Source organism: Rhinoderma darwinii, chromosome 1, assembly GCF_050947455.1.
Source record: "Rhinoderma darwinii isolate aRhiDar2 chromosome 1, aRhiDar2.hap1, whole genome shotgun sequence".
Taxonomy (NCBI): Eukaryota; Metazoa; Chordata; class Amphibia; order Anura; family Rhinodermatidae; genus Rhinoderma; species Rhinoderma darwinii.
In genome coordinates, this window is record NC_134687.1 from 339,633,562 (window position 1) to 339,705,650 (window position 72,089).

At 45.1% G+C, this 72,089-nt stretch overlaps 1 protein-coding gene across 2 annotated transcripts; it reads right to left on the reverse strand.

Annotated features, from left to right (window-relative positions):
• Positions 1-26,710: 26,710 nt before the first annotated feature.
• LOC142651282 (perilipin-2-like) lies at positions 26,711-40,495 on the reverse strand. Of its 2 annotated transcripts, XM_075825761.1 has the most exons (8): positions 40,306-40,492; positions 39,125-39,317; positions 38,745-38,827; positions 37,046-37,298; positions 36,444-36,628; positions 33,949-34,080; positions 33,577-33,867; positions 26,711-27,452 (listed from the first exon to the last, which is right to left on the reverse strand). In XM_075825761.1, exons 1-8 carry the CDS (start codon positions 40,333-40,335, stop codon positions 27,336-27,338), a joined length of 1,284 nt encoding a protein of 427 aa, XP_075681876.1. In that variant the 5' UTR covers positions 40,336-40,492; the 3' UTR covers positions 26,711-27,335. The 2 variants fall into 2 exon arrangements, with proteins under 2 accessions (XP_075681876.1, XP_075681885.1); XM_075825770.1 differs by lacking the exon at positions 26,711-27,452 and having other exon boundaries at positions 33,221-33,867; positions 40,306-40,495.
• Positions 40,496-72,089: the final 31,594 nt, after the last annotated feature.

Below are 72,089 nucleotides of genomic sequence, written 5' to 3' on the forward strand. Positions count from 1 at the left end.
GAGTCATACAGAGCATGAAAGATAAAAACGTTCAAAAATCGCAGGGAATACAGGTACAAAAAAGATGGGGACAGAGTCCAGTAAATGTAGCAACCAGACTAATTGTATTGTTATATAGTCTACACAGAGAACCAAACTGACATTTTTGTAACAAGCAACAATGTGCAATGACACTGATGTAAAGTGATAAACAGTATGCCAGTCTGTGACCAGACTTCAGTCACCCATATAACTGCTTGACAAGCTAGAGAATAAAGGTAAGTATTGCTTGAAAATGAATGTTATGGTAAACACAAGCAGCACGGGAGAAGTGAGTCAAACGACATACCCATGATACTGATGGTATCCCTGCGATGAGAGACCGTCAAAACCCGACGCGCGTTTCGGCGGGATGCCTTCGTCCGGGGGTGGCGTCTCTCCAGCTGGGGTCACCCCTTTAAAAGAACCCCTGTCCAATCATGTGCGTTTGCAGAAAAATACCAAGTATGTTAGCGGCGTCATGCGCCAGGTGTGGAGATGGTCGCTCAATGACTTCTGACAGAGCGTCATCAGAGTGGGAGTGAGCCACCGGCGTCTAACGCCGGAGCACCACGCCCACCCCGATATAGACGCCCTACCCAGAAGGAGGCGAAACCACTCCCCCTGACGTAAGCGCACACGGCAAAATGCCAGTACATAGAAAGTGACTGAGAATTGCAAAGGAAGCACATGACTGGGCAGGCTGTCAAAAAGCCTAGAGACCGCACTACAATATGAAACACAGAAACATTAACATCATTTACCATTATAGTTAAAGATCGATATGTATGTATATAAAAGAAGACTATTTAAAAAAAATATATATAAATAATATCAATAAAAGATGAATAATAAATGGATTGAGTATTTGTATGGTTATTTTAATAGAGAAAAGCGCATCAATGTGAATATTGCTTGACATGGAAAGAAAAAGAGAGTGGCTAAGTACAGGGGTGTGATAGGAAAAATAGGTAATCTTGATGTTAATATACAGGTCCATAAAAAGATTATAAAATCCAAAGTTTAAGTGATGAATTAAAGTGCAAGGTGAGAAAGAGTATATATAAAAATATATATATATATATATATACATGTAAATAGTTGTGTTAAAAACTAAATATAGGAAATATATATACTAATAATGAAAAAATTATATATATAAGTGAAAGATAACAATCCATAAAACATAATAAATATAATATACTATAATCATTGTGCTATTATACAATGTGCACATATGTACAAATTTTATTAAACAAATGTGTAGAAAAATATTAATTGATAAAAGCAAAAATAGAGAATTTCCTTATATATACAAAGAGACTCAATACAAATATATATAAATATAGACAAATACCTAAAATATGTGTATATTAAAATAAAAAAATAAATAAAAAAATAATTAATAAATGATGTGAGTAAAGATAAATACACAGAATAATAATAAATTACAGTAAATAGTCATACAAAAATATATAGTGTTTCACGAGAGCGCAGATTTCTTCAAATTTTTTATTTTTTTTCCTATGTATTCAAATTTCAAGTTCATCCGGCTATGGACTAATCAAATGGTTCTATAATCGAAAAGGAGCGGGGGGAGAAAAATTTAATTAGACAATATACAGAATAACAGAAGAAGTTTAAAACATACTTAAAAATGACCCGCTGGAGGTCAACGGTTAGAGAAACGGAGCAAAGTTTAGGTTTTCATTTAGTCCCATAGGACGCATTGTTCCCAGAGTCCAGATCCATTTTGACTCACACTTCGCTAGATTTTTTGCGATACAGAGAACAGAAGCTGAGGACTTTGTTGTTCTCTTCTGATGCCATCACATCCACGTCTGGCATTCCCCACGTGGCAGCTAAGCTGCTGAAAACCTGAGGGTTGAGACTCCACTCCCCTGGATGGAGGATATTGCGGCTGTGGAAGTCTGCAGTGTGGTTCAAGGAGCCCTTGATGTGAACTGCTGAAATTCCCAATGAATGTTGTTCTGCCCAACTCATAAATCGTCTGCACTCGTTCTACATTGAGGCACTCCACAGTTGCAAGGTTGTCTGACTGGATCAGGATTTGGGTATTTCTCAGATGGGATTGAAAGGACATTAGCGACAATTTCACTGCTCTGAGTTCCTTCATGTTGGAGGATAGTGACACTTCCCTCTAACTCCATCTGTTCTGAACCCATAGGTGATCTACATGGGCACATCAGTCCCAGGAGGAGGCATCCGTTGTGAGGATTTTCTGTGGTGGGGGAATCAGAGACTTGCCGGACCGGAGAGTGTCCGGGATTAACCACCAGCTGAGGTCTTGAAGGGTGAAGTTGGAGACTTTGAAGACGGCGTCCAGAATTCTGACATTTTTGTCCCAGGCTCTGAGGATGTCGAGCTGTAATGATCTCATGTGGGCTTTAGCCCAGGGGACCATGGATGAGGTCATTAGACCTAGGATTTTCATAGCTCCTCGAACCGATCTATTCGGATGGCAAATAAGGCGTTCTATTGAACCCCGGATTGCAGCAATCCTCTCTGGAGACAACTTGACTGTCATCGACTGGGAATGCACCATGAACCCTAAAAATGTCAGATTCTGTGATGGTGAGAGTTGTGACTTTCTGAAGTTCACCAGGAACCCGTGAAAGTGAAGAAACTCCAATGTGGTTTGGAGATGTTCTTGTAGAAGGGACTCTGATGATGCTTTTATTAGCCAGTCGTCCAAGTAAGGGACCACACATATCCCTTTCGGCCTCAGTGCTGCTGTTAGGACACCACGATTTTCGTGAACACACGGGGTGCTGACGAAATCCCGAAGGGTAGGCAGGTAAATTGGAAGTGCTGTACTCTGCCTTGTGTCTGGACCGCCGATCGGAGGAACCTTTTGTGCGAGGCCAGAATCGGGACATGCAAGTATGCATCCGTGAGGTCGATTTGTTGCCAGCACGTCGTTCCTTTCCTGAAGGTTCATCACTGGCCGGATAGTCTCCATCTTGTAGGTTTTCCTTACCAGATATTGAATGAGGAAAGTCAGGTCTATTACCAGCCTCCAACTGCTGTCTGATTTGGGCACAGGGAACACTCTGGAGTAAACTCCTTGCCCTTTTTCTGAGACTGGGACATCTTCCAGGGCTGCTTTCTGGAGAAAGACCTGCATAAGCTGATTTACTATCGGGTTGTGATGCCTGTTGAGGGAAAAGTGGTCTGAAGGGAAAGTTCTGAACTCCAAAGAGTATCCTCTCCTGATGGTTGCCGTCACCCAGTCGTCGGATGGTCACCGACCACCGAGAGAAGAAACTCTGAAGCCTTGCTCCTACTTATAGGATTGGCTGGGCATCATAAACTGTTTGGATTTTGAGCTGGGTTTTTCTTGCAAAAGGAGGAAGGGTTTTCCTGCTTCGTTTTAAACGTGCGCTGATGGTCTGGAAACCTTCTTTTGATCTTCAGGGTTTTTCTTCTCTGATCCCGAAAGGAACGCCTGGTATCCTCCCTTTTAGGTTCAGGAAACCTAGCCCCTTTGCCTTTCCCTAAGGAATTCAAAATATCCGTTAGTTAGGGACCAAACAGAGGTTCTGTCTGAAAAGGGAGGCTACAAAAATTATTTTTGGAGAGATTATCCCCTGACCATAACTTAAGCCAATGAGCCCTTCTGGCCGCATTCGATAGGGACAAGGTCCTGGATGCATACTTTATGTTATCCAGCTGGGAGTCACAGAGGAACTCCGAAGCTGACTTCATTACTGGGAGGGACTGGAGAATTTCTGCCCTTGGCACTCCATCTTCTAGATCCTTTGACAGGTGGCTTAGCCAGACCCGGAGTTCTCTAGCCACCAGTACTGATGACCAGGAGGCTTTGCACGAGCCCACTGCTGAAGTATACACCTTCTTAAGAAGGGAATCCGCCTTGCGATCGATGGGGTCTTTCAGCAGGGCTGATTTATCGGGTGGAAAAACTGCTTTTTTTGGCAATTTGACCACTGGCAAGTTCAGTTTTGGAATATTCTCCCAATCTTTGGAGCCAGTTTTATCCAGTCTGTAGAGGTTTTTAAACCGAGAGCCGAGTTCTGATTTCCTCTCAGGCTTATCCCAATCCTGTTTCATCCATTCCATTAGGACAGGATGGCTGGGAAAATGTTTCCCCTTGGTAATGGGAAAATAAAACAGTCTGTCCTTTTTAGACTTATGCTCAACCTCCTTCCCCGTCTCCAATGTATCCTTCACCGCACTGAGGAGATCATGGAGCTTATCCTTACTCAGGATGTAACATTCCTTGGGGTCGTCAGAGTCTGGGGAGTCAGAGACCACCTCTGAATCTGAACGTCCTGCAGAGGAGGAATACTCCTGGTATTGAGGAGGAGGTGGAGAGGGATAGCGCCTGGCCCTCTTAGCATGGTGTGATGATTTTACATCCTCAAAAACTACAGACAGCTGTTGTTTAAACCATTGCATAAATCCTCTAGAATCTTCCCTGGGAGGGGAGGCGACTGGGGTGGAGCATGAGATACACAGATCTGACACAATGTCATCAGGCAGAGGCTGGAGGCATTCCCTGCAAAGCCTGTGCCTGGATTTGTGGGTCCTTTTCCTACCTTGATTTTATGCACCTGTTTTCAATTGGTGTGGCTGAAATACCTGAACTCAATAATTAGGAGGGATGACCACATACGTTTGGCCATATGGTGTATCAAAAGCAGAGAGGACTATTTTTAATGTCACTTAAGTCTGTCACCCATAGTAACCAGATTCCAGCTGTCTCTGTTGTTGTAGCACTATCACTGTTATGAAAAAAATGTCCTCTCTAATATACAGGGTTATTGTTAAGGATCTGCCAGGCACAGCGTCTGTATCCACGCCCATAGGTAATCAGCCTGCATCTGCTTCTATGTCTGTGAGACGGACTCCATCTTCCACCACTCAGGATGGCAGGCTTAGGAGTGGGAGAGCCTATCACAGCCTGGCCAGACGGAGCTAGCTCCCGCCCTCTGTCTATTTTTACCTACCTTTCCTGTTCCTCCTTGCTTGTGATTCTTGTTTTGTTTCCTGGCCCTGCTGCAGCTTCTTTAACCATTTGACCCTGCTTCATATCGACCCTGGCTTACTGACTACTCTCCTGCTCTGCGTTTGGTACCTCGTACACTCCTGGTTTGACTCGGCTTGTTCACTACTCTCCTGCTCTGCGTTTGGTACCTCGTACACTCCTGGTTTGACTCGGCTCGTTCACCACTCTTGTTGCTCGCGGTGTTGCCCTTTTCCCTTGCTTCTCTGTACCCTTGTCTGTTTGTCTGTCGGGCACTTATTCAGCATAGGGACCGTCACCCAGTTGTACCCCGTCGCCTAGGGCGGGTCGTTGCAAGTAGGCAGGGACTGAGTGGCGGGTAGATTAGGGCTCACTTGTCTGTTTCCCTACCCCCATCATTACATAATCACAAGCCCATATACCTACTCTACCCTGGTCCCTCACACTACTATGGACCCCCTTGAGACCCTGGTTCAGCAAATGCAGGGTCTCTCCCTACAGGTCCAGGCCCTGGCTCAGAGGGTCAACCAGCCTGATGCTACCATGGTAGTGCCCCTCACCTCACCTCTTGAACCCCACCTCAAGTTGCCTGACCAGTACTCAGGGGACCAGAAGACTTTTCTCTCCTTTCGGGAGAGTTGTAGGCTCTATTTTCGTTTAAAGCCCCACTCCTCAGGTTCTGAGAGCCAGCGGGTGGGTATAATTATGTCCCGGCTCCAGGAAGGGCCCCAAGAATGGGCCTTCTCCTTGGCTCCTGACGCCCATGAACTTTCCTCCGTTGATCTTTTCTTTTCTGCTCTCGGACTCATTTATGACGAGACTGACAGGACTGCCTTTGCCGAGAGTCAGCTGGTGACCTTACGTCAGGGTAAGAGACCTGTTGAGGAGTATTGCTCTGACTTTAGGAAGTGGTGCGTAGCGTCTCGGTGGAATGACCCTGCCTTAAGGTGCCAGTTTAGGTTGGGTCTGTCGAACGCCCTGAAAGACCTGCTAGTTAGCTATCCCTCTTCTGACTCCCTAGACCAGGTTATGGCTTTAGCGGTACGACTTGACCGATGTCTCAGGGAACGACAACGTGAACGTTTTTGTGTTTTCTCCTCTGACTCCCCCATGATGCCTCCCGAGGTTTCGTTGCTTCGTTCTTCCACGGAAGACTAGGAGGTACCTATGCAACTCGGGGCCTCCGTGTCCCCCCAACAACGTAGAGGGTTCCGCAGGAAGAATGGTCTCTGCTTTTATTGTGGGGATGACAAGCATCAAGTGAACACCTGTCCTAGGCGTAAGAATAAGCAGCCGGAAAACTTCCGCGCCTAAGTGATCATCGGGGAGGTCACTTGGGCGCACAGGTATTTCCCGTAAATATGAAACTTAATAAAATCTTGCTTCCCTTTCAGGTCTCTTTTGGTGGTAGTTCTGCTACCGGCAGTGCCTTCGTGGATTCAGGGTCGTCTGCTAATATCATGTCTGTGGAATTTGCTATGTCTCTAGCTATGCCTTTGATTGATTTGCCTAAACCTGTCCCGGTAGTGGGTGTTGACTCCACTCCTCTTGCTAATGGTTATTTTACACAGCATACCCCTGTTTTTTAACTCCTTGTTGGCTCCATGCATTTTGGAGCAGTGCTCTGTACTGTTGATGCAGGGATTATCGTCCGATTTGGTTTTAGGCCTTCCCTGGTGGCAGTTGCATAATTCCACGCTTGACTGGAATACTGGGGATCTTACCAAATGGGGTAATGAATGCTTGACGTCATGTTTTTCTGTTAATTCTATTTCTCCCCCTGAGGAGGTGAACACGCTACCTGAGTTTGTTCAGGACTTCGCTGATGTTTTCTCTAAGGAGGCCTCCGAAGTGTTACCTCCTCATAGAGAATACGATTGCGCTATCGAATTGGTACCAGGAGCTAAGCTTCCTAAGGGTAGGATATTTAATCTTTCTTGTCCCGAACGTGAAGCCATGAGAGAGTATATCCAGGAATGCCTGGCCAAGGGTTACATTCGTCCCTCTACTTCTCCGGTAGGTGCTGGCTTCTTCTTCGTAGGGAAGAAGGATGGTGGTCTTAGGCCATGCATTGACTACCGTAGCCTGAATAAGGTCACGGCAAGGAACCAGTATCCCCTTCCTTTGATTCCTGATCTCTTTAATCAGGTTCAGGGGGCCCAATGGTTCTTTAAGTTTGATCTACGGGGGGGGCGTATAACCTCATCCGCATCAAAGAGGGGGATGAGTGGAAGACTGCGTTTAACACGCCCGAAGGTCATATCGAATACCTCGTCATACCCTTTGGGTTGTGTAATGCTCCCGCGGTCTTCCAGAATTTCATAAATGAGATTTTAAGAGACTACCTGGGGGTATTTCTTGTAGTGTACCTTGATGACATACTTGTGTTTTCCAAGGACTGGTCCTCCCCCATTGAGCATGTTAGGAAGGTGCTCCAGGTCCTTCGGGAAAACAAACTGTTTGCGAAGACCGAAAAATGTGTGTTTGGGGTGCAGGAGATACCATTTTTGGGTCAAATCCTCACTCCTCATGAATTCCGCATGGACCCCGCAAAGGTCCAGGCTGTGGCGGAATGGGTCCAACCTGCCTCCCTGAAGGCGTTACAGTGCTTCTTGGGGTTCGCTAATTATTACAGGAGATTTATTGCTAATTTCTCGGTCATCGCTAAGCCTCTTACGGACCTCACTCGCAAGGGTGCTGATCTCCGCTGGCCTCCTGAGGCTGTCCAGGCTTTCGAGGTCCTTAAGAAGTGCTTTATCTCGGCCCCGGTGTTGGTTCAGCCCAACCAAATAGAGCCATTTATCGTGGAGGTTGACGCGTCCGAGGTGGGAGTGGGGGCTTTCTTGTCCCAGGGTACCAGGTTCCTCACCCATCTCCGTCCCTGTGCCTACTTCTCCAGGAAATTTTCGCCCACTGAGAGTAACTATGATATTGGCAACCGCGAACTCTTAGCCATTAAATGGGCATTTGAAGAGTGGCGCCACTTCCTGGAGGGGGCTAGGCACCAGGCAACGGTCCTTGCCGACCACAAGAATCTGGTTTTCCTAGAATCTTCCCGGAGGCTAAACCCGAGACAAGCTCGATGGGCGTTATTTTTTACCTGATTCAATTTTTTGGTTACCTATAGGGCTGGGTCTAAAAATATTAAGGCTGATGCACTGTCGCGTAGCTTCATGGCCAGCCCTCCTTCGGAGGAAGATCCTGCTTGTATTTTGCCTCCAGGTATAATCATTTCCTCTATTGATTCTGATTTAGTCTCTGTAATTGCTGCTGATCAATGTTCAGCTCCCAGGAACCTTCCTGAGAACAAGCTGTTTGTTCCCCTGCAATTCCGGCTAAGGGTACTTAGGGAAAATCATGACTCCACACTTTCTGGTCATCCAGGCATCCTGGGTACCAAGCACCTCATTGCCAGAAACTATTGGTGGCCTGGGTTGCCTAAAGACGTTAAGGCCTACGTCGCCGTTTGTGCTAGGTCCAAGACTCCCAGGTCCCTACCAGCGGGCTTACTACGTTCTTTGCCCATTCCCCAGGGCCTTGGACCCATATCTCCATGGTGTGGGTTGTAGTAGACCGCTTCAGTAAGATGTGCCACTTTGTGCCCCTCAAAAAACTACCCAATGCTAAGACGTTAGCTACCTTGTTTGTCAAACACATCCTGCGTCTCCATGGGGTCCCTGTCAATATTCTTTCTGACAGAGGGGTACAATTTGTTTCTTTGTTTTGGAGAGCCTTCTGTAAAAAGTTGGAGATTGATCTGTCCTTCTCCTCTGCCTTCCATCCTGAAACTAATGGCCAAACCGAGAGGACTAATCAGTCTCTAGAACAATATTTAAGGTGTTTTATCTCTGACTATCAATATGATTGGGTCTCATTCATTCCCCTCGCCGAATTTTCCCTTAATAACCGGTTCAGTAACTCGTCAGGGGTCTCCCCCTTTTTCTGTAATTTTGGGTTTAATCCACGGTTCTCCTCCGTTTCACTTGGTAGTTCCAACAATCCCGAGCTAGAGGTCGTTCATCGGGAACTGTGCACAGTCTGGGCCCAGGTTCAGAAGAACCTAGAGGCGTCCCATAGCATACAAAAAACTCAGGCAGATAGAAGACGTTCTGCTAACCCCTTGTTTGTGGTCGGGGATCTGGTGTGGCTATCGTCTAAGAACTTGCGCCTTAAAGTCCCGTCCAAGAAGTTTGCTCCCCGGTTTATAGGGCCATACAAGGTCATTGAAGTCCTCAATCCTGTCTCCTTCCGACTGGAGTTGCCCCCATCTTTTCGAATACACAACGTGTTTCATGCCTCCCTCCTTAAACGGTGCTCCCCGTCCTTGGCTCCCTCGAGGAAACCTCCTGTCCCTGTTCTCACCCCTGAGGGGGTAGAATTCGAGGTGGCCAAGATTGTGAACAGCAAGATGGTCCAAGGCTTCCTCCAGTACCTGGTCCATTGGAGAGGATATGGGCCTGAGGAGAGGACTTGGGTACCCGCCCGGGATGTTCACGCTGGGGTATTGGTAAGGAGGTTCCACCTTCGTTTCCCCAATAAACTAGGTCCATCTAGAAAGGGTCCGGTGGCCCCTCATAAAAGGGGGGGTACTGTTAAGGATCTGCCAGGCACAGCGTCTGTATCCACGCCCATAGGTAATCAGCCTGCACCTGCTTCTATGTCTGTGAGACTGACTCCATCTTCCACCACTCAGGATGGCAGGCTTAGGAGTGGGAGAGCCTATCACAGCCTGGCCAGACGGAGCTAGCTCCCGCCCTCTGTCTATTTATACCTGCCTTTCCTGTTCCTCCTTGCTTGTGATTCTTGTTTTGTTTCCTGGCCCTGCTGCAGCTTCTTTAACCATTTGACCCTGCTTAATATCGACCCTGGCTTACTGACTACTCTCCTGCTCTGCGTTTGGTACCTCGTACAATCCTGGTTTGACTCGGCTTGTTCACTACTCTCCTGCTCTGCGTTTGGTACCTCGTACACTCCTGGTTTGACTCGGCTCGTTCACCACTCTTGTTGCTCGCGGTGTTGCCGTGGGCAACTGCCCCTTTTCCCTTGCTTCTGTGTACCCTTGTCTGTTTGTCTTTCGGGCACTTATTGAGCATAGGGACCGTCGCCCAGTTGTACCCCGTCGCCTAGGGCGGCTCGTTGCAAGTAGGCAGGGACTGAGTGGCGGGTAGATTAGGGCTCACTTGTCTGTTTCCCTACCCCCATCATTACAATGATGGATATTTTGAGAAGCCATAAAGAAATACTGAAATGTCACAATACATAACAGCTTCTTTAAATTTAGCAGTAATACACTATTATATTTTAATTATATAATTATTTTAGCTATAAATAGCCCCCGGAAGAAGCTACGTGCGAAACAACACGTGTTGGGGTTGATCGCCCCATAGTTCTGGTATGTATGCCTCCTTAATTGTACCTTTTTGCTGTCTGCTTTTTATATTACTTTGCTTTGGATGGTTCCTATCCATATTCATCGTATTACTTATGTACCAGTCTTTGCATCCACTATTTGTACTTTACTATAGAGGCTGTGGGACCCGACCTATGTGGGGATCCTTTTTCTATGGGTAATGTTACTGCCAGTTTACTTATTTTTAATAATTTTGTCTTTCAATAAAATATTGTCTAGTTTTCACTAATAATGGTTCATGTGTGATTTCTTTTATAGGTGTTCATAAACGTAATCACGGTAAAAAGCAATTACCCCTTGCCGCTTATCTCCGAACTTTTCGATAGGATTCGTGGAGCCAAGATTTTCACGAAGCTGGATCTACGCAGGGCCTATAACCTAATCCGTATTCGCAAGGGTGACGAATGGAAGACCGCATTCAATGCCCAAGACGGTCACTACGAGTATCTCGTAATGCCCTTTGGAGTGTGCAACTCTTCAGCTGTGTTTCAGGAGTTTGTAAACAACATCTTTGGTGATCTTCTGTATGTCTGTGTGGTGATTTATCTTGATTTTCTCACCTGATCTGACGACGCATCGGATGCATGTTCGCCAAGTCCTGTCGCGGATAAGGGGCAACCGCTTATACGCTAAACTAGAGAAGTGTGTATTTGAAAGGAAATCTTTGCCCTTCCTCGGCTATATTATCTCTGATCATGGTCTACAAATGGATCCGGAGAAAGTGAAATCCGTCATGGAGTGGCCACGTCCTCAAGGGCTCAGAGCCATACAGAGATTTCTAGGATTTGCACATTTTTAATCGACAGTTCATCCCAAATTTCTCGTCACTACCTGCCCCTATCTCAGCTCTTACCAAGAAGGGAGTGAACGCTAAGGACTGGACCCCTGAGACATTCTCCAACCCCAAGAGCACCTTTACCTCTGTTTCCGTTCTTCATCATCCTGATATGGCACAACAGTTTTTATTGGAGGTTGACGCCTCTTCCATTGGTGCTGGCGCACTCCTGTTTCAAAAGAATTCCAAGGGTAAGGGAGAGTCATGTGGATTTTTATCGAAACTCTTCTCTCCTTTAGAGCACTAATATTCTATTGGAGATCGAGAATTACTTGCCGTCGAGTTGGCCTTAGAAGAGTGGAGACTCCTGCGGGAGGGGGCTCCTCATCTCATCATCATCTTCACAGATCACAAAAATCTTACTTATCTACAGTCTGCACAACTACTGAACCCACGTCAAGCCAGATGGTCATTGTTCTTCGCCAGATTTCAATTCCTACATCACTTTTGTCCTGCTGTCAAAAACATCAAGGCCAATGCTCTGTCCCGGTCGTTTGAGACTAATGACTCTGAAGTTAGTCCTCAGCATGTTATTGATCCTTCTAGGATTATTGCTGTTAACCCTCTGCAAATCAAGGACATTCCTTGGACTAAGTCTCTTCCTGTTCGAACTGTGCCCAAAACAAGGCTACTGCTGGCCTGCTCCTACCTCTCCCAGTTCCTGATGCTCCCTGGCAACGCATAGCCATGGATTTTATTACGGACCTCCCCACTTCTTCTGGATGTACTATGCTCTCAGTCGTGGTGGACTGCTTCTCCAAGATGGCACATTTCGTTCTCTTGAACCGGCCTCCCCTCTGCTCCTCATCTGGCAAGTTTGTTCGAGCAGCACATCTTTCGTTTTTACAGTCTTTCCCTCCATATTGTGTCAGATCGGGGTGTACAATTCACATCTAAGTTCTCGAGAGCCCTATGTAGACTCTTAAATGTGAATTTGGACTTTTCTTCCGCTTATCACCCGCAGTTTAATGGCCAAGTTGAAAGGTTCAACTAGATACTTGAGAATTATCTTCATCATTTTGTTTCCGTTCAACAGGACAATTGGGTACAGTTTTTGCCGAATTCTCCTACAAGAATCATACTAGTGAATCTACTGCTTCTTCATTGTGTACAGTCAACATCCACGTGTTCCTCTTCCTGTGCCTGCAGCCAATTCTACCTTCGGAGGTTTTCTTCACATCTGGCAGCAAACTAAGTCTATGGTCCTTCAGGCAGTTGATCGCATGAAGAGATATGCAGATAGGAAAAGAAAAATTCCTCTTTAGTTTTCTCCTGGAGTTAAGGTCTGGTTGTCGTCCAGAAACATTCGACCTGAAGACCCCTTCCCACGAATTCGCTCCCAGATTCCTCGGACCCTTCAAAGTTTTGCAACCGATAAACTCTGTATCCTATAAGCTTCGGCTGCCTCCTACCCTCAAAATCCCCAACTCATTTCATGTCTTCCTCCTAAAGCCTGTGGTCCTGAACCGATTCAGCAAGTCCCCTGGTTCTACAGTTGCTACCTGCCGTTCTTCTGACATCTTTGAAGTAAAAGAGATCCTGGATTACAAGAGGGTAGGAGGAAGGACCTTCTACCTAGTAGACTGAAAACGGTTTAGTCCTGATGAGAGGTCATGGGAGCCTGAAGCGATTGTGGATGCCTCTGATCAAAAGATTCCTTTCTCGCTCTGGACCTAAGAAGAGGGGGCGTAAGTTGGGGGATACTGTAATAGCCGTGGCCACGGACCATCGGTATTAATCATCAGTCAACGGCCGTGAACCCAGGCCTGTGAGCTCTTGCTGGTGTCTCCCTCCCCTGAGACACCGGCACACAAGACTGTCCTCAGCTGCTGCTGCTGTGCATAGGGTGCAGGCTCGCTCCCGGCCTGAAAGGGCTAGTGTGCGCACCAGAATTAAGTTCCTTTTCCAATTTCTACTCATCCCCTGTATAAAAAGGAGCCTGCCCTCTTTCTCCTTGCCTGAGCATTGTTGTGTCTGCCACGCCGAATGTCTGCCAAATAATCTATGCAGGTTCTCTTGTCCTAAAGACTGTTATTGACTATTGTTTGGCCAGCTGCTACACTGCTACGGCGGCACGGCCTCGTGGGTCCACATATCCTATAACTGTGACACATATGTATTGAAAAGAACCCACAAATACACCATGGGGCCAAGAATGGTATTGCACCTCAGTGAACCTGACATAGAATATATGTTAAAGTCCAGTGGACAGATTGTCTGGAAAATTTTGGAAAAATTGTTTGGGAGAAAAGGCTCTAACTCCAGTGTGTACTCTCTTTTTTTGTAGATAGTACTCATGCGTCTGACGTGACCACATGCCAATTGATGAACAATTTTTGTAAACGAGCACCCACTGAAGGAAGAGACATGACGTCATTGGATATTTTTTCTGAGCTCCTCCTGGCGTCTTTTAACAAAAGAGGAGGCAGATGTTTGGCCTTTTCTCTGGGTGAATCTACGACTTACATTTTGGGTTAGAATAAGACCTTTTAATAATAAACGACTTCAACTTCCACATGACATCTCTGAGACCTTCGGTGCCTATTACCACTCTCTCTACAATCTCCCAAAGGCACCCTCCTCACAGGACGGCGGTAGCCACCTAGAGAGGATCGAGGAGTACCCATCTCCCCAGAAGAGTGGTCATGGGCACTGAAGGACTCCCCTACGGAGAAGGCCCCGGGACCGGATGGCCTGTCTCTGCCGTATTATAAAACCTATTCAGAAGTGCTCGCACCCCACTTCATCCGGGCCTTTAATTCACTCACCGAAGGGGGTTCCATTCCCAGGGACACGCTGAGGGCTCACATTACGGTCATACCCAAGGAAGGGAATGACCCATCCCTATGCCAGAGTTACCGTCCTATTTCTCTACTGGACGTAGATTTGAAACTCTTTGCAAAGATTCTGGCATATCGGTTGTCTCCGCTCCTTCAAACCGTGATACATACTGACCAAGTGGGTTTCATGCCCTTACCGGAAGCGAGAGATAACACCACACGGGCAATTAATTTAATGTACCAGGCGGCGGTCACGTCACTCCCCACTTGTTTTTTGTCAACGGACGCGGAAAAGGCCTTCGACAGGGTCAGTTGGGACTTTATGTTAGCCACCCTACGACATATAGGAATAGGGACTCATATGATGTCATGGATCTCTGGTCTCTACTGCTCCCCGTCAGCTCAGGTCAAGGTCAATGGGCAACTCTCATCCTCCTTTACGATTACTAACGGCACACGCCAAGGCTGCCCTCTATCACCACTGACCTTTATTTTATGCCTGGAGCCCTTGCTGTGTCACATCCGCTCCAACCCGGAGATTACAGGCGTGGACTTGGGAGGCAGATCTCATAAGGTTGCCGCTTACGCGGATGACCTGCTGTTCTTCCTCACAGCCCCTAGAATTTCCTTGCCTAACCTGATGGCGGAGCTGGGCAGATACTCGAGATTATCCAACTTCAAAATAAACTACCAGAAGTCAGAGGCCCTTAATATTTCGTTACCACAGACTTTGGTCGCTGAACTGTCGGAGTCCTTTTCCTTCAAGTGGGCAAGAGATTCGCTTAAATACCTGGGAGTCCGACTTCCCGGGGATCTTTCTCGCCTTTATGCTGTGAACTTCCCTTTGCGTCTTCAACGTATAAAGGAGGACCTGGACTCTTGGACGTCGGGCACTTTTACCTGGTTCGGTAGGTGTGCGATTTTTAAAATGAACATCTTGCCACGGATTCTGTATCTCCTACAGGCCCTACCGATCCATATCCCACGCCCGTTCTTTCAGTCCCTGGTGCACAAATTCATATGGGCAGGGAAACCAGCACGTATCGCCCGATCTTTGCTCTTTCGTGTAAAGGGGGAGGGGGGCATTGGTCTTCCGGACTTTGTCTCCTATCATCACGCCTCCTACTTGACACGAATCTTAGATTGGTTCCGGCACGGCGGGACGAAAGAATGGGTGTCTATGGTACAGGTGTTTATGTCTATCCCATTGCAGGCTTTGCCGTGGTTGGGCAGACATGTTCCCAGGGTCGCGCGGTTACGCCCGACAATCGGCCCCACTCTGGCAGTCGCAGCGCGGGTGTTTACTCGGGCAGAGATCTCGCTGTCCCCCTCCCCGCTATTTCCGATCTTGGGCAACCCTGCCTTTCCACCGGGACTGGATAGTGGTCCATTCCAAGTATGGTTGCGGGCGGGTAAGGGGCAGGCCCGACAATTTCAGCAGGAGGGGAGGTGGATGAAGAGCGATCAAATTCAAGCCCTGTCGGTCCCTGTCCCTTTCTCGACATGGCAGGTTACCCAGTTGCGACATTTCCTAGCGTCCCTAGAACATCCTGGAGAGCAATTGCGAGACTGCTCCGCGTTTACACTCCTGTGCACAGGCACAGGCACGATCCGACATGCTTTATCCAGAATCTATGCGTTCTTGATCTCGCCCACCAACCTGCCGCCACCTCCGTACTTGCTCAGCTGGGAGAGGGATTTGGGCGAAATATTTACACCTGAACAACAAGACCGCATGTTCACCATGACGCATAATTCCTCCATGGCCAGTAGATTCCAAGAGGCAGGGTTTAAGATATTGTCCCGTTGGTACAGGGTGCCTTCCAGATTGCATGCTATGATCCCGGCGGCCTCGCCATTATGCTATAGATGTGGGGACCATGTGGGTACAATCCTGCATATTTTCTGGGACTGCCCACTCCTGACTGGGTTCTGGTCCGAGGTGTGGCGCATTTCCTCAAAGTTTACGGATTACCTTCTCCCGAGATCCCCGGGCCTCTTCCTGCTTCATCTGTGTGAGGTCCCACTGCCATTGTATAGACGTTCGGTAGTTAGACACCTGGTAAACGCGGCTAGGGCATGTGTTCCTGCACTGTGGAGACAGTCCTGTCCTCCGACGGTGGACATGTGGTTCGGCAAGATCCAGGAAATCATGAGAATGGAGGATCTCACGGCATCAATAAAGGGGACTCATGCCTCCTTCCTAAAAACATGGCGTGAATGGATTCGTTTCCAAACGACCGAGGAATATAAAATCATCATGGCCTCGTGAATTCCTGTCTAGATCCGGAATGTCAGGTCAGCCCCCCCCCCCCCACTTCCCTTCTTATTTTCACCCTCCCCATTTTTCTATTCTCTCTTTCCTTACTAATTGGCCTCTCCTTCTCTCTGTCTCTGTTGCTCTCTTTAATGCTCTTATGCACATTTAGGACATACCATGCACGGCTGCGGGTTCAGGGTGCATATCAGAGTTTCCTTAAATAAGTGTTTTCAGCGACATGGTACTCTCAGGTGAACTCATGTGTTGATGTGAGGCTGTTAACTGACCTGTGATCTGTTGCATGATTTTCAATGCCATTTTTGCACTATGTTGTGTATATTATTTGTACGATTTGTGATATAAAATAACAAAATGACAAATAAAAGAATAAAAAAAAAAAAAGAAAAAGAATAAGACCTTTTAAATTCCACTAACCTTCTGGGTTGACCACGAAAACAACAGAGTCTTCCATAATTAGCTTGGGGAAAGGGGACACCTTTGTTGTCATTCAGGGATTTAAGAATGCTATCTAGATTTGGGCCAAACAAGCTGCTAGGATGAAAAGGAATGGAACAAAAATTATGTTTAGAGGGTACATCACCCTTTCTCCATTTCTTAAACCACAAAGACCTTCTGGCTGCTGTAGTTAGTGCCATATTCTTAACATTAAGACGCATCGTGTCTGAGGGAAAATCTGTCAAAAATTCAGCAGCTAATTTCATTTTTGGAAGTAAATGTAGCAATTCATTTCTAGAAGTACCCTCCTGCAAACCTTTGGACAAATCACTGAGCCAAATCCTTAAAGGGGTTGTCCAAGATACAGTGAAGGAAATAAGTATTTGATCCCTTGCTCATTTTGTAAGTTTGCCCACTGTCAAAGACATGAACAGTCTAGAATTTTTAGGCTAGGTTAATTTTACCAGTGAGAAATAGATTATATAAAAATAAAAAAAACAGAAAATCACATAGTCAAAATTATATATATTTATTTGCATTGTGCACAGAGAAATAAGTATTTGATCCCTTTGGCAAACAAGACTTAATACTTGGTGGCAAAACCCTTGTTGGCAAGCACAGCAGTCAGACGTTTTCTGTAGTTGATGATGAGGTTTGCACACATGTTAGATGGAATTTTGGCCCACTCCTCTTTGCAGATCATCTGTAAATCATTAAGATTTCGAGGCTGTCACTTGGCAACTCTTCAGCTCCCTCCATAAGTTTTCGATGGGATTAAGGTCTGGAGACTGGCTAGGCCACTCCGTGACCTTAATGTGCTTCTTTTTGAGCCACTCCTTTGTTGCCTTGGCTGTATGTTTCGGGTCATTGTCGTGCTGGAAGACCCAGCCACGAGCCATTTTTAATGTCCTGGTGGAGGGAAGGAGGTTGTCACTCAGGATTTGACGGTACATGGCTCCATCCATTCTCCCATTGATGTGGTGAAGTAGTCCTGTGCCCTTAGCAGAGAAACACCCCCAAAAAATAATGTTTCCACCTCCATGCTTGACAGTGGGGATGGTGTTCTTTGGGTCATAGACAGCATTTCTCTTCCTCCAAACATGGCGAGTTTAGTTAATGCCAAAGAGCTCAATTTTAGTCTCATCTGACCACAGCACCTTCTCCCAATCACTCTCAGAATCATCCAGATGTTCATTTGCAAACTTCAGACGGGCCTGTACATGTGCCTTCTTGAGCAGGGGGACCTTGCGGGCACTGCAGGATTTTAATCCATTACAGCGTAATGTGTTACCAATGGTTTTCTTGGTGACTGTGGTCCCAGCTGCCTTGAGATCATTAACAAGTTCCCCCCGTGTAGTTTTCGGCTGAGCTCTCACCTTCCTCAGGATCAAGGATACCCCACGAGGTGAGATTTTGCATGGAGCCCCAGATCGATGTCGATTGACAGTCATTTTGTATGTCTTCCATTTTCTTACTATTGCACCAACAGTTGTCTCCTTCTCACTCAGCGTCTTACTTATGGTTTTGTAGACCATTCCAGCCTTGTGCAGGTCTATGATCTTGTCCCTGACATCCTTGAGTCTGTGGACAGGAGTCTTTTATACAGGTGACCATTTAAGACAGCTGTCTTTAATGCAGGCACCAAGTTGATTTGGAGCGTGAAACTGGTCTGGAGGAGGCTGAACTCTTAAAGGGAATGTGTTGCCAGAAAAACATGTTTTTTTTTTAAAAATTAAACATTTAGTGTGTGGGTGATTAAACATTGTTCAAATTTTTTTTATTTTTTTCACGAGTCAGGAAATAGTCAGGAAATATTATAAATTAATTCTAATTTATAATACTACCCATTTTTGGTCACTAGATGGAGCTATTCCCAAAATTGCAGCATTGCAACATAGGGTTAAAAGCCCTCGCTCTAGTGAGCTCTCAGCATCCCCCCCTCCTTTATCCTGGCTAGTGCCGGGATAAACGAGGGGTTTGAACGGTGTAACCTCCTACACTGTGTGTCGCCATTTTTTGAGCTAACACACAGTGTAGTAGGTTTACATACAGTAGTAAACACACACAAACACGAACATACATTGAAATCTCTTACCTGCTCCTGCCGCCGCGGCTCCCTCCGGCCCGTCCGCTCCGTTTGCTGCCGCTGGTCCAAGTGCACAAATCCGGAAGCCGCGACCGGAAGTAGTAATATTACTGTCCGGCCGCGACTTCCGGTCCACAGGAAAATGGCGCCGTACGGCGCCAATTTCGAATTGGACTGTGTGGGAGCGGCGCATGCGCAGTTCCCACACAGACGCCGTACACTGAAGTCAATGGGACGGGAGCCGTTCGCAGTCCCTATGGGACTGTGGCTGCCGTATTCCATGTCTGTATGTGTCGTTAATCGACACAGACAGAAATGGAACAAAAAATGGCAGCCCCCATAGGGAAGAAAAAGTGTAAAAATAAGAAAAAGTAAAACACAAACACACAAATATAAACGTTTTTAATAAAGCACTAACATCTTGAACATATGAAAAATTTTTTGGGTGATGACACTGTTCCTTTAATGGTTGGTAGGGGATCAAATAATTATTTCTCTGTGCACAATGCAAATAAATATATATAATTTTGACTATGTGATTTTCAGTTTTTTTTTTTAATATAATCTATCTCTCACTGGTAAAATTAACCTAGCCTAAAAATTCTAGACTGTTCATTACTTTGACAGTGGGCAAACTTACAAAATCAGCAAGGGATCAAATACTAATTTCCTTCACTGTATCATCATATTTTCAAAAACCACTTTAATGCATGTAAGTTATAAATGTAAATACATTTAATATACTTACATTTTCCAAAGTGGCCCCGTTTCCAGATCCTGCCGTCGGGAACTTGACTGGCGATGTCACTCTCTGCTCTTGCTTTGCTGCTTTGTGAAAAAAAATCTCGGACAACCCCTTTAAGGCCCTAGCTACAGGGACCGTAGGAAAATGAAGCTTTGCATACATCTGCAGACAAGGAGTAAGCTCTTTTGAGTAGTTAGTCTGCCTTTCTATCCATAGGTTCCCTAAGAAGGGAGGACTCATCCAAGGGAAAAAATACTTTTTTTAGAAAGATGGGCTGCTGCCAGATCCACTTTAAGGGGGTCTTCCACTGAGCCGTATAAGACGGATCCAATCTATGCAAAGATCTGAACTTATGGTCCATATCAATTTTTTTCTCTGGCTTCTGCTAGTCTAATTTGAAAAAATCTATAAGTAAATCATGTTTAGAAAAATATTTTCCTTGTTTTTTGGGAAAGTGGAATAACTGCTGCTTTTTTGAATGTTCCCCTTTCAAACCTTCTGATTCCACAGATTCTTTGACAGACTTAAAGAGAGATGAAATGTTATCCTTCCTGAACAAATAATAATAATCAGAAACGCCTAGATCAGAGTCCGATTCAGACCCCACCTCACCTTCAGACCAAGACTGGGAGGACTAATCTACTGAAGACAAATTCTCCCCAGCAGTTATTTTTCTACGTTTAGTAGGAATATTGCATTCCCTTTTAGCCTCTATAAAGCTTCTACAAGATGGCCTTTAAACCAGCCAAATAACTTTTTAGCCTGCTGCTGCACTGGAAGGACATAGTCATAATCCTCATCATCCTTATCATCATTTTCCTGATGTAAACAAGCATTGCATATGTCAGCTTCACCATCCCCAGATAATATTTCAAAGAAGAGAAATTTTAACCTTGGACGCAGCCCTCTTCCTTCTCCATCACTACGACGTTCCGGTGAATGTATACAAACGTTCCCTGCTTCACTTTTTAGTGATGGCAGCACGTCATTGTATCCCACTACGATGATAGGATTCCTCTCCTACCTTGTCCCTCTGGGTTTCAACGGTCAACGACCTTATGCACATGGAAGATCTGACCTCCATTATTTACGACTCACACACCAAATTTAGCCAAACTTAGCTCTTGTATAATGTCTTTATAGGAGTCCAAGTATTTCTCGACAGCCCGAATAGCGCTCCTTGCTCCGAGAGATGTCTTGGTGGGTCACCCCACATACTTTAACCTGCTCCCCACCCTCCTCTGCGGCCTTTTCTAAATGTCTGTCCTTTTGTTCTTCGTCCTTCTATGCGGCCATCTGAACCAGACCTATTCGTAAGTGGCCTGGAGTCATGCAGAATACTCCCTTATATGGGAATGTTTGCTTTCATAATAGCACTGTGTATGTATATGTTCGCCGCATTTATATTTTTTGTATGTTTTCTGTACTTTTATGTAACTCTGTACCCCATATGTTAGAAAATTGACCTTTTTGATCATGAAAATAAAGAATAAAAAAAAAAAAAAAGAAGAGAAATTTTTCCTCAGCACATCCGCAAAATATGGCTATAAAAAAAGAGCTTTATTAAGTCATCTTTAAAAAATCCATAGAGGACAAAGGTAGGGCGTGTCACAGCTTACGCATTTAGAACAGAAGTTTTCTTACTCATAGCGTGCTATATCCAGAAGAATGTTACATCATGTGCTCAAAATAAAATGCCATGCAATTCTCCTTTAGGGTATGTGCACACGATAACGACCATTGCATCTGAAATTACGGAGCTGTTTTCAGGAGAAAACAGCTCCGTAATTTCAGACGTAATTGCATGTACTCGCGGTTTGCGAGGCGTCAATTACGGCCGTAATTTGGAGCTGTTCTTCATTGGAATCAATGAAAAACGGCTCAAATTACGTCTCAAGAAGTGTCCTGCACTTCTTTTGACGAGCCGTCTTTTTTACGCGTCGTCTTTTGACAGCGACGCGTAAATGACAGGTCGTCGGCACAGTACGTCGGCAAACCCATTCAAATAAATAGGCAGATGTTTGCCGACGTATTAGAGCCGTATTTTCAGACGTAAATCGAGGCTTAAAACGCCTCGTTTACGTCTGAAAATAGGTCATGTGAACCCAGCCTAAGGTTTGCTACAGCCACTCCCCATTCCATCTCGAAAGTCCAAAAAATGTGGTCTCTGATCAAGGGGTCCGGTTCACCTTCAAAATCTGGAAAAGTTGTTGCTCTACACTTGGGATAAGAGCAAATTTGTCTTCTGCCTCTTTGTTTTTTGCCTTTCATGTTCAATCAAATAGACAAACTGAAGAAACGAATCAAAGTCTTGAACAGTAACATCCCGGTGCTTTATTAGTTATCACTAGGATGACTGGTTGCATTACTTAAGGGGGTTTTACACTGGGCGATTATCGGGCAGACAAAGCGTTCATAGAATGCTCGTTGACGATAATTGCCCTGTGTAAACAGGGCAGCGATCAGCAGATGATCATATCGTTTTAAAAAAGTAAAGTATTATCGTTGTCTGCAGCACATCTCCCTGGGTAAATCCTTTTCCATGCTGCAATTTGCCTCCTCCACCACCAGTGAATGTGCAAGGTGAAGAAGAATATATTGTTGAAAAGACCTTGGACCACAAAATCGGAATAAACTGCAGGACTTGATCAGGTGGAAGGAGTACAGCCCGGAGGAGAATTCTTGGAAACCAGAAGAAAATGTTCATGCTCCTAGGCTTACATAAGAATTTCATCAGAGATATCCTAACAAGCCAACACCTAGAACGTCCGGGAAGTAGGGGAGTAATATGATGATTTGAGCCGAGAAACTCCTGTATCCACAGCAGTAGCTCTTCTTACTAAGCCATCTAAAATGCTGCTCCACTGCTGAAACTATTGTCTAGGTATTCTTGATTTTTGCCTCTCTGGATTCCTTGCCTTTTCGCTTACTATAGAAGTCTGACCCCTGCATTTCCTGACTGCCACATTATTGAGCATCTTGCCTGCTGTCTAGTTCATTTCCGCTTCTCTACAAACTGATGCTGCTAATTTGTGCACCGAACTTGGATTGTTTCCTGACCACGTGTTGTCACGAAGTGGGGTGTGGAACCACTGGGCTGTACCGCGTAGCGGGATGGCAGCTGGCCAAACAGGTAAGGTACAGAGTTCAATAGTTCAGTGAGGATACCTGAGGCAACGTAGACAGCAGCAAGGCAGGCACGTCCAGGACCAGGCGTCGGGAAGACGTCAGGTGAGGCATAGCAAAACAAGCGTAGACTGCAGCACAGCACGGCAACAGCACAGCACGGCACTAGAACTGGGTTAACACGAAAACATGAAGACACCGGGAGACCATTAGCATGACAAACTATGGGTAACAAACAATGCTCTGGCAAAGAGCAAGAGGGCAGAGCCCTTTTTATAGCCAAGGGCATCCTGGGCTAAATTGCAGACTTCCTGCAAAATGCGCGCACCGACTCTTTAAGACCGGGCGCGCGCGCCCTCCGGAGACAGTCTCGATGTCCGGAAGTGAGGGCCGGCACCTCACAGGAGGACAATGCTGCACACAGGTAAGATGTCCATGGCCACGGCCGTCGAGGTTTAAGTCAGAACAACGGGCCGTGGCCATAGACGTTACACATGTCTACCTCATGCTTTTCTGTGTACCGAACTTGGATTGTTACCTGACTTTGTCTCTGCGTCATGCTACAACCTGTTGCTGCTTAGTTGTGTACTGTATGTATGAGGGAAGGGAAGAGGGAGAAAGTATATGATCTGAATTAATATGTAACTTTTATTTGTATGCATTAAAATAGAGATAATTGTAAAAATCCTTGGTGTAAGAGGTATGTGTGAGTGACCCCCAAACTCACATACCTTGGCTATATAAAGTGTGGTGTCAAAATTGCTGAGTTTGCAAAGCAGTAATAAATTGTAAAGTGGCAGTACCGCAGGATTAGGCAATAATAACCTGCTGCAATGCTAAAAGGCTGCACTGCTGTATAATGTGAACAGGAGCCTACAAGCAGCGCTTTATAGCTGTAATCTATTGTGCTAATAAAGAGCACAAATGGCAGCCCGAGGCTGCACTGCTGTGATGTGCTGGAAACCTTGACAGAATTGCTATGCTGTAACAACTGAAGAGCAACAGTTTAATTGTAAACAGACTGTGGTTACAGTGTAAGTAACGGTAGCAAACATTTAGAATGCACGGGCTGAGTACATGAGAGCCACTCGTGCCTGCATGAATGTACCAACGCACCACCGTGCATGTCTGCCGTATTCAGTGTGAATGGTCAGCATACAGCTGCACTCTCACGCCGCCGCCCCTGTATGTCAGAGCGGTAGCGTGGAGATCAGCTGTGGTTGCATTACTTAAGGGGGTTTTACACTGGCCGATTATCGGACAGCTGATCTCCACGCTACCGCTCTGACATACAGGGGCGGCGGCGTGAGAGTGCAGCTGTATGCTGACCATTCACACTGAATACGGCAGACATGCACGGTGGTGCGTTGGTACATTCATTCTGACTAACAGCACTGTCATGTCCTGCAGGAGACTGCAGGCACGAGTGATTCTCATTTACTCAACCCGTGCATCCTAATATATGCTACTGTTACTTCACACTGTCACCTCACAATTAAACTGTTGCTCTTCAGTTTGCTACACCATAGCAATTTTGTTATGGTTTCCGTGCAACCTGACTAACAGCACTGTCATGCCCTGCAAGTAACTGCAGGCACGAGTGGCTCTCATGTACTCAGCCCGTGCATTCTAAATGTTTGCTACCGTTACTTACACTGTAACCACAGTCTGTTTACAATTAAACTGTTGCTCTTCAGTTGTTACAGCATAGCAATTCTGTCAAGGTTTCCAGCACATCACAGCAGTGCAGCCTCGGGCTGCCATTTGTGCTCTTTATTAGCACAATAGATTACAGCTATAAAGCGCTGCTTGTAGGCTCCTGTTCACATTATACAGTGCAGCCTTTTAGCATTGCAGCAGGTTATTATTGCCTAATCCTGCGGTACTGCCACTTTACAATTTATTACTGCTTTGCAAACTCAGCAATTTTGACACCACACTTTATATAGCCAAGGTATGTGAGTTTGGGGGTCACTCACACATACCTCTTACACCAAGGATTTTTACAATTATCTCTATTTTAATGCATACAAATAAAAGTTACATATTAATTCAGATCATATACTTTCTCCCTCTTCCCTTCCCTCATACATATAGCTATACTGGGTGGTGTACACCAATGTGATCTGACTACGATATTGTGTGATAGGTGGTCTTCCACACTTTGCTTAGTTGTGTACTGAACTTGGTTTGCTTCCTGACCACATCTCTGCCTCATGCTACAACCTGCTGCCGATTATGTCTGTAACAAACTAGGATTGTTTTCTGATCATGTCTCTGCCTCATGCTACAACCTGTTTCCACGTATCTGTGTATTAAACCTGGACTGTTACTTTACTGCTCTTGCTATTATCATCCTCCTGCAAGATTGTTTCAGCCACCAAACTCAGGATTTGATACAGGCGTTAACACTAGCCTAGTCCCGGTGTGAAGGTTATGGTGTGCTTGGGCAGAGCAAACACTTTTCCCTACCTAGTGTCAGTCTCCTTGTGGCAAAGGACTAAAGCCAAAGAATTCATTTTACGATGATTACAAGTGATCTGTCCCAGGATGAGCTAAATGTCATGCATCTTCTAACGGCATGGTGCTCTTTGCTGCCTGGACACGCAGTCATCAGCCTCTTGGGGATTAATAAAATACCAAGGCCCTTTCTTCAACCAAATGTAGCTGAGCTAGGTAGGCCATCATATATACTATTCAATATTCAGATCTCTCAGTTGTCTTTTTTTAGTCATGAAAGTAGCACTTTTCTTCTGTAGGTCCACTGATAAATTAGGAAAGGGACACAGCCACATTACTGTCGGTTTTACCTTTAACTCTACTAGCCACCTTAAGAATTAGATCTCGATCATTGCAATAAAGCTAGCAGGCAGGCCTAGGCAATTGTCCAGGAGATGGCGGTCTGGATGGCACTCTATTGGTCCACTCTACACCATAGGCAGGTGAGAAGGACGTTTTTGTAGGCAGTTTTCAACAAAAGTCTCAGGGAATTGTCCCTCCACCTTTTCTAGTATGCCTACAATCTTTATGTTATTTTGGCAAAGCTGGTTTTCTAGATCATCGACCTTCTACTCCCATAAATCTGTTTGCTCTAGGAACGAAATTGCCAACAGTACAATATTAATATCCTGTATTCAATGCCAGAAATACAATCTTCTGCATTAGCCATGTGGCTTCTTAAGGCCTGCATATCCTGCCTTATTAGTTAATTATCAATTTTAACCTCCTCTGGTTTACTAGTAAGAGGAGTTTTGCAGGATGAGATCGCAGCCGATAGCTATTTTATGACCTGTTTCAGCTTACGTTCAGGCTCCTCAGTAGTGGTATCAGACATGCTAGGTGGGGAGATCAAGTGCCATCTTTTGTTACCAAGGGAATATTCTTGCAGTAGTTTAATTGCCGACTGGTCTTTAATTCGACTCTTGTTGCTCCTCGAATGCTGCCTCCTCCTTCTAGAACATGAGGGAGTAATTTGGGAGTAGAACAACGGATCAGGATTAGAACATCACAGGTTTCAAGTAGGAGCTACAGAGATGTGTGTCTATTTATCGCACGTTGCAAAGCCCCCCTGAGGGAGTATATGTTTGTCACCAGCACTTTGTTCATAAGATCCTGAGGGTATGTGCACACAAACTCAAAAACGTCTCAAAATATGGAGCGGCTTTCAAGTGAAAAGAGCTTCTGATTTTATGACTGTTTTTAAGCCACTCACGATTTTCAGAGCGGTTTTTCTATAGAGTCTATGAAAAACGGCTCCAAAGACGTCCCAAGAGGAGACCTACACTTTTTTCGCGGGTGTCTTTGGAGGACACGTAAAAAACAAAAAAAAAACGCCCCGTAGGAGCAGACCTCCGTTTTTCCCATTGAAATCAATGGAAAGATCTTCGGAGGCGATCTGCTTCAGATTTTTCAGGACGTTTACGGCCCGAAAAACAGCTGAAAACACTGCGTGTGAACATACTCTTACAGATACCAGGAATAGAAGAAAGGATATCCAAGTTGACTTTATTCTCAATTATGGTACTTCTTACTGTATTTATTACTACAACACTAGGATTGGATCACAAGAAAGAACCTAAGTATTTTTCTGATTCCAGCGATACATTCGGCAAAGTAGCGCTTCTCAACCACCTGAGCTTTATGGCTAACTTGCAGATAATGAAAAGACTGAACTTTGCTGTGAACAAGATTCTTTAATATACAATACTTATTGGCAAACGCAGTAGTGTATTTTAAAAAAACATGACCAACAAAACATTGGGTCTTCTATATAGATTAGAATAGCAAAATAAGCTGTAAAAGGCAATACGGTTACTCACTATTGGTGTTAAGGCAACATACCGGCTGCATAGCCAGCGAAATCGTTCCATAGAATTGTATGATGCAAATCACTTACGATCTAAATTTTGCCAAGCTTCCTGTACATGAGTCTCCTGCAAAGTACGTTGCTTATACTGTACCTAGTCTACAGTGCTTGCTAATGGATTTATGTCACCTCAAGTTTTCTAATGCATTTACAGTATAAACCATAGGTTTGAGAAACTGCTCCCAATGTTAGCAGGTGTGTATAATGGACAAAGTGGTTTTCAAAAAGGTGTTTCGAATGTTCTGTTATTCTCTGCTTATTACACAGCCGTTAGCACGTGAGAAATCTTGCAGTTCTTCCTCCAATACATCTGAGTTTCCATCAGTTTCAGATGCAAGGTCATTGATGCTGAAGTCAGGTACCTAATAAAAATGTTAAAATTAAGTTAGGTTTGATTTTGACAGACTATATTAAGCAGAAATAAAAAGTTCAACAGAAAAAAACCCCACTATGAACAGTTGTGTTGCATGTGGAACTTAGTGGCTTGCTTGCAAAGTGGTTTAATATGCAATATGAGCATTCTGCAGCTTTGGAGCAAATCAGGTCATAGCTCCTGTTAAGCACAAACACCGTTCAGCTGGTTTATAAAGTGCTAGATTTTATTTTCTGCTATATCATTTTTCTACATTCTTAATATTCTAATTATTTGGACAGTATTGACTAACGGGGCAAATTTACTAGTCGAGTCTAAGTTTGACAGTGAAAGCTTGTTAGAAGTTAAAAAAAAGTGTCGGCGGTTCAAGCTGTATGATAAACATGTATGCCAGAGTTGGTGCATTTTCAGCAGTAAACCTACCCCAAGATATTTATCCCCTCAGATCTTGCCAGCTTACTGAGTATAGTAGTATCTGCTCCCTCATACTATGAAATTGTGCACAGAGCCCAATAGCTCTTAATTCCAACAGAAACAAATATTTTTTTACAACAAAACCTACAACACAAGGAAAGTGGACCAGGTTAATGTAAATCCCAGTATTACTGCATAGTTGTAACACTTTTAGAGCAGGACTATGACATTTTACCCTATTCTTTCCTCCAGACCACATTGGGCTACACAAACATCTTGGCAGGCAGTCGGCTTCTAACAGCCATTTCAGATAGAAATTCAGGGTGTTTAATGTTACTGGTTACATTTTTTTGGGCTTTAAAGTGTAAACCGCAGGTTGCTTTGTGCTCATATTGTACTAAGCCAGTGTACCTAGTGGACCTGTAATTTGGCTGCCAAGATGTTTAAGAGCCCGATACCTCTGCCATACGCTTCAGTTTATCCAGAGGGTTTGTTTTTTTCTTTAAATTGTATAGAACCAAATAAAACAATGCTCCATCAGACACTACGCATTGAGGTTAATCTCCAGAAGCAATACTTCTAGGGGAGAAACTCTGCATACAGGGAGTCAGAACCCGTGTGGCAATGCATAGCCCCAAATTCTACTGTCTTATGTTACTAGACGTACCAGTTTTGGCAATGGAGAAGCCACAAAACCGGAGTTTAAGGGTACGAACAGACAGCGTAAACATGGCGGATTTGCCACAACGGAATCATTGCAGAAACTCTGCTGCGTATTACAGAAGAATCAACAAATCTCATCCCCCATACTGGAAAAATATGCACATAAATTGACCTGCAGCACAGTGTCTTCAACCGTAGCATGTCAATTGGTGTGCAGCTCTTCCAGTGCAGGTTTTCCCATTGAATTCAATGGGGTGCTTAAACCCGCAAGCAAATTGGTGTTGGGACATTTGCAGCAGAATCAGTGACTGCTGCAGAAACAGCAATCACAGGCTGCAGCGGTCACATGGCCTGCAATGTCATCCAGGGAGGCCAGAGCAGTAGTCAGAAGGAGGACACACAATAATTTATACCTGGAAAACAGACGATAGTGGTGCAGAATTTCAAACAGCTTTCCCTGCGGTGTTCAAGGCAAATACGCTGCAAAGTATGACACCGCATATCCGCCCTGAATATGCTGTGTGCGTTACTTCCCTTAACTGGACATTTGATATCCTGGTCACTGAGACATAGATTGCCTAAGTGGGTGTCCACAGTAGCTAGGTGCTGCTACCACTATGTAGCGCTTGCCTCATTAGTGTGAGGACTTGTCTTACTTCAGGGGCACCATTCATTGCAATTCTCAAATAGAACCAGCGTGCACTACCAAATTTAATATTTGATTTGATCAGTTCTATGTACCCAAATCCTTAACTCCTTCCCAACATCCGCCGTATATATACGGCGCTGTCGGGAGGTGCTTCCCGCAAAGTGCCGTATATGTACGGCGCAGTGATGGTGCGGGCTCAGGAGCAGAGCCGGCACCATCACCGCGGGGTGACAGCTGTATTCTACAGCTGGCACCCTCCTGTAACTGCCAGGACCGGAGCTATTCTCCAATCCGGCAGATTAACCCCTCAGATGCTGCGCTCAATAGAGCGCAGCATCTGAGGTTTTCACCCGACCGGCAACCCAGTGATGCAATCGCTGGGTTGCTGTGGCAATCGGACACCAGAAAATGGTTGCAGCGTGTCCTCATAGGCTTGCTGTCAGTGAATAACTGACAGCGCTAATACACCGCACTACGTATGTAGTGCAGTGTATTAGAGTAGCGATCGGGGCATTAGGCCCTCATGTCCCCTAGTGGGACAAGTCAAAAAAAGTAAAAAAAAAGTTAAAAAACACATTTCAAATAAAAATAAAGCTAAACTGACTTTTTCCCCATAGTAAGTCTTTTATTATGGGAAAAACGTAAAAATTAAAAAAAAACTATACATAATTGGTATCGCCGTGTCCGTAACGACCCAAACTACAAAACTATTATATAATTTATCCCACACTGTGAACGTGGTAAAAAAAAAAAAAAAATAAATTAAACCGCCAGAATCTGTTTTTAGGTCACATCTTCTTCCAAAAAGTGATCAGTCACATTTACTCCAAAATAGTACTAATAAAAAACGACAATCCGTCCCGCAAAAAATAATCCCTGACACCGCTTTGTGTACGCAAAAACAAAAAAGTTATGGGTCTTAGAACATGACAGAAAACAAAATTTTATTAAAAAAAAAGTGATATTGTGCAAAAGCTGCAATACAAAAAAAAAAAAACTATATAAATTTGGTATCACCATAATCTTATCGACCCGCAGAATAAAGCTAACATGTAATTTAGGGCGCACTGTGGATGCCGATAAAAAAAAACCCAATAAAAAACTATTCCAGAATTGCTTGTTTTTGGTAATTTCCTTTACCAAAAAATGAAATAAAAAGTGATCAAAAAGTCGTATGTGTTCTAAAATGGTACAAAAATAGACAGTCCGTCTCGCAAAAAACAAGCCCACACACAGCTCAATCAACTGAAAAACAAAAAAGTTACGGCACTAGTAATGCAGTGATGAAAAACATCTCAATGCGCAGGCCGGAGGGGAACACCTTCAGTTTCAGGGCCCTAGTATTTAGGAACTAGGGAAGGGACATAGCACATCCGCTGGAAGTGAGGGCGCCCGTATTATACCAGCGCAACACTTTCCCAGCAATATTTACCAAACTACGGAGAAAAGTCCCCAAAAGGTGCAGAGCGTTACAAAATGGGGCTAAGAAAGAAACCCGTTTATCAGTGTGACACCGGCCTGCGCATAACGGATCGCTTCACAGCGTAATACACATCTATGGATAATTTTATTTACCCCATTATACACTCTTATTACACCCTGATGTTCTCCGCACAGATTACATATACCCGGATGTACTCTGCACAGATTACATATGCCACCACATTATAAACTGAAATACCAGTAAAACACAACTACCAAGCAAAATCCATGCTCAAAATGGCGGTCTTTCCCTTCTTAGCCCTACAGTGTGCCCAAACAGCAATTTATGGCCACAAGTAAGGCATTACCATACCTGGGAGAACCCGCTTAACAATTTATGGGGTAAGATTCTCTAGGGGCACATCTTGTGCGGTGAATGGGAAGATCAGTGGAAAAATTGCAATTTTCACTTTGCACAATCCACTGTGTATTCATTTCTGAAAACACCTGTGGAGCCTAAATTCTCACTACACCCCTTGATAAATGCCTTTAGGGGTGTAGTTCTAAAACTGGGTCACTTGAAAGTACATCAGTGGTTTTGCAAATGCAACATTACATCCACAAACCATTCCAGAAAAATCTACGCTCCAAAAGATAAATACCGCTCCTTTTCTTCTGAATGCACCCATGTACGTAAACAGCTGATTATAACCACATATGGGGTATTACCGTACCCAGGAGAAATTACATTACAAATGTTGGGGTGCTTTTCCTGCTCTATTCCTTGTAAAAATGAAAAATGTTGATCTAAAACTACATCTTGTTGGGAAAAAATATTTTATTTTCATGGCTTAATTCTAATTAATTCAGCAAAAACCTTTGGGATCAAAATTTTCACTATACCCCTAGATTATTCCTCAGGGGGTGCAGTTTCCCAAATGGAGTCACTTTTGGGGTGTTTCCACTGTACTAGTACTACAGGGGCTCAGCAAATGTGACATGGCGCCCAGAAACCAATCCAAAATCCAAATGGTGCTGCTTTGGTTCTGAGCCCTACCATGTGTCCAAACAGATGTTTGTGACCACATGTGGGGTATTGTTTTACTCGGGAGAAGTTGCTTTACTAATTTTGCAGTGCTTTTTCTCCTTCAGCTAAAACTACATTTTATTTGAAAAAATAAAAAAAATTTAGATTTTCATTTTCACAGCCTACTTGCAAAAATTTCTGCAAAAAACCTGTGGGGTCAAAATGCTCACTACACCCATAGATAATTTCCTCAAGGGGTATAGTTTCCAAAATGGGGTCACTTGTTGGGGGTTTCCACTGTTTTGTCACCTCAGGGGCTTTGCAAATGTGACATGGCCTCCGCAAACCATTCCTGCTAAATTTGAGCTCCAAGAGCCAAATGACACTTTCCCTTCTAAGCCCTGCCGTGTGTCCAAACCGCTGTCTATGACCACATGTGGGGTATTGTTTTACTCGGGTGAAATTGCTCTACAAAGGTAGTGGTGCTTTTTCTACTTTAGTTCTTTTGGAAATGAAGACAAAAAAAAAAAAAAAAAGCTAAACCTACATTTTATTTGAAAAAAAAAAAAAAAAGTTTTTCATGGCCTAGTTCTAAAAATTTTTGCAAAAACTGGCTGGTCAAAATGCTTGCTACACCCCTAGATAAATTCCTCGAGGGGTGTCGTTTCCCAAATGGGGTAACTTTTGGGGGGGATTTCCACTGTTTTAGTTCTACAAGACATGTTCAAAGCTGACATGGTGCCTAAAATATATTCTAATAAAAAGGAGGCCCAAAATCCACCAGGTGTTCCATTGCTTCTGAGGCTGGTGCTTCAGTCCAGTAGCACACTAAAGCCACATGTGGGATATTTCCTAAAACTGCAGAACCTGGCCAATAAATATTGAGTTGCATTTCTTGGGTAAAACAATCTGTGATACAAAAAAAAAAAAAAAAAAAAAGATTCAAAATGAATTTCTGGAAAAAAAATAATGAACTTTGTAAATTTCACCTCTACTTTGCCTTAATTCCTGCGCAATGTCTAAAGGGTTAAGAAACTTTCTAAATGCTGTTTTGAATACTTTGAGGGGTGCAGTTTTTAAAATGGGGTGACTTATTGGGGGTTTCTAATATCTAAGGACCTCAAAGCCACTTCACAACTGAACTGGCCCCTGTAAAAATAGCATTTTGAAATTTTCTTGAAAATGTGAGAAATTGCTGCTAACGTTATAAGCCTTGTAACGTCCTAGAAAAATAAAATGTTCAAAAACGATGCCAATCTAAAGTAGACATATGGGGGATGTTAGTTAGCAACATTTGTATGGTATAACTGCCTGTGTTACAAGCAGATACATTTAAATTGAGAAAAAAGCAAGTTGTCACAAAATTTTGGGGTTTCACAGTTAAATACTGAATGTATCGGGCAAATTTTGCCAGTAACATAAAGTCCAATGTGTCACGAGAAAACAATCTCAGAATCGCTTGGATAGGTAAAAGCATTCTGGAGTTATTACCACATAAAGTGAAACATGTCAGATTTGAAAAATGAGGCTCTGTCAGGAAGGTCAAAAGCGGCCAAAGAGGGAATGGGTTAACACAGACCAATCAATGCAGGTAGTTTATTAATACAAAAGGTGCACAAAAACAGCATAAAGAGTAGCATTTACACAAAATCAGTGATACAAGTGACATATTGGCATCAACACCCAAGTGTAAGATAGAGGCCAATGATAGACAAATCCTCATAACTGCAATGTGGCCCGTTGCCACCATCTGTCCCTCACAAGGGGTTGGAAGTGTAATGTAAATGGTGTAGTATTAGTTAGGGTTTGCCCACTTGACCAAGTGTAAAGTCACTTATGCAAACGAAGAATTTCTCATTCCTTGTTGGCAGAGTCACCCCCATCAACTTGTTGCTCCCCATGTTGGCTATCAGCCAGTTGTGGGTAAAAGGGACCTACCAGCCAATTTAGTGGAGTGTTGTTAACCAAGTAGTCCATCACATCATCCATAGAGTCCTTCATTTTTGTGAACTGGTCCTTACTGGTGGTTAAGAGGCCATCAGACATTTCTCTGAAGGAAGAGGCAGAACGGAAGTTTTGATAGACATCTGCAGCCAAGGCACTAACATTTTGAGCTTTGTTCTGAATGTTCTTTGGAAGTCCTTGAACACTTGTGACCAGGGAGAGACATGTGGTTTGCAGTTGCTGAGTGAGGTGTCGAGCAATATTCAGAGTGCGGGATTCAATTTGCTGTGAAGGGAAAGTAACATATTACACAGAAGTTCAGTGTACCAGATCTGATCTAGCATACATTTTATAGAAGGGACTTACCTCAGTGCTTTCAGTTTCTCCACTATCTTGTCCTGTGCCTTTTGTCCACTCCACCCACTTATTGTAGATTTTCTCCTGTGCATCGTGGATTTTGTGATTAGCATCATTCATGTTCTTCCTTGCATATTCAATCTTAAAGAGAACAGGGTAATGTTCATATGAAAGATGTTGTGGGAGAGACTACAAAGATTACCCACCCTCAATATGGATTAAACAGTAAGCCTGGTATGCATTTACAATATGAGTTCTAGCACCAAAACCCACTGTTCTACACAGTACTCCCTTTTCAGGCAGCTTCACCACCACCCGTACATACTCCTTTTATCCAGAAAATCTATGATGGCTCTAGAACAATTTAGCAGGTGGTACTAGACCTAGTACACAAAATATGGTGCCTCTTGGCTGGTCACCTGTTGAGCATCTTATAGATCGTTCTTATAAAGGGCTCTTTTGTTGACAGATCTCCTTAACCCCTTAGTGACCACCAATACGCCTTTTTACATGATTCACTAATGGGCTTTAGGCTAGGCTGACGCCTTTTCACGTCAGCCTAGTCTAAGTCCTGCACGGGTCTCCCATGCAGGCAGGAGCCGGGGCTCTGCTGTCTGATGACAGCTGAGCTCCTGCTCCAACGCCCGCGATCGAAGTTTACTTCGATCGCGGCCGTTTAACCCGTTAAATGCCGCCGTCAATAGCGACCGCGGCATTTAACTTTGTTTACAGAGGGAGTGAGCTCCCTCTGTCACCCATCGGCGGCCCGCAAATGAAATCGCGGGTCTCCGATGGGGTGTCATGGCAGCCGGGGGCTTGATAAAAGCCCCCAGGTCTGCCCTGGACATATTCGTTAGGACGCGCCGGAGGCACGTCCTAACAGATTGCCTGTCAGATTTACACTGACAGGCAATAATGCTCTGGTATACGAAGTATACCAGAGCATTATAGCAGAGCATTATAGCAGCGATCGGAACATCGCACAGTAAAGTCCCCTAGTGGGACTAATAAAATCAGTCAAAGTGAAATAAATATTATTAATAAAAAGTACAGTAAAAAAATAAAACCATTTTTTTTTCCATAAAAAGTGGTTTTATTTAGTAAAAGTGTAAAAAAAAAAAAAAAAAAAGAAAAAAAAAGCACATATGTGGTATCGCCGCGACCGTAATGACTCCATTAATAAAGTTAATAGGTAATTTAAACCGCAAAGTGAACACCGTAAAAAAAAAACACAAAAAGCCATGGCGAAATTGCAATTTTTTTCCATTGCCCCCCAAAAAAGTCATAATAAAAATGAATCAATAAGTCCCATGCACCCCAAAACAGTACGTCTCGTCCCGCAAAAAACAAGCCCAAAAAAATCACTACATTGATGGAAAAATAAAATTACGGCTCTTGGAAAGAAACGATGCAAAAACAAATTTTAGTTCAAAAGTGTTTTTATTGTGCAAAAGTCGTAAAACAAAAAAACCTCTACATATGTGATATCGCCGTAATCGTACCGACCCATAGAATAAAGGTAACATGTTATTTACGTCGCATAGTGAACGGCGTCAATTTAAAAACGCATAGAACAATGGCGGAATTTCAGGTTTTTTTTATAATCCCCCTCAAAAAGGTTAATAAAAGTTAATATAAAAAATATATGTACCCAAAAATGGTGCCATTAAAAAGCACAACTAATCCCGCAAAAAACAAGTCCTCATACAGCTATGTAGACGAAAAAATAAAAACGTTATAGCTCTTTGAATGCGACTATAGAAAAACAAATAAAATAGCTTGGTCATTAGGGCCTAAAATGGGCTGGTCACTAAGGGGTTAAAGTAAAATATTTGTGGTGTTGTATATCCCCCACCTGGATAGAGATAAATAGGGGTTAAAGGGCAACTAATGTTCAGACATGAATGACACATCGGAAGTCTGGACTGGGGGCAGTCTGCGCACTGAGACCAACAATCACTAAAACTAAGCACAAAAGTGCTCAGCCACTTAGTTGGTTTGGCTTTTTCAGGAAATCAATTTAGTGGTGTACGGACTCCATAGAAAGTCTGAGCAACCCCGGCTTGCTTCATGCGTAGGGCAGATGTGGCTGACGTGTACCACTGGTTATGGACCTTGCCAGGGTCCCAGTCAATCTGGGGGAGGGGGGGACACATGCACTTTTTGGTCATCTGCCTTGCATCCCCTTGCCCTACAAGCTCATTTTCTGCACTTCCGCTGCTGCCCTAAAAACTATCCTGCAAACCTGGCTGGGCCCAGACATCTCATCCCTCCGTTTATTTTAGAAGAGTTAGTCTCTTATGTATGGATTGGGTAAACGTCTACCTCCAAAAAGAAAGGAGTATGTGGTTTCTTTGAGACCTGGCAGCCCACATCCTTCACAGCCCATATAATAGGACCTTTACATTGAAAGTTAGAACACACTACAATTTGTGGAAACATACAAGACCGCATATTTTCATGCAGATGCTTTAAGATTAGTAAACAGAAGCAGATTTACTAACCAGGTCAACAGTGTTCTGGAGCTGAGCAATGGATTCCTGACTTCTGCACTTCACATCCTTGATTCGGGTCAAAGCTTGTTGATAAGCACGTTTGCGGGCCTTCGCTGAGAGGGATCCCAGACGAACATAATAGCTTGGCTGATCAACGGACAATTCAAAGCCTTCTGTTTTTGTGGCTTCCTTAGCTAAAATTGAGAAATTAGTTATGCCCACATAACAGTACAAGCCACGTTTCACTTGAATTTCAGCCTAAGGGTGAACTCACATACTAACTAAAAAGAATATATATCTTCATAGCAGTCTGCTTGGTTTTCCAGATAAAGACACCTTACTTTTAGAGATGCAGCTTCTAGGTAAAGTAGATTTATAGAAGCTACGCCTCAAAAAAAGAAAGTTTGATATGAGAACTGCCCCAGTGGGTAGGTCTTGATCTAGGAGGCCTCAATAACCTCCAGAGAGGCTCACGTGATGTTACTTACGGATAATTTAACATTTCCCTCCTATGAAAAGGAGTTGTACCTCTGATGAGGTAACTACCAAGTGCGCTGCAGGGACCAAAATTCACATAACCCAAGCTTGGTTTAAAGCAGGTTTCAGCTTACCCAACTCTTCATCTGTTGGCGGCAGGTATTGTTCCAGAAGAGTTTCAGACTTGGTTAGTGCAGCGTCCACACGATTGCTCATAATCTTTACTACACTGCTACCCAGAACAGTGTTAATGCTGCCGTTCACAACAGACTTGGTCATCGCCACACTATCCTGCACAGCCACCTTAGTTTTATCAACTACTCCTGTGAAACCCTGAATCACAGCATCTTTGGCACCAACAACTGCTTCTGAGGCGTTCGCTACAACCTAGGAAAGGGAACAAATACAATTTATACATTTTAGATTCATGCACACCAAATCAACTCCCACCCATCAATTGATACTGCAGTTTTGCAATCTAGGTTAGTTGTATTTACATTTATAAGGGACCACAGAATTATTCTAAGGGTATGTGCACACACAAAATAAGGAAAGTCTGAAGATACGGAGCGGTTTAGAGAGAAACCAGCCTCTGATTCTCAGGCGTTACGCAGCTGAAAATGAAGCTTTAGGCCTCATTTACACGAGCGTAATATATGCGCGTGCTTTTCACGCGTGTCGTACGCACCTATGTTACTCTATGGGGGCATGTAGACAGTCCGTGAGTTTTGCTCAGCGTGAGTCTGCTGAAAAAACTCACGATATGTTCTATAAATCTGCGTTTTTCACGCATCTGACACCCATTGAAGTCAATGGGTGCGTGAAAACCACGAAGGTCGCATGGAAGCTGCATGATTCGCGCAAGAGCTGTCAAACTGAATGTAAACAGAAAAGCACCACGTGCTTTTCTGTTTACAAACATCCGAACGGAGTGTCTTACAGATGACCGAACCGAAGTTTACCGGGTTCGGCCGAACTTGTTTTGACCGAACCCGGCAGGACAGTCACTGTGCAGGGTGCTGAAAGTTAAACTGGTTTAGCACCCTGGACAGTGACTTCGATTCCAATATACGTGAACGTTTAAAAAAAAAAAAGTTCTGACTTACCGATAACTCCCGGCTTCTTCCTCCAGTCTGACAATTCAGTCCAAGTGACAGCTGCAGCCAATCAAAGGCTGCAGTGGTCACATGGACTGCCGCGTCATCAGGGGAGGTGGGGCCAGATGTCGAGAGGCGCGTCACCAAGGATGCGTCACCAAGGCAATGGCCGGGAAGTTCTCGGTAAGTACGAACCTCTTTTTTTTAAACAGGTTACTCGATATGGTGATCGGAATGCACTGTCGAGGGTGCTGAAAGAGTTACTGCCGATCAGTTAACTCTTGCAGCACCATGGACAGTGACTGACGTCGGCTAGCCTCATCTCTATGATGGCGGCTGCGCGAAAATCACGCAGCCGCGCATCATACACGGATGACACACGGAGCTGTCAAGTGCCTTTTGCGCACGCAAAACGCTGCGTTAATTACGCGCGCAAGACGCACACGCTCGTGTAAATCAGGCCTTAAAAGGAGTTTGTGTTCAATGGAAAAAAAATCTATATATAAATCAGGGGCAAAACAAGCCTCAAGTGACATGCAATTCTTTGTAGAGTGTCTATTTATGCTCGGTCTTTTAAACCAGCAGCATAAAGTCACCCCGTATGAACTAAACGCTGCTTTTCCCATTGATTTCAGTGGGCAGATGTTTGTAAGCATTCAGCTTCCGTTTTTTCAAAGGCGTAAACGCCCAGAAATACACCTGAATACAGTGCGTGTGAACATTCCCCAATAGTTACCTTGTCAGTCGGCTGATAGAGAATAGGCAGCTTCTCTTCAATCTTATCCAGTCCAATGCAGACAATGGTATTAGCCATAGCAACTGAGGGAGGAGAAAGCATGTAAATATTCTCAGCGTCATTCGTACGTCTTTACCAGGACCTTGGCTAGCTTGCTAATACAGGGACGGTTAGCTAACATGACATCTAACCCACTTCCTATGCTAGACCACCTTAAGAACATTCACAAGATTATGGCATACCCATAGGTTCCCATAGAAATTATCAGAACCACACATGCAAACCATCATTTCAATACAGAGTAATGCCTAACCCCGAACATCTAAACGATAGTTACTCCCTTTCATTGGTAAAGAAATGCACTTTATACGTAAACATACTTTGAGGCTCAAGTTTCTGGAGGATTGGCATGGCACTGGTCACAGCCACAGACGTGATAGTCCTCACGCTTTTCTCTGCGACGTCACATACAGACTTCAAGTACGGATGGTTGTCTCTGGTGTTCACGTAGACAGACACCATATCATAGGTAGAGCTCACCAATGGGAGGTTTATCAGCCTTACCACCACATTCTAAAGGAACAAAGAGCAGAACACGCTGAAATACAATAGAAGGCCAGGACTCGAAACATGCCTGTAAATAGTCCCTAATAAAGCACAGAAACCTCGTAGTCACATTCCAAGATCACAGGAGTCGTTTTATAAAGCAGAACCAACAGAGGGTTAACAGGAACACATTGATAGCCAGTCCTCTGGCTAGGGCACCAGTATGGGGGGGGGGCCCTCTTACAGCGAACACTGCCAATAAATATAATGAAGGGGACACCACAAGCATTAAAGGGACAGCAGTGCTCGCCAGGATAAGGGAGGGGGAATTCTCTGAGTTCACTAGAGCAATTGTGTTTACACCAAATTTGCAGCATAAAGCAATGTGGTTGCTTTACCACATGCCAATGCTGCAATTTTGGGAATTGCTCCCTCTAGTGACCAGCACAGGGAAATGTTAGATTAGAATCTAATTTATAACATTTCCTGACTTGTGAAAAAATTCTAACAATGTCTAATCAAGTATACACTAACTAAAAAGAAAAAATTCTAGCGACACATTCCCTTTAAAGGGACAGCAGTGCTCGCTGGAGCAGTACAGCCCCTCTATTCTGAACAGCTGGGTGCCGGGGGTATTCCAGATACATCTTAGGAGGCTCTCAGAACCAGACAACAGTAAAGCCCAACCTGAAACCACCACCAGTAGATTACTAATAGTAACTATGGAAGTTGTGCGTTTCCACTGCTACATATGTACTCCACTCAGCTGAGAATACTTACTGCTACATATTACTGTCTGATTGAATAAACCTTACACGTAAATAACATGTTAGACAAATCAATTTAAAGATCGCATGCGTTTCCTATGACTAATCTGTGGCACAATTCACACTATAAATATGTGCACTGCATTGACAAGACTCCCAGCCATAGTATACATCTGTTAGTAACAGGGTGGAGATGCCAATAGCAGTTTCTTCCTTCCACCATACATAACACGGCACTTAATAGTTACCTGTTGCTGCTGCTCCACCATTTCAGCCATATTGCTAGGTAAAAACCTATAGAAAGCAAGAATCACAGTCAAAGACAAGAACTGACAACAACCTCAAGACGCCGACCAAACAAGCACACAGCTAACGACATCCACCTTACGCCTCCACAGCCGTAACAAACAGCAAACTCTACGAGCAGGAAAGAGCGAATGAGGGAGCTCAGGGAGTCTGCGTATTTATAGACGGATAGCCACGCCCACCTGACTAGGCGCCGCCACCTAGAATCTTCCCGTCAGTCAGCTGACTGGTGAGACGGTGCGGTGACGTCATGCAGTCTGCTCTCCTGAGTGCTGGAAGTGTGGCGGCGCGCGACAGGCAGGGGTCCAGGGTATGAGGGAGTGCGTGTGTGGAAAGAGCAAAAGTCAGCGGCACATTGTGATTTCTACACTGTATGTCCATGGCAATAGAGCAGTTCATGTATTGTTCCAGTACAGGGTAGATAATAAGAGATGAAGCTGGTGAGGAGGGATTATCTTTTATCAGGGGCGTAACTAGGAAACTTTTGACTGCCCCCCCCCCTCCCCTGGGTGTCACACAACCCCCCCTGTAGATAACGCCATACAGCCCCCCTGTAGATAACGCCATACATCCCCCTGTAGATAACGCCATACAGCCCCCCTGTAGATAACGCCATACAGCCCCCTCTGTAGATAACGCCATACAGCCCCCTCTGTAGATAGCGCCATACAGCTCCCTTTGTAGATATCTACAGAGGGGGCTGTATGGCGTTATCTACAGGGGGGCTGTGTGGCGTTATCTACAGGGGGATGTATGGCGTTATCTACAAGGGGGGCTGAATGGCGTTACCTACAGGGGGGCTGTATGGCGTTGCCTACAGGGGGACTGTATGGCGTTGCCTACAGGGGGCTGTATGGCGTTACCTACAAGGGGGGCTGTATGGCGTTATCTACAGGGGGGCTGTATGGCGTTATCTACAGGGGGGGCTGTATGGCGTTATCTACAGGGGGGGCTGTATGGCGTTATCTACAGGGGGGCTGTATGGCGTTACCTTCAGGGGGGCTGTATGGCATTATCTACAGGGGGGCTGTATGGCGTTATCTACAGTGGGGGCTGTATGGCATTATCTACAGGGGGGCTGTATGGCGTTATCTACAGGGGGGACTCTGTATGGCGTTATCTACAGGGGGGCTGTATGGCGTAGGTAACGCTATACAGCCCCCCCTGTAGGTAACGATATACAGCCCCCCCTGTAGGTAACGCTATACAGCCCCCCTGTAGGTAACGCTATACAGCCCCCCCTGTAGGTAACGCTATACAGCCCCCCTGTAGGTAACACCATACAGCCCCCCCTGTAGGTAACGCCATACAGCCCCCCCTGTAGGTAACACCATACAGCCCCCCTGTAGGTAACGCCATACAGCCCCCCCTGTAGGTAACACCATACAGCCCCCCCTGTAGATAACGCTATACAGACCCCCCCTGTAGGTAACGCCATACAGCCCCCCCTGTAGGTAACACCATACAGCCCCCCCTGTAGGTAAAGCCATACAGCCCCCCCCTGTAGGTAAAGCCATACAGCCCCCCCCTGTAGGTAACGCCGTACAGCCACAACCCCCAAAAAAAATCTGACCTACAGTGTGTCCTACAAAAGTCATGTATCCCCTATCCACAGGACAGGGGATACATGTGTGATCGCTGGCAGCGATAGGGAGAACGGGGGACCGAAAGTCCCCCAAAGTTCTCCATGACTAACCTCTGACTTCCGGAGTCTGCGCAGCTCAATAAAAATGAAAGGAGCGCTGGTCACGCATGCGCACAAGCACGACTGGCGCTCCATTCATATCTACGGAGCTGCCGGCACAGACCCCGGAAGTCCGAGGTTTGTGATGTAGAACTTCAGGGGACTTTCGGTCCCCCGTTCTCCTTATCGCTGCCAGCGATCACACATGTATCCCCTATCCTATGTCTTTTGTTTTGTTTAATGGCAGAGCGGGGAGATACCTCCCTGCTCTGCCGTAGTGTTCAGTGGCGTCGCGCTGTAGCAACCATAGCGGCTGCTAGCGGAGCCTCCGGCCATGGTGGGGGCCCGTGCCGGCGGGCGACACAGGCCCCCTCATGCCGTGGGGCCCCATAGCAGCCGCTACGGCTGCTACGGCGGTAGTTACGCCACTGGCTTTTATATTAGTTGCTCTATAGCAGAGGTCTCCTGTGCTGGAGAGCCACAGGTTCAAAGCAGCTCAGCAGCTCCAGCTCAAATTTCATCCACTTTTCAGTCAATAGAAACTCTAGAAAAGAAAAACCGGCATTCTCGGGGCGAATTGAGGAACATTTGGCGTGAAGCTGAGGAGCTGCGATGGATATAATCCCTACTCGTATGAGCATAAATCCCCTTAGCAGAGGCATAGCTAGATCCTCTACCACCGGGGCAAAGATTCAGTTTGGTGCCCCTCCCCTAACTTTCCCGACATATCCCTCCCCTCTCTACCAATCAATGAGATGTCATTTTTTTTCACCTTTTTTTAATGTAACGTGCATAAAATATTTGTGCATTTTGCAAGTCATATAGTTATATAAGGTAGTTAACATAACAATAAATTAAAAGAAAATAAATAAAGAGGTCCGGCTCTGTTCACATCTGCGTTGGGTTTTTCGGTCTGACGTTCCGTCGGAGCGTTCCGTCTGAGCTTTCCGTCAGAACTGGACCCTGAACAGACACAAACTGACACATCCGTTTCCATTACCATTGAGTTCAATGGTGACGGATCCGGTGCCCATGGTTTCCGTTCGACTACGCTCTTGCTTCCGGCAAAACGACGGGTCCGGTGCACAACAGAGACAAACGGAAAACATGGGCACCGGATCCGTCACCCTTGAAATCAATGGTGATGGAAACGGAAACCTGGTTTCCGTTTGTGTCTGTTCAGTGTCCCGTTGTGACGGAAAGCTCAGACGGAACGTCAGAACGGGACCCCAAGCTCGGATGTGAACAGAGCCTAAATCAGATTGTATAACTGAGGCTAATGAGAATATATGGTGACATAAAGAAAAGCCCCCCTTGTAGAAAGTGCCACACATCACCCCCTGTAGATAGTGTCACACAGCCCCCCTTGTAGATAGTGTCACACATAGCCCGCCTTTGTAGATCTTGCCACCCTCCCCTCTTGTAGATAGTGCCACACACCCCATTTTAAATATTGCCACTCTACCCCCTAGTAGATGGTGCCATACACACTCTCCTGTAGATAACACTACACCCCTTCTCCCAGTACATAGCACCATTGGGGCTTTTCTAGAGGAGCCCATGACGTCACTGTCCATATATGGATATTGACATCAGGGGCTTCTCCAGGAGCGGAATCCCCGGCCAGAGTGCCAGGGTTTCCTCTCCAAAAGGAGCCCCTAACATCAGCGGCCAGAGTATGGCCGGGCATTCCGCTCCTAGACAGGTGCTCCTCTAGGAGTGGAATCCCCAGCCAGAGCATTGTCAATGCCCTGGCTGGGAACACCTCTTCTGGAGGAGCCTCTGACGTCACTGTCCATACATGGATAGTGACGTCAGGGGCTACCTCTAGGAGCGGATTCCGCTCCTAGAGGAGTGAATGGCAGAGCAGGGAGTGGATAGTTTCCTGCTTTGCCATAATATTTAATTGTATCTGCGGCCTGAGGACGCAGATACAATTAAATAAGGCAGTTGCCGGGACACGTCCGGGACAGTAATTTGCCAGGAGTGTCTCTGTAAATTCGTGGCATTCCCGGCAAATTCGGGACAGTTGGCAACTATGGTGTGGGTGTGGTGGGTCACATGACTGATGCCATGTGTAGTCATATTAAGTTAGTCTGAGGATGCATTACACAAGACTAATCTGTGTTGTTTACTAATCTGTAAACAACACGCAACTGTTCTAATACATGTGGCGATGACTTTGAACTGATAAGGCAATATGAACTCCATCCACTTTTAAGTTCATTGCTCTGTTTCTATTTTTATCTAGTGTAGTCTCCAGCACTTTGCTCTTTAACCCCTTCCCGCTTTGGCTACTTTTGACCTTCCTGACAGAGCCTCATTTTTCAATCTGACATGTTTCACTTTATGTGGTACAAACTTCGGAATGCTTTTACCTATCAAAGCGATTCTGAGATTGTTTTCTCATGACACATTGGACTTTATGTTACTGTTAAAATATACTCAGTACATTTAGTATTTGTGAAAAACACCAACATTTTGTGAAAAATTGCAAAAATTAGCATTTTTCTTAATTTAAATGTATCTGCTTGTAAGTTAAAGAGGCTCTGTCACCAGATTTTGCAACCCCTATCTGCTATTGCAGCAGATAGGCGCTGCAATGTAGATTACAGTAACGTTTTTATTTTTAAAAAACGAGCATTTTTGGCCAAGTTATGACCATTTTCGTATTTATGCAAATGAGGCTTGCAAAAGTACAACTGGGCGTGTTGAAAAGTAAAAGTCCAAGTGGGCGTGTATTATGTGCGTACATCGGGGCGTGTTTACTACTTTTACTAGCTGGGCGTTCTGATGAGAAGTATCATCCACTTCTCTTCAGAACGCCCAGCTTCTGGCAGTGCAGACACAGCCGTGTTCTCCAGAGATCACGCTGTGACGTCACTCACAGGTCCTGCATCGTGTCAGACGAGCGAGGACACATCGGCACCAGAGGCTACAGATGATTCTGCAGCAGCATCGGCGTTTGCAGGTAAGTCGATGTAGCTACTTACCTGCAAATGCTGATGCTGCTGCTGAATCAACTGTAGCCTCTGGTGTCGACACGATGCAGGACCTGTGAGTGACGTCACAGATCTGCACTGCCAGAAGCTGGGCGTTCTGAAGAGAAGTGGATGATACTTCTCGTCAGAAAGCCCAGCTAGTAAAAGTAGTAAACACGCCCCGATGTACGCACATAATACACGCCCACTTGGACTTTTACTTTTCAACACGCCCAGTTGTACTTTTGCAAGCCTCATTTGCATAAATACGAAAATGGTCATAACTTGGCCAAAAATGCTCGTTTTTTAAAAATAAAAAACGTTACTGTAATCTACATTGCAGCGCCTATCTGCTGCAATAGCAGATAGGGGTTGCAAAATCTGGTGACAGAGCCTCTTTAAGCAGTTATACCACACAAAATTGTTGCTAATTAACATACCCCATATGTCTACTTTAGATTGGCATAGTTTTTTGAACAGCCTTTTATTTTTCTAGGACGTTAGAAGGCTTAGAACTTTAGCAGCAATTTCTCACATTTTCAAGAAAATTTCAAAAGACTATTTTTTCAGGGACCGGTTCAGTTGTGAAGTGGCTTTTAGGGGCTTATATATTAGAAACGCTCAATAAGTCACCCAATTTTAAAACTTCACCCCTCCAAGTTTTCAAAACAGCATTTAGAAAGTTTCTTAACCCTTTAGACGTTTCACAGGAATTAAACCAATGTAGAGGTGAAATTTACGAATTTCATTTTTTTTTCTTCCAGAAACTCATTTTTAATCCATTTTTTTTGTAACACAAACTTTTACCAAAAAAACGCAACTCAATATTTATTGCCCAGGTTCTGCAGTTTTAGGTAATATCCCACATATGGCCCAAGTGTGCTACTGGACTGAAGCACAGGCCTCAGAAGCAAAGGAGCACCTAGTGGATATTAGGCCACCTTTTTATTAGAATATAGTTTAGGCACCATGTCAGGTTTGAAGGGCTCTTGCGGTGCCAAAACAGTGGAAATCCGCCAAAAGTGACCACATTTGGGAAACTACACCCCTCAAGGAGATTATCTAGGGGTATAGTGAGCATTTTGACCCTACAGGTTCTTGCAGAAATTATTGGAAGTAGGCCGTGAAAATGAAAATGTAGGTTTAGCTATTTTTTTCTAATTTCCACAAGGACTAAAGAAGAAAAAGCACTGGAACATTTGTAAAGCAATTTCTCCCGAGTAAAACAATACCTCACATGTGGTCATAAACGGCTGTTTGGACACACATCAGGGAAGGGAAAGAGCGCCATTTGGAGCTCAAATTTAGCAGGAATGGTTTGTAGAGGCCATGTCGCATTTGCAAAGCCCCTGAGGGACCAAAACAGTGAAAACGCCAAAAAACTGAGTCCATTTAGGAAACTACACCCCTTAAGGAATTCATCTACGGGTGTAGTGAGCATTTTTACCCCACTGCTGTTTCATAGATTTTATTAAAATTGGGTAGTGAAAATAGAAACCATCCTTTTTCTTCAATAAGACATAGCTTTATCTCAAAAGTTTTCATTTTCTCAACAAGTAAAGGAAAAAAAGAACCCCAACATTTGTAAAGCAACTTATCTAGAGTATGGAAATACCCCATTTGTGGTCATAAACTGCTGTTTGGGCACACGGCATGGATCAGAAGAGAAGGAGCACCATTTGGCTTTTGGAGCACAGATTTTGCAGGAGTTTCTTGACACCATGTCGCTTTTGCAAAGCCCCTAAGGTACCAGTACAGTGGAAACTACCCAAAAGGGACTCCATTTGGGATACTAAGGAATTCTGAGGAATTAATCTAGGGGTGTAGTGAGGATTTTGACCCCACAGGTGTTTCATAGATTTTATTTGAATTGGGCAGTGAAAATAGAAATTTTAGTTTTTTCCAATAAATTCAAATTTAGCAGGAATGGTTTGTGGAGGCCATGTGGCATTTGCAAAGCCCCTGAGGGACCAAAACAGTGAAAACGCCCAAAAGGTGACTCCATTTAGGAAGCTACACCCCTTGAGGAACTCATCTACGAGTGTAGTGAGCATTTTGATCCCACAGGTGTTTCATAGATTTTATTAGAATTGGGCAGTTAAAATAAAAATAATCCTTTTTCTTCAATAAGGTGTAGCTTTAGCTCAAAATTTTTCATTTTCTCAAAAAATAAGGGAGAAAAAGCACCCCAACATTTGTAAAGGAATTTCTCCCGAGTATGGAAATACCCCATATGTGGTCTTAAACTGCTGTTTGGGCAGGCAGTAGGGCTCAGAAGGGAAGGAGCGCCATTTCGCTTTTGGAGTGCAGATTTTGCTGGATTGGTTTCTGGTCGCTATGTAGCATTTGCAAAGCCCCTGTGTGACAAAAGCAGTGGAAACCCCCCAGTAGTGACCCCATTTTGAACAATACACCCCTCAAGGTATTCACCTAGGGGTGTAGTGAGCATGTTAACCCCGCAGGTGTTTTGCATAAATTAGTGTGTACTCGATGTTGCAAAGTGAAAATGGGATTTTTTTCATAGATATGCCAATATGTGGTTCTCAGCTTGTGCCACCATAACAAGACAGTTAAAAACACAGAAAAGGCCATACTCACAAATTAGGCAGGTAAAAACCCGTTTCAAACAGAACGCGACCAGGTCAAAGAATGCTACTGAAGGAAAGTGCTCAGGTGTGTTAAATAATGATAGCCGCTCCCACTAACCTTGAGGGGAGTGGTGTGTGGGGCATGGAAGTAAATGTGTAATGAAAAAAAATATACTGTGTATAGTATACATGTGAAATATAGGGGACATTGCTAGGTGTTGTGTATAGGGGTCAGAGCTGTGAGTGATACGAAGACGTGAGTGCAGTGTGTAAAATATGGAGGGATAGTGTTCAGATAGTGAGGCACAGCATATACCGCCGAATAGCAGCCTATTTTGAATGCCCATACTAAAAGATAGAGCGGGCTGCCCTGCATGCAATGCCAAACACCTGCACACCATGCTCTTCCAGCACCATAAGACCTGGCCGTGTCCTGAAATAAAAAGTATATACAGTGTAAGTAACCATGAAAAAATATGGGGTATTGGTTGTCATTTTAGCCAACAGAGCGCAAGCTCGCAATCTTCATCACGCATCCCCACACTTGCGAGTCCCTAACTGGAGCTTTTCATTCCATAATCGAAGATATACAAAAAAATGGGACATAGAATATAATAAAAAACACAGAAAAGGCCATACTCACAAATTAGGCAGGTAAAAATCCTTTCCAAACAGGACGCGACTAGGTTAGAGAATGCTATTGAAGGAAAGTGCTCAGGTGTGTTAAATAATGATAGCCGCTCCCACTACCTAGAGGGGAGTGGTGTGTGGGGCATGGAAGTAAATGTGTAATGAAAAAAATATACTGTGTATAGTATACATGTGAAATATTATTTTACATTACTAGCTCTCTAGTTATTATGCTGAGTTTCCTGGTTTTAGAATCACCCTACATGGGGCACTAATCTTGCCTGGACATTCGACAGGGCTCAGGAGTGAAAGAGTACCATGCGAAATTTAGGCCTAATTTGGCGACTTGCAAGTATTGGTTCACAATTGCAGAGCTCTGATGTGAAATAATAAAAGAAACCCCTGAGAAGTGACCCCATTTTGGAAACTACACCCCTCAAGGCATTTATTAAGGGGTGTAGTGAGCATTTTCACCCCACAGGTCTTTTCCGTAAATAAATGTGCTGCGGATGGTGCAAAGTAAAAATTTTCATTTTTCCCCAGATATGCCAATTTAGTGGCAAATATGTCATGCCCAGCTTATGCCACTGAAGACACACACCTCAAAAATTGTTAAAAGGGTTCTCCAGGGTATGGCGGTGCCATATATGTGGAAGTAAACATTTGGCTTTTGAAGCGTAGATTTTGCTTGGTAGTAGTTTTGTTTGGAGTTTTACTGGTATTTCAGTTTATAATGTGGGGGTGTATGTAAGCTGGGCAGAGTACATCAGGGGCATAGTCAGGTGGTATAATAATGGGGTAAAAAAACAGTAAAATAACCCAAAGATGTGTGTTACGCTATGAAGCAATCCTGTCTGCGCTGGCCACAGCTAAAATTGTCTTACCCGTAATTTTCCTTTCCTTGAATCTGAAGGCAGCAGAATACAAATGGGTTAGTCATGCCTCCTGGCTACTAGGACAGAAAAAACCCCCCACATGAGTGGTTAATCAATTAATCAGTACATGTAACCAGCATAGCTAGGGTATATAGGAAGGGCTGAGCCACTAACCACTTGTGTAAATATGTACCAATAAATTTAAGGGTGGGAAAGTTGTGCTGCCTTCAGATTCAAGGAAAGGAAAATTACGGGTAAGACAATTTTAGCTTTCCTTATCATCCTCAGCAGCACAATACAAATGGGATTTGAGAAGCAATATTAAGGGGAGGATGAAACAACTACTTCAGGCACATGTCTGCCAAAGGCTGCATCTCTAGAGGCAGGGATGTCCAGTCTATATTGGTTTGCAAACGTTGATGAAGAGACCCATGTTGCAGCTCTACAAATCTGGTCAAAACATACATAATTCCTTTCTGCCCATGAGGTAGCAGTAGAATGAGTAGAGTGAGCAGTGATGTTTGCTGGAAGCAGGCGACCTTCAGAGGAATAACATTGGGAAATAGTGTTCCTAATCCATCTAGCCAGCAAGGATTTACTGGCCTTTTTGCCTCTATTTTTGGCTTGGAATTGAATAAATAACACAACGGAATCCCTGAATTCCTGGGTTCTTTCTAGGTAAGTAGTAACAGCTCTCTTTACGTCTAAAAGATGTAATCTTTCCTGCTCTTCACTTTGTGGATCTGGAAAAAAGGTGGGTAACTGAATATCCTGATTGATGTTACTATCAGGAGAGACCTTTGGTAAGAAGTATGGCACAGTTCGGATGAGACAATGCGGTAGAATTCTCAAATACGGTTCTCTACATGATAGGGCTTGAAGTTCTGCCACCCACTTTGCTAAAGAGATGGTGACTAAAAGTAAGGTCTTCCAGGAGAGGAATTTTAAATGGACCTCGGGTAGAGGTTCAAAGGGTGGACCTGTAAGGTGGTTAAGGACCATAGATAAATCCCAGGAAGGAAAAGGAGATCTAACTGGAGGCCTCAATGTAATGGCGGAAGGAGGTGAAGGGAACAAGTGAGCCCTAATCTACCCACCGCCCTGTCCCTGCCTACTTGCAACGACCCGCCCTAGGCGACGGGGTACAACTTGGCGGCGGTCCCTACGCTGACTAAGTGCAAGGGGATACAAACAGGGAACAAGCAAGGGAAGGGGCAGTAGCCCACGGAACACCGTGAGGGAACGGAGTGGTGAACGAGCAGTCAGGATCAGGATGTAATGAAGTATACAAACGCAGAGCACGGAGCAGGAAGCAAGCCAGGGGGCAGAGCGAAGCAGGCTAAGCGGGAACTGAAGCAAGGCTGAAGCACGGTAGAAGCAGGCTGGAGCAAGGCAGCAGTGGGGCCAGGAAACCAGGAAGAATCACAAGCAATGAGGAAGAGAAAACGGCAGGTATGAATGGACAGGGGGCGGAGCTAACTCCGACTGACCAGGCCGCGATAGGCTCTCCCGAGCCTGCCACCCTGATTGGTGGGAGCAGGTGTCAGTCTAAGAGGTCTGGCCTCAGGTGTCGATTGATTAATCCTGGGAGTATCCACAGATGTAGTGCCTGGCAGATCCTTTACACTCAAATTCTTAACTGCATGGAGAAATCTACGGACTAGGGGCTGATTGGAAAATAGACCTTCAGATAGTGCGTTAATGACTGAATGAGATTTTAAGGTGTTAAGCTTTAAACCTTGGGAGAACCCCTCTTGGAGGAACTGTAAAATCATGGGAACAGAGATGGAGGCTATAGATCTTTGATGGCACCATTCATTAAAAGCCTTCCAAATTCTGCCATAACATTTAATGGTTGAAGGTCTCCTGGATGACAATAGGGTCCGGATGACCTCTTTTGACACCCCTTTATCTGCTAGTAGTTGGTGATACCCGTTCTGAGTGAGAAGGTCTTGTTGGACTGGTAGTCTCCAATATTCTACCCTCGAACCCTCTAATAAGAGCGGAAACCAAGCCTTCCTGGACCAAAATGGGACTATTAGAATGGCTTCTATTTGTTCCTCCCAGATCTTTTTGAGGACTTTTGGAACCAGAGGAATGGGAGGAAAGGCATACATGAACTCTGCTTTCCAGGGGACCGAGAGGCCGTCTAAAAACGTTGGGAAGTCCAGACGGTTCAGCGATGTAAACCTTGAAGTCTTACTGTTGTTCCTCATGGCCAGTATGTCTATGGAGGACGCCTCTGATATGTATGGCTGAGAGATCTGTCACATTTTTCTCTGCCCATGTCATGATGGCCCTGCATTCCTTCAACAGAAGCTGACTCCTGGTCTCCCCTTGCTTCTTTATGTAAAATACTGTGGGAGAGTTGTCGGACTGAACAAGAACAGCTTTCCCTTTGAGGAGAGGTTGGAAATGATGAAGGGCTAATTTCATCACCCTGAGTTCTCTCAAGTTGGATGAGAGTGCTCTCTCCATGGGAGACCAATTGTTCTGTATCCAAAGGGCACCGAAATGAGCTCCCCAGCCGAGCATTGAAGCGTCTGTGATTACCACTGACTGGACAAGGGGACCAGAGATCTGCCTGAAGAGAGAATCTTCTTCTTGAGCCAACACCTAAAGTCTATTTTGGATTGTGGAAGGATCTTTAGGATATTGTAGAGACCTTGATGATGTCGGTTTCATTGGGACAGAATATTGGACTGGAGACTCCTGAAGTGTATCCTGGCCCAGGGGACTGCTTCTATGGACGACGTCAGGCGGCCCAGGACTCTCATTGCAGATCTCAGAGATATCCCTTGATGATGTAGAAGGAAGTTGACACCTCTTCTTATATTTAGGATTCTTTCTCTGGATAGAGTGATGGTAAAGGACCTTGTGTCTATCAGAAACCCTAGGTAAGTTAACCCTTGAGAAGGAAGAAGCTGAGATTTCTTTCTGTTGATCAGGAACCCGTGCTGACTTAGACATGAGAGAGTGGTAGCTAAAAGGACAGAAAGAAGATGTGCGGTTGGAGCTCTTAGTAGCCAATCGTCCAGGTATTGGACTAGGTAGATGCCCAGCATTCTGAGAGCTGCTGCTAGGACTATGATGATCTTGGTGAAGACCCTGGGAGCAGTTGAAATGCCAAATGGAAGACATTTGAACTGTAGGTGAATTGTGTCCTTGCCTCTTTTTACTGCTAGTCTCAGAAATTTCCTGTGAGTTGGACAAATAGGAATATGTAGGTATGCATCCTTGAGGTAGATTAATGCTAGAGAGTCCCCTTGTTGTAAAATATTGATGACTGACTTTATGGAGTCCATCTTGAATTTTTTTCTTTATAAGAAATTTGTTTAGATAGGTAAGGTCTATGATACGCCTCCACTGATGATCTGGCTTCGGAACAGTAAACACCCTTGAATATACCCCCAGGCCTCTGATGAATAGGAACCTCTTCTAGAGCTCCTTTCACGATGAATTCCTGCAAAATTTGGAGAACTGTTAGATCTTTTGGCAAATTCAGTAGGAATCTGTCTGAAGGAGGGGAGATTAATTCCAGAGAATATCCTCTTTGGACACAGGAAAGCACCCAGGAGTCTAAAGTAGTTTTCTCCCAGACTCTGGAGAATCTTGAAAGCCTTGCGCCCACTTGAGGAGGTTGAATTAAGGCATCATAATTGAGGATTTTTGGAGGAATCATTGACGTTCTTTCTCCTGAAACCAGGGTCTCTATATCCTGGTATAGATTGGAATCTTCTTTGCCTGTCAAAAGGTCTATAGTTCCTTCTGAACTTAGTGGAAGATCTGCTTTGGGAGTGAAAATTACGCTGTTTGGTTGTCACGAAGGGTCTGTGGACCTAATTGGCGGTAAGGCAGCTGGCCAACAGGGTGCAGGTCAATGTCTATAGTTCGTATAGGTACCTGTGGCAGCTTGGACAGCAGCAGGGCAGGCTCGGCTGGGACTAGGCAGCAGGTAGACGTCAGGCGAGGTGAAGCAGGTCAGACGTGGGATACAGCGCGACACGACTTTGGCACAGCACAGTGCTCGACCAGGATAGTATGGAATGCAAGGAACAGGAACACACTAGGAGACCATCACATAGACAAACGTAGGAAACATCAACAACGCTCAGGCTTAGAACAGGGGACTGGAGCCCTCTTATAGGTCAGGGTACTCACGGGTTCAAGTTCATCAGAAGTCCGGTGAACGCGCTGCCCCTTTAAGAGCGGGCACGAGCATGCACTCGCACCCTACGGGATCCGGCTGAGGTGAGTGGACGCGAGCGCTGGCGTCTCCTGAGGAGGAGGCTGGGGCCAGCGCTCGCCGACTCGTGGCTGCGGCTCTCATGGGAGATTGGAGCTGACGGCCCGCAGCCACGGACATTACATTGGTTCTCTTAATTTGAGGAAAAAAGACACCTTTATCTTCAGTCATGTTATTTAGTTGCGGCCCAAACAATCCGTCAGGTTAAAATGGAGAGAGCAAAAATAATTTTTGGACGGTATGTCCCCCGACCATTGTTTCAGCCAGAGTGCTCTCCTAGTCGCATTGGTGAGGGCTAGGTCTTTAGATGCCAATTTAAGGGTATCAATAGGGAAAACACATAAGAAATCGGAGGTTAACTTAATCTCAGGAATAGACTGCAAAATTTAGTCCGTAGGGACCCCTTCCATGAAGTCTTTAGTAAGTTGGCTAAGTAGAACACGCAAGGTTCTGGCAACTGAGACCGAAACCAGGGAGGCTTTGCAGACTGAGGAGGAGGCGATATAAGACTTTTTAAGGAGAGCACCCTACAGAATCCGGCTGAGGTGAGTGGATGCGAGCGCTGGCGTCTCCTGAGGAGGAGGCTGGGGCCAGCTGTCGCCGACTCGCAGCTATGGCTGTCAGGGGGACATTGGAGCTGACGGCCCACAGCCACAGACATTACAGTATCCCCCCTCTTACGCCCCCTCATCTTGGGACCAGAGCGAGAGAGAAACTTTTTCAGAAGAGTAGGGGCATTGAGGTTCTCCTCTGGCTCCCAGGACCTCTCTTCAGGACCAAACCCCCTCCAATCCACCAAATAAAAAGTTTTTCCTCTCACTTTTTTGGTGTCCAAGATCTCGTTAACGTAAAAAGGTGTCCGCAGGGCTAGGAGTCTTGGTTTCAGGAGGGAGACATGGAAGGAGTTGGGGATCCTGAGGGTAGGAGGCAGGCAAAGCTTGTAGGCGACAGGGTTGATCTGCTGCAGGATCTCGAATGGTCCGAGGAACCTGGGAGCAAATTTGCACGACGGCACCCTTAGTCGGATATTCCTAGAAGACAGCCAGACCTTTGTGCCAGGAAGAAACTGAGGAGGTTCTCTTCTCCTTGTGTCAGCCTTCCGTTTCATGCGGTCGACTGCCATTAGGATGGAGGATCGAGTCTGCTGCCAGAACTGCAGGAAGTCTCTAAAAGTGGAGTCAGCCTCTGGTACCTCGGAAGTATCTGGCACCGGGAGAGGAATTCGTGGGTGCTGGCCGTAGACAATGAAGAACGGTGTATTCCTTGTAGACTCGCTGGTGTGATTATTGTAGGAGAATTCAGCCCATGGGAGCAACTGCACCCAGTCATCATGCTGCTTGGAGATGAAATGGCGTAGGTAGTTCTCTAAGATCTGATTGATCCTCTCGACCTGACCATTGGACTGAGGATGGTAGGCTGAGGAAAAGTCCAACTTCACACGAGGAGTCCGCAGAGGGCTCTCCAGAACTTCGAGGTAAACTGAACCCCCTGATCAGACACAATATGCTGCGGCAAGCTGTGCAGGCGGAAGATGTGTTGGATGAACAGCTTGGCCAGCTGAGGAGCAGAAGGAAAACCGGTCAGAGGAACGAAGTAGGCAATCTTCGAAAATCGGTCCTCCACCATCCAGACAGCACTGCATCCAGCAGAGAGAGGCAGGTCCGTAATAAAGTCCATAGCTATATGCTGCCAGGGAGCATCGGGCACAGGCAATGGCTGGAGCAGACCAGCAGGTCTGGAGTGGGCAACTTTGTTGGCTGCACATACAGAACAGGAAGAAACTAAGTCCACAATGTCCTTGGGCAGCGTGGGCCACCAGAAATGACGAGCAATCATATCCCGGGTCTTACGGACCCCTGCGTGACCTGCCAGTCTAGAGGAGTGTCCCCAGAGGAGGATTCTTCCACGATCAGCCAGGCGCACAAAAGTCCTCCCTGTAGGAATGTCCCCAACTTGAAGGGGATTGACAGAGACAATGCAAGATGGATCAATAATTCTCTGTGGAATCTCCATGGTGTCTTCCGTCTCGAAAGACCTGGACAAGGTATCGGCCCTCACATTCTTGTCGGCCGGGCGATAATGGAGCTCAAATTGGTAAAGAACAGTGACCATCTGGCCTGACGAGGGTTCAGCCGTTGGGTCGTCTGGAGGTAGGTCAGATTCTTGTGGTCTGTAAAAATTAGGATCGGGTGAGCTGCTTCCTCTAGTAGATGTCTCCACTCTTCCAGAGCCAATTTGATAGCCAGTAACTCCTGATCCCCAATCGAATAGTTGCGTTCTGCGGAAGAGAAGAGCTTAGAGAAATATCCACATACCCTTGACTTGCCCTTGGGACCTCTCTGGAACAGGAGTCCACCAGCACCGACAGAGAATGCGTCCACATCTAATGAGAACTGCAGAGAGACATCCGGATGATTGAGGATAGAGGCTGACGTGAAGGCACTCTTCAGGTTATTGAATGCGGACTCTGCCTCGGGAGTCCACACCTTGGCGTTCATACCCTTCTTAGTGAGGTTAGAGATGGGAGAAGTCAGTGAGGAGAAGTTTGAAATAAATTGACTGTAAAAATTGGCGAATCCCAAAAAGCGCGGTATGGCCCTCAAGCCTTGAGGGCGTGGCCATTCCAAGACAGACTTTACCTTCTCAAGATCCATCTCGAGATCTCGATTCGAGACGAGACGATGTAGCCCAGGAAGGGTAGAGCATCTCTGTCAAACACGCACTTCTTCAACTTGGCGTACAGATGATTCTCCCTTAACCGTAGCAGAACTTGACGGACATGTCTCAGATGCGTCATAGGATCTGGAGAAAAAATCAAGATGTCATCAAGGTAGACTACTACACAAACCTAGAGGAGCTCACGGAAAATGTCATTAACAAACTCCTGGCACACCGCGGGAGCATTACACAGGCCGAAGGGCATTACTAGATACTCATAGTGTCCATCACGCGTATTAAATGCAGTCTTCCATTCATCACCCTGGCGAATCCGGACTAGGTTGTAAGTCCCACGCAGGTCTAGTTTAGAAAAAATCTTGGCACCACGTATACGATCAAACAGTTCAGAGATCAGTGGCAACAGATATTTTTATTCTTCACCATGATCTGGTTGAGACCTTGGTAGTCGATACAAGGACGCAGAGAGCCATTTTTCTTTTTGACAGGAGGAAGACTTTCGTATCTAGCCCCTCTCCAAGTTCCCTTTCACATAGGCGGGCATGGACAGAGTCTCTGGCAAGGAGAGGATATACCCTACCATGGGGAAGGGATGCCCCCAGGAATCAGTTCAATAGGGCAGTCATACGCCCGATGTGGAGGCAATGTCTCCGCCTCCCTCTTACTGAAGACGTCCGAAAATGCAGCATAATGACTCGGCAATCCTGCCAGTGACCGAGGCAGAGAAGGCTGAACCGAACTAATCTTCACCAGGCAACGGATTTGACACTCAGGGCCCCACTGGAGAACCTCTTCAGAATTCCAGTCCAGGACTGGGACATGCAGTCGGAGCCAAGTCAGGCCCAGCAACACAGGGTTAACAGCTTTGGATAGGACATAGAATGACAGAAGTTCAGAGTGGAGAACCCCTACTTGGAGCCTCAGCGGCTTGGTCACAGCTATAACAGGGTCTGGCAGAGGTACTGAACCAACTGTCAACGTGCTCTCCAGAGGGGCGGTGGGTAATTGCAGAAGGTCCACCAGGTCTCTACGGATGAAATTAGCAGCAGATCCAGAGTCCAGATACGCAGAGACCTGATGCGTTCTCCAGGGGCGTAACTAGGAAAGACTGGGCCCCATAGCAAACTCTTGACTGGGGCCCACCCCCCGGGTGCCACAAGCAGCCCCCCTTATAAATAGTGCCCCCTGTAGAATGTGCCATACAGCCCCCCTGTAGACAGTGCTCTATAGCCCCGCCTATAGACAGTGTCACACCCCATTTGTAGATAGTGCCCCCACCTCCCCCTTGTAGATAGTGCCATACAGCCCCCTGTAGATAATTCCATAAAGACCCCACTGTATATAGCGCTATACAGCTCCCACTGTATATAGTGCCACACAGCCCCCCCTTAGTAGAAAGTGCAGCACAGCCCCCCCCCCTTAGTAGAGAGTGCCACACATTGACCCCTGTAGATTGCGCCACACTCAGCCCCCTGTAGATAGAGCCACAGCCCTCCCCCTTGTAAATAGTGCCATACAGTTCCCTCATGTGTATTGTGCCACACAGCTCCCCCTTGTGTATAGTGCCACAGCTCCCCCTTGTGTATAGTGCCACACAGCTCCCCCTTGTGTATAGTGCCACACAGCTCCCCTCTTGTGTATAGTGCCACAAGGCAATGGCGCATCCGAGAAAGTTGTATCAGCCAGGGAGATGTCACTCAAACATGGAAAGGTGGGTTTAGAGGCAGGACTATATGACTCTTCAGGTTAGCGGCACTGCCCCATGACCCTCTAATGAGTAATTAGCATATAGTTTTCGTCGTTTTAAAAGTGGATTTTAAGAATTTTTCTAAATCTGAAAAAAACATACAAGGGAATGTTTGGAAATATTGTCAGGTCATGTATCACCGCATTGTGGCGGTTCAAGGGGTTAAAACTACCTGACCGATTCCCATTAAATATACAATGAATTGAGAACAATTCCATCTACCCTGCAATTTTGTTATTATAAATATATCCTATATAAACTACAGATCCAGAACCAAGCTCTGACATATATACAGTACCATTACCAAGCTCAGTACATACATAGAGTACCACAACCAAGATCAGTACATAAATACAGCACTAGAACCAAGCTAAGTACATATAGACAGCACCAGAACCAAGCTCAGTACATAAATACAGCACTAGAACAAAGCTCTGACATACACTACCGTTCAAAAGTTTGGGGTCACCCAGACAATTTTGTGTTTTCCTTGCCTACAAACAGCCACCAAACCTAAGGAATCTCCTGGTCAGAAGTGCCCTCTCACCACCAACAGAGACTGGCACTTTTCCTTGCAACAGTAGAAAATGCAAGACCTGTACCAACATCTGGTCATCAAACACCATCCAGATACCAAACACGCAGCAGGACTATAAAATCACTGGCACGTTCTCCTGTACATCCTCCAATGTAGTGTACATGATCCTGTGTACAAGGTGCATCAATAAAGGAATCTACATTGGAGAAACAATACAAAAACTACAAACCAGGATGAATCTTCACAGACATACAATAAAACAGGAGGTGGATACACCCGTGGGAAAACACTTCTCTGGACCAGACCACAGTTTGGCAGATTTAAAGGTACTCATTCTGAAGGGTCATTTTAAAAACAACAGAGAAAGAAAAATTTGGGAATTCAAGATGATGATAAAATTCCAGTCATTGACACAAGGCCTCACTCAATCTAACACCAGGATTTATGAGCCACTACATGGACACACGTCACGTCCCCCATCAGACTGACTCCAGATGCCTTAACTCCTAAGTCATCACCCCTATAACCTCAGTTTTATTGCCCCGGCTTATCTTAATGATGTATCACCTCATGTACTAATTGTCTTTGTGTAACATCTAAATGTTGTGCTTTTTTCTAAGTCATTCATTTGTAAACTGCCTGAAGAAGGGGCCTCTGTGCTCTGAAAGCTTGCATATAGAACTTTTATGGTTAGCCAATAAAGGTATCATACCTATTATACTTTTGTCTTTTTTGACACAAAAGTATTTAACATTTCGTGTTTTCCATGAAAACTCAAACTTATATTTATCAAATGAGTTGCAAAATGACTAGAAAATAGAGTCAAGACATTGACAAGGTTAGAAATAATGATTCTTATTTGAAATAATAATTTTCTTCTTCAAACCTTGCTTTCGTCAAAGAATGCTCCATTTGCAGCAATTACAGCATTGCAGACCTTTGGCATTCTAGCTGTTAATTTGCTGAGGTAATCGGGAGAAATTTCACCCCATGCTTCCAGAAGGCCCTCCCACAAGTTGGATTGGCTTGATGGGCACTTCTTGCGTACCATACGGTCAAGCTGCTCCCACAACAGCTCTATGGGGTTGAGATCTGGTGACTGCGCTGGCCACTCCATTACAGATAGAATACCAGCTGCCTGCTTCTTCCCTAAATAGTTCTTGCATAATTTGGAGGTGTGCTTTGGGTCATTGTCCTGTTGTAGGATCAAATTGGCTCCAATCAAGCGCTGTCCACAGGGTATGGCATGGCGTTGCAAAATGGAGTGATAGCCTTCCTTATTCAAAATCCCTTTTACCTTGTACAAATCTCCCACTTTACCAGCACCAAAGCAACCCCAGACCATCACATTACCTCCACCATGCTTGACAGATGGCGTCAGGCACTCTTCCAGCATCTTTTCAGTTGTTCTGCTTCTCACAAATGTTCTTCTGTGTGATCCAAACACCTCAAACTTTGATTCGTCTGTCCATAACACTTTTTTCCAATCTTCCTCTGTCCAATGTCTGTGTGCTTTTGCCCATATTAATCTTTTCCTTTTATTAGCCAGTCTCAGATATGGCTTTTTCTTTGCCACTCTGCCCTGAAGGCCAGCATCCCAGAGTCGCCTCTTCACTGTAGACGTTGACACTGGCGTTTTGCGGGTACTATTTAATGAAGCTGCCAGTTAAGGACCTGTGAGGCGTCTATTTCTCAAACTAGAGACTAATGTACTTGTCTTGTTGCTCAGTTGTGCAGTGGGGCCTTCCACTTCTCTTTCTACTCTGGTTAGAGCCTGTTTGTGCTGCCCTCTGAAGGGAGTAGTACACACTGTTGTAGGAAATCTTCAGTTTCTTGGCAATTTCTCGCATGGAATAGCCTTCACTTATAAGAAGAAGACTAGACTGTCGAGTTTTAAATGAAAGCTCTCTTTTTCTAGCCATTTTGAGAGTTTAATCGAACCCACAAATGTAATGCTCCAGATTCTCAACTAGCTCAAAGGAAGGTCAGTTTTATAGCTCCTCTAAACAGCAAAACTGTTTACAGCAGTGCTAACATAATTGCACAAGGGTTTTCAAGTGTTTTCTAATCATCCATTAGCCTTCTAACACAGTTAGCAAACACAATGTACCATTAGAACACTGGAGTGATGGTTGCTGGAAATGGGCCTCTATACACCTATGTAGATATTGCATTAAAAACCAGACGTTTGCAGCTAGAATAGTCATTTAGCACATTAACGATGTATGGAGTGTATTTCTAATTAATTTAATGCTATCTTCATTGAAAAAAACTGTGCTTTCTGGTGAGTATATGCTGGGAGATGCTGTTTCACAAAAAAAAATCATATCATAATCATCTCGCTGCAGATCAAACAGCGACTACTGTGCTGATTAGAGGCAGAATAAACATTTACATTAAGTGACTCACCGGTGACATCTCAGATTCTAGTTCTTTTCTTCTCCCTCCGGTCCAGACATCTATGATGGATTTCTACCGGCCATGACCCATTTCCGCTCAGTTGTCTTCAGCTTCTCACTTTTAAAAAATTTCTGCACCTATAAATAAAGTTAAAATTCTCAACACCTCTTGCACCTCTAACTATAATAGCGCCATACACTGTGTCCCTGATTATAATAGTACCATACACTCACACACACACCGTGCCCCCTGTAGATAGTGCCCCCATAGCCACCGTGCTGCCATACATATAGCTTCCCCTATAAGTAATGCTCCCTGTATAGCCCACCTCTGTAGACAGTGCCCTACATATAGCCACCCTGTTGCTAGGAGCTGAACGAGCGTCGTCCAATGATGCTGATTGGTGGGCAGAATAGCTTGCCCCGTCAATTAGGGCCTTTCAAGCATGGAAACAGCACGATGACGTCATCGCGCCGCTAGCCAATGAGCGTCATTGTAAGGAGCTGAATGCCCGGCCATTCAGCGCTAGTGCATATATTTGGCCGTCGCTAGCACCGGGGCCCTCTCCGGTGCTAGCGACGCCTGCAGGCATGAGAGGGCCTGTGTCGCTCGGCCCATACTTGTTGGAGGCTCGGTGGCGCGGGCCCTATAGTAGCTGCGCTACTGCTGTAGCAGCCATAACGACTGCTAGCGGTGCCACCGGGCATATGGGGGGGCGTGTCGGCTGGCGGCACAGGCCCCCTCAAGCCACGGGCCCCGTAGCGGCCGCTACGCTACTGCGGTAGTTACGCCACTGGCGTTCTCTCACCGGACACTATGGTTACAGGTATGGACAATTTAGACGAAAGTCCATTCTTACCCAAGGTTGTCACTCCTAGCAACCCTAGGCTTTGGGATCTTTGTGGACACAGGCGCACAAGATGGTCACCGAGGCCGCAATAAAGACAGAGTCCAGAAGTGCGTCTGTGTTGTCTCTCCTAGGTGGATAACTTACACTGGTCCATTATCACAGACTCCTTAGGAGGATCGAAATATGAGTACAGCAGGGGTTGCTGCAAAGTAGGGGCTAGACTGGGAAGGACTCCCTCCCGTCGAACCTCTTCGAGGCGTTCTCGGATCCGTATATCAATCCGGGCGGACAGAAGGATGAGGTCATACAGGGCAGACGGCAGATCCCGAGCGGCAAGTACGTCCTTAATTTTAGGAGCCTGTCCATGCCAGAATGCAGCCACCAGGGCCTCATTGTTTCATAACAGCTCTCCTGCCAGTGTGCGGAAGTGGATGGCGTACTTACTCACGGAGGTGTCTCCTTGGCGTAGGTTAGTCAAAGAAGCCGCTGCAGATGAGACCCGACCAGGCTCCTCAAACACCATATACGAAAAGTCCGGAGGAAGGTTTGGAAGTCACGGGTCTCTAGTCCCTATCTCCATGAGAAGTGTATGAAGCTGATTGGTCACCGATTGGTCAGCCTCATACACTTCTTTACAACACCCACTTGGTCAAAAGTAAAAGCACGCCCAATTGGTCTTTAAGAAACTCAATCTAAAATTGCTCATAACTTGCTCAAAAATGATCGTTTTTCAAAATAAAAACCACTGCTGTTATCTACATTACAGCACATATCAGATTATGTAGGAGATAGGACACTTATAATCTGGTGACAGAGCCTCTTTAAACCATGAAAAAAATTATTTGGCTTCTGAGCCCAAGGTGGGGTCCTCTGGAGGAGTGCAGCTGGAGCATAAGTCAGACTCCACATCATCAGGTAAAAGCTGTAGGCATTTAACACACTGCCTGTGTCTGCTTTTACGTTTTCTTTTACCACTAGAGAGGCTGGACATCTAAAAGAAACAGATAGGAAACATTTAGGGATCCTATCATGCTTTACAAAAGCTCTATATATAAAGAGTGCATCAGTCAGAGCTCTAGGGTAGAAAACGCTTACTTTAACTGCTTTAAAGAGCGGCTGCCCGGCAATGTGCTGCACTGACATCTCACACTGGTGCCCTTTTATCCAGGAAGGTACATTGGATAGAGCTAGCTGTTCGTCATACCCGTATAGCTAATAGAAACTTAGGGAGACGAGACTCCACCGCCAAATGGAATCGACTGCCAGGCATGGGAGCTAAGGCAGGAACACAGCATGTTGCAGCATGGAGGACGGATCTACAGGGAATCGGCCTAAGGGCCGGGCAGACGCCTTGAACACACTAGGATAAATAAGAGGAACACCCTCAGAGAATCCGTAGGGTATGTTTACACGTCTTAACAAAATATGTCTGAAATTACGGAGCTGTTTTCAGGCGAAAACAGCTCCTGAATTTCAGACGTTTTTGCAAGTACACGCATTTTTCGCGGCGTCCATTACGGACGTAATTGGAGCAATTTTTCAATGGATTTAATGAAAAACGGCTCCAATTACATCCCAAGAAGTCACATGCACTTCTTTGAGGCAGGCGTCTGTTTACGTGCCGTCTTTTGACAGCAACCCATAAAATTACACCTTGCGTGAACAGAACATCGTAAGAACTATTGCAAGCAATGGGCAGTTTGCAGACGTATTGGCGCCGTATTTTCAGGCGTAATTCGAGGCGTAGAACGCCTGAATTACGTCTGAAAATAGGCCGTGTGAACATACCCTTAGTTCACACTGAGTTTTTAGCAGGCTGAAAATCTGCCTCAAAATTCCGTTTAGAATTTTGAGGCAGATTTTGCTCTGCCTGCACGCCGATTTTCGCAGCGTTTTTCACCTGCGGCCATTGAGCAGCGCAGGCAAAAAATGCAGCGTAATAAACACTTTTTCTGCCTCCCATTGATGTCAATGGGAGGTCAGAGGCGTAAACGCCCGAAGATAGGTCATGTCCCTTTTTAACTCGAGATGGTTTTTCCGCTCGCAGGAAAAAAACGCCTCCGCCTCCCATTGAAATCAATAGGAGGCATTTCCGGCCGTTTCTTGGCGCGTTTTCCGCTACAAAAAACTCGTCAAAAAACTCTGTGTGAACTCCCCCTGAGGGGATAAACCTCGGCTTAATAAAGCGCACGCTTAAAAGCCAGGGAAGCAGAAGGTGTAATTCATGTAACGAATAAAACACAGTGTCCTGTAAGGCTGGGTTCACACTACCTATTTGGCATGGTTATAGTGGGCTAGCTGTTGAAATAGCTGTTGTTGCACCAACAGTTCGCAGGTCTGTGGCCAGCTCTTTTTACAATCTCTTGATGCATGGTACCATTAAAATCAGGGGAAGTACTATAGTGGTGCCCGGTACAGAGAAAGTGGCATTCTCCACCCATAGGACCGCAAAGTTAAAAAAAAGTAAACTGTGGTATACTTTTTTTTACAGTTGTTCTCTGCATTGAATAGCGTAGTCTTCTACACTATGAGGCTTTATTCAGACGAACGGGAAAAACGTCCGTGCAACGCGTGTGATTTGCACGCGTGTTGCACGGACCTATATGTGTCTATGGGGCCGTGCTGGCATGTCCGTGATTTTTCCTCAGCGTGAGTCCGCTGAAAAAAAGTCACGACATGTCCGTTCTTTCGGCGTTTTTCGCGCATCACGCACCCATTGAAGTCAATGGGTGCGTGAAAACCACGCATGCCGCACGGAAGCACTTCCGTGCGAACTGCGTGATTCGCGCAAGAGCTGTCAGAAGGATGAATGTAAACAGAAAAGCACCACGTGCTTTTCTGTTTACAAACATCCAAACGGAGTGTCTTTGAGATGAGCGAACCCGGACAACCGAACCGAACTTCACCGGGTTCGGCCGAACTCGGCAAAAAAATTTCCGGTATGCGACGTCAGGAGATAGTCACTGTCCAGGGTGCTGAAAGAGTTAAACTGTTTCAGCACCCTGGACAGTGACTTCCGATCCCAATATACATGAATAAGTTCTGACTTACCGATAACTCCCGGCTTCTTCCTCCAGTCTGACCTCCCGGGATGGCAAGTAAGTCCAAGTGACAGCTCCAGCCAATCACAGGCCAAGCACAGGCTGCAGCGGTCACATGGACTTCCGCGTCATCCAGGGAGGTGGGGCCAGATGTCAAGAGAGGCGCGTCACCAAGGACGTGTCACCAAGGCAACGGCCGTTAGGGAAGTTCTCGGCAAGTACGAACGTTTTTGTTTTTTTTAACAGGTTGCTCGATATTGTGATCGGAATTCAATATCGAGGGTGCTGAAAGAGTTAAAGAGGCTCTGTCACCAGATTTTGCAACCCCTATCTCCTATTGCAGCAGATCGGCGCTGCAATGTAGATAAGAGTAACGTTTTGTTTTTTTTAAAAACGAGCATTTTTGGCCAAGTTACATCGACTTACCTGCAAACGCCGATGCTGCTGCAGAATCAAATGTAGCCTCTGGTGCCGATGTGTCCTCGCTCGTCCGACACGACGCAGGACCTGGGGCAGGAAGTGAGTGACGTCACAGCGTGATCTCTCGAGAACACGCTGTGTCTGTGCACTGCCAGAAGCTGGGCGTTGTGAAGAGAAGTGGATGATACTTCTAGTCACAACGCCCAGCTAGTAAAAGAAGTAAAAACGCCCAGATGTACACACACAATACACGGCCAGTTGTACTTTAACTTTAAACACGCCCAGTTGTACTTTAGAAAGCCTCATTTGCATAAATATGAAAATGGTCATAACTTGGCCAAAAATGCTCGTTTTAAAAAAAAACAAAACGTTACTCTTATCTACATTGCAGCGCCGATCTGCTGCAATTAGAGATAGGGGTTGCAAAATCTGGTGACAGAGCCTCTTTAACTGCCGATCAGTTAACTCTTTCAGCACCCTGGACAGTGACTGACGTCGACTAGCCTCATCTCTATGATGGCGCAGCCGCGCATCATACACGGATGACACACGGAGCTGTCAAGTGGTTTTTGCGCGCACAAAACGCCGCGTTTTTGCGTCCGCAAAAATGCCACGCTCGTGTGAATCCAGCCTTACGTGTATACAGAGTTCACAAATGTAATGTCAATAATGCCTAACCTTTTTTTGGGCATATAATGACTAAACTTTATTTATTAAACCTTATTTAACCCTTTTCTAAATGCCCATTGTTTTTTCACAGCGGGCGGTGCAGGCCGGAATCTGCAGAGACGTCTTTCGGCTTTGCTTTAGAAAAGGCTTATGAGTGCACTCTGACTCCAGCTGTTTAACCTTTCAATCTCCGCTGTCTATGACCGTGGCATGATCAAAGGGAACTCCCCTCTTCGATCACGTCACCAAAAAACAGGTGACGCGATCAGAGAATGTTGCGTCCTGTTCACACTGGGTTTTTGGGTGCTGATTTTGACGCAGAAACCGCATCGGAATCAGTGCATAAAAACAGCCAAAACCAATCATTGACTAATCGGCGTCATACACTTCTCATTGTTCCAGCCCAGATTCTTTCACTGCACAGTCACACTGTAACAATGGGCTGGAACAATGAGAAGTGTATGACGCTGATTGGTCAGCGTCATACACTTCTCTTCACAACACCCAGTTGGTAAAAAGTAAGAACACGCCCACTAGGTCATTAAGAAACTAATTAGCATAAATCTAAAATTGCTCATAATTAGCTCAAAAATTATCGTTTTTCAAAATAAAAACCACTGTTATCTACATTACAGCGCCAATCACATTATGTAGGAGATAGGGCACTTATAATGTGGGGACAGAATCTTTTTAATGTAACACAGTGCTGACCTAATGAGGTCAGATGTTATAATACGTGTCTTCCCTTCATGAATCACATGATTTTGTAAGAGTTACATTTCCTTCATTCCTGTTTGTAGATTATTCTGGTTCATTCAACTTTGTACACAGCAATAAGCGGTCTGTCTCACATTAAGCCTTACTAAGATATGATGTAGTGTGTGGTAACACTCAAGCATTCAACTCTAGTAACCTATAATAATCATTTAGAAGATCACAAAGTAGGCAATATTTTTACTGTGATTTCTCACTCATTCCTATTTCTATTCTCATCAACAGAAAAATTCACCCAAAATTGATCTTCTCTCATGTCATAGATTGTCATAGGATATTTAGATCAGCGGAGCTTGTGTTCTTTGACCTTCACCAATTTCCAAAACTATAGCACTCAACATTCAGCACGTCTCTGACACAATATTCTAAAGCGGTGGTTCCCAAACTTTCTAAGGCTGGGACCCACTTTTGGCCGAGATTTTTTTTTTGGACCCCCCACTACCATAGTTAGCCCCATTTCGTCTGATGTATGTCAACATCATTCGTAGTTAGATGTCGGTACTTAGCTCCATTGAAAAATAAGTCCCTACAACATCTAAAACAACGGCAATTGTGCGGGCGGGGGATGGGGCGGGCTCAAGGTATCGTTCTGCTGTGCGTCGCTGAGGCTTGGCTATGGCTGCTGATGGTGGATCATGTGACCCGACATGTCAATTAGTGGCCATGTGAGGCATAGCTAGGGGTTTAGCATGGTGGGTTAAACACATCTGAGTGGGCCCTAACCCAGTGGCCCCCCACACAGAATATTCACCACTTAGTGGACCCCACACAGTATAATGCCCTTATAGCGGCCCCCACACAGAATGATGCCACTATAGCTGCCCCCACACAGTATAATGCCCCTACAGCTGCCCCCACACAGTATAATGGCCCTATAGTGCCTCTATACACAGTATAATGCCGTAAAGCTGCCCCCATTTAGTAAAATGCGCCTATCGCTGCCCCCTACAGTATAATGACCCCTTAGTGCCCCCACACAGTATAATGGCCCTATAGTGTCTCCCTACACAGTAAAGTGCCATAAAGCTGCCCCCACACAGTATAATGCCCCCTTAGTGCCCCCCACAGTATAATGCGCCCATAGCTGCCCACACACAGGATAATGCCCATATAGCTGCCCACACATAGTATAATACCCCTTTAGCTACGTACCCCACACACAGTCTAATGCCCTCTAGCTGTCCCCACACAGGATAATGCCCCTATAGCTGCCCCTACACAGTATAATGCACCTATAGCTGCCCCATACACAGTTTAATGCTCCCATAGCTGCCCCCACATAGTATAATTGCCCTATAGCTGAGCTGCCCCCACAAAGTCTAATGTCCCTATATCTTCCCACACACAGTAATATTCCCCCATAGCTGTCCCCACACAGTATAATACCCCCATAACCGCCACCATAGATGCTCTCCGCACAGTATATACCCATAGCTGCCATCTCACAGTACAATGCCCCACAGCTGCCCCCACGCAGTATAATGTCCCCATAGCTGCCTCCACAGAGGTACAATAGTGCCAAATAAAAATAAAATACATACTCACCTATGCCCGTTCCCACAACGGGTGGAGGAGCTGCTTCTGCTCTTCCGGTCCGTGCAGTGTGTGGCTCAGCACAGACAGACGCGATGATGTTACTACATCGCGGCTGTCTGCACCGAACCGCTCACGGCATAGTGAATGCTGGAGCAAGGAGTCGCACCAATGATGTACTGATGACCTATCCAGTGGATAGGTAAACAATTGTCCGGCAGCGGACAACCCCTTTAACATAACATTATTAAATGAAGTATAAAACATATAAAAGTGAGATAGATTTCAAATCAAATAAAATTGTGAGCTTGATGTTAATTATAATCACTTCCACGGGACAGATCATAACAATAGCTCATACTTAATTTTATGATCTCTGATTTAAATAATAATGTAAATTGTATAGTGTGTTTATACAATACTTTTACACTATGATCTTGACAGTGGAATAAAAACTATATGAGTGTTAGTAATGGTGCTTTAGTCATACTGGCTGTCACAATAACTTGCAAGCGCTCTTCCTTGTGACCTTTTACCTACTTACTGCAGCACACAGAATTTCCCTATTATCCGCTGCACATTAATCACATTCTATTTATGCAACACACGTAATTTACTACTTGTAAACTAGGGACAAGGAAAACCTTGTTCTCAAAATGTAAAACCTAAACTGGTGATACTATTCAGTGAAACATAGCAAAATAAATGGGGTTTTATAGTTTAGTGGTAGACTATGGGCTGCACTAAATATTTTTTGTTTTATCCCTGTTTGCACCACTTACAAACATTGGTTTTTGCACTCTACCTATGCATAGGATGCCTTGTTTTTCTCTGTTTTCCTTTTTAGGCCTTATGCACATTGCAATATTACAGATTCTTGGTGGAGAGATACATAATACGGCACCGTAGACTGTTTTAGGCCCATAATGTGCCTCTGGATGTATCCATGAGAAAAAAAAATGGTGCCGTTTTCCATCTCATGCCATATTATGAATGTATTCTCTCCTATAAGCACAGAAAATTATCCCAAAAGGCTTGGGGTATGTGCACACGATGAGAGGCTTTTACGTCTGAAAAGACAGATTGTTTTCAGGAGAAAACAGCTGCCTCGTTTCAGCCGTAAAAGCTCCTCGTATTATACGAGGCGTCTGTGACGCTCGTAAATCTTGAGCTGCTCTTCATTGAGTTCAACGAAGAACGGCTCAAATTACGTTGCAAAGAAGTGCCCTGCACTTCTTTGCCGAGGCAGTCAATTTACGCGTCGTCGTTTGACAGCTGTCAAACGACGACGCGTAAATTACAGGTTGTCTGCACAGTACGTCGGCAAACCCATTCAAATGAATGGGCAGATGTTTGCCGACGTATTGGAGCCCTATTTTCAGGCGTAAAACGAGGCATAATACGCCTAGTTTACGTCTGAAAATAGGTCGCGTGAACCCAGCCTTGGGGGTCATCAAGCTGTTTTTTGGCAATTGTGACAACAAGCCTCTATGTTACATTTGGTTAGCAGTGGCTTGCACTTTGCAACTCTCCCATGAGTATCATTTCTTCCCAGTCTTTTTCCAATGCTGCAATTATGTATAACAAGATTCTTTAAATATTTATCTAAGGCCTCATTTACACGAGCGTGTGAGTTTTGCGCACGCAAAAAAATGCAGCGTTTTGCGTGCGCAAAAGGCACTTGACAGCTCCGTGTGTCATCAGTGTATGATGCGCGGCTGCGTGATTTTTGCGCAGCCGTCATCATAGAGATGAGGCTAGGCGACGTCAGTCACTGTCCAGGGTGCTGAAAGAGTTAACTGATCGGCAGTAACTCTTTCAGCACCCTCGACAGTGAATTCCGATCACAATATACATCAACCTGTGAATAAAAAAAAGACGTTCATACTTACCAAGAACGTCCTGCTTCCTCCAGTCCGGTCTCCCGGCCGTTGCCTTGGTGACGCGTCCCTCTCTTGACATCCGGCCCCACCTCCCTGGATGACACGGCAGTCCATGTGACCGCTGCAGCCTGTGATTGGCTGCAGCCTGTGCTTGGCCTGTGATTGGCTGCAGCTGTCACTTGGACTGAATCGTCATCCCGGGAGGTCAGACTGGAGGAAGAAGCCGGGAGTTATCGGTAAGTCAGAACTTCTTTTTTTTTTTTACACGTTCATGTATATTGTGATCGGAAGTCACTGTCCAGGGTGCTGAACCTGTTGAACTTTTTCAGCACCCTGGACAGTGACTGTCTCCTGACGTCGCGTACCGGAATTTTTTTTGCCGGGTTCGGTCAAAACGAGTTCGGCCGAACCCGCTGAAGTTCGGTTCGGTTCGGACAGTTCGCTCATCTCTAAGACACTCCGTTTGGATGTTAGTAAACAGAAAAGCACGTGGTGCTTTTCTGTTTACATTCAGAGTTTGACAGCTCTTGCGCGAATCACGCAGTTCGCACGGAAGTGCTTCCGTGCGACCTGCGTGGTTTTCACGCACCCATTGACATCAATGGGTGCGTGATGCGCAAAAAACGCAGAAATTTAGAACATGTCGTGAGTTTTTTTCAGCGCACTCACGCTGAGCAGAACTCACGGACTGTCTGCATGCCCCCATAGACTTGTATAGGTCCGTGCGACCCGCGTGAAAAGCACGCGCATCGCACGGACGTATATCACGTTCGTGTAAATGAGGCCTAAGAGACATAATAATGGTGGTGTCTATAATTCTGTACTTGTTTTATTATTTTCTAATTGATGCTTTAGTCACTTCCACAATGTAACGCATTGCTAAAAGGCATATTTCTTGAAAAAAAAATATTGATATATGTTATATTGTCTGGCTCCCGTTGCACAGCTGTAGTCTCTTTTCAGTGCCGCCCTCTTTTTCCTTCAAGAACGTGCTACCAGTAAAATGTATTTGCAATGTTTAGGTCTGTTTGCCTTCTAGGTCAACTCAGGGTTGTGCCCTTTTCATTTCTCCACAGTACATAGGATTGTGATACAAAATGTATTTCATCCAATATGACCTTATGTCATTTTATTTATTTCCTCTTGCCAATATAGTGCCAATATATTGTGCAGAGATGATCATCGCTTACATTAGTCCCTTGTGAGGCTCACAATCAAATGTTACTTTCTTCTTACACACACTAGAGCCAATTTTAGTACATTTTTTTTAAGTGTGGGTGGAAACCAGAGTTTTCAATGGAAATCCATACAAACACAGAAAAAAACAGGCTGTTCATATATTGTTATTGAATGCAAACTACCCTAGAGCTTTACTCTATTGGCCTCATGCACACAACTAGTAGAGCTTCTGAGTTATCTGCTATAACCGTTCTGAAACCCCTCCCATCCTGATTGACATCTCCAGGAAAGGAAGTCGGATGAGGCAGGAGATGTCAATCAAGAGAGAAGGGAAGGATGCCAATAAATACACTTCAGGGTATGTTCACACGTAGCGGGATTTGCAGGCAAAAAAGCCACAGCGTTTTACAGTAGCAGCAAATTAGGTATGATTTTAATAAATCTCATCCACATGCTATGGAAACAAACAGCACAGAATACGTGCAGAAATGTACCTGCGGTGCGGATTGTAAATTCTCAGCATGTCAATTTATTTTGCACATTCGCTGTGCATTTGTTGCAGAAGTAAAATTCCACAATAAATGCCATTGTTTATGGGATTTGCTGCAATTATACTGCATTTTCACAGCAAAGTGCGCAGGTTAAAAAAAAATAAAAAATAAAACCTATACTTATCTCTCGTGGGGCTGCCATAGCAACACGTTCCCTCTCTTCTGGCTGCTCTGTGTCTAGGCTGCACTCTGTGGTGACGATTCACAGGTTGCAGTGGTCACGTGGTGAAACGTCCTTACAGGAGGACGTCTGGACACATAGCAGCCGGAAAAACAGGGATGCGTTGTTATGTCATCGCTAGGAAAGGTATTAAGCTTTTTTTTTCTGGTGGCCGTTTTCCGCAGTGATCAATCTGGCTAAATATATTCACCAAATGAAAGCACCATTTGGTGCAAATATTCAGTCGGATTTCCCTGCGTGTTCTGGGTTAGATACACTGTGGACTTTTCCGCAGCTTATT

Excerpts from the sequence above, each read along its gene's own strand:
- LOC142651282 (XM_075825761.1), bottom strand. The coding sequence starts at position 40,335 with ATGGCTGAAATGGTGGAGCAGCAGCAACAG. Across the intron at positions 37,299-38,744 it reads TCTATCAGCCGACTGACAAG|GTTGTAGCGAACGCCTCAGA; the intron begins GTAACTATTGGG and ends TCCCTTTCCTAG. Across the intron at positions 36,629-37,045 it reads GCCAACAGATGAAGAGTTGG|CTAAGGAAGCCACAAAAACA; the intron begins GTAAGCTGAAAC and ends TCTCAATTTTAG.